We start from the raw sequence: 71,766 nt of genomic DNA, 5'->3' as shown, positions 1-71,766 counted from the left end.
AAAAAAAAGAGTGGTTCTGAATAACTTGTCCCTGAATGTTAGCCCGGAGAAAGAGGGGCACAGTGTCTTGAAGCTATAGGAGGCCAGAGAAACCCCAAGGCAGCAGAGGAAAGGGTGCTTGTCCCTGAACTCTGTGAAATTACTCAGAGACACACTCCTCATGAGTCCAACACTAGGCAACAGAAACATCTGATGCCAGAAAAGAGTGGGAGAGGCGATCTGGGAAGGGTCCTCATTTGGGGAGGACAGAGACCTTAGGAGGGGTGGATAAGGGTTGAGTTGCTGACCAGGCCCCACTCCAATCTTTCCTCTCTGCACCCACTAGCTACTCAGATGTAAACCCCAACTTTTCGAGGACAAAAAGGGCTATTTAGCATAGCTACACTGGTTGAATGCTACCCATAGGAAGTGGATGTTAGTCCATTGTTTTGAACCTGGGAAGGCAGTATAGCATTGTAGATGTGTGTGGCAGAGCAAAACCCCTCACTGTTTCCAGGAAACCCACTATTCTAGAACCCACCACCCCCTTCCAAGACATCTCCCCAGTGGCTTAAAGACTACTGTAAGACCCCACCCTATAGACTCTACCCCCTCCAGTAGCACAAGGGCCTTTGGGGGAACCCCTATCAAAATGGAACAGTTTTGGTCTTTAGGGTCTTGAAATTTTGGTTCCGTCTTCTGCCCCCCTGATCTCTATTGTACCAAGTAAATGCTTGTGTTCCTGAAGGTATCCTTACCTTCAAAACTTTGCAAAAGTTACAAAGAGCAACACAGAAGTCACAGCACTCTTCCACTTCTAGTCTCTTCTTTACGTTTCCTTTTCCTTTCCTTTTGCTTTTGAGGCAGGGTGTCTTTATGTGGCCCTTGGCTGTTCTGGAACTTGATAAATAGACCAGGCTGGCCTCCAACTCACCAAGAGCCTCTTGCCTTGGCTACCCAAGTGCTGGGATTAAAGGCGTGAGCCACCACACTCAGCTTCCTCTTTGTGTTTTCTTTGAGGCTTTAATTATTACAGCCAGATGTTCTGTTAGGAGTGCTTTCTGCTCTAAGAAACAGATAAATGGACTGTCAACACAAGTGTGAGAATTAACTTCAAAAGAAAGATTTAGGCTTAGGTGCGGCTGCCGGGGACCAGGGAGGCACCTGTGTTGTCTTAGCATTCAAAATGGCACCTGAGATCAAAGCTGTATTCACTCAGAACCCTTTGAAACCACATTAATTTCAATCCTGTAAGGCAGTGTCTCTCCACCTTCCTAATGCTTCGACCCTTTAATACAGTTCCTCATGTTGTGATGACCTCCAAACATAGCTGTAACTTTGCTATTGTTATGAATTGTAAGGTAAATATCTGTGTTTTCTGATGGTCTTCAGCAACCCCTGTGAAAGACTTCCCCAGAGGGGTTGCAACCCGCAGATTAAGAGCCAATACAACTAGTTGGAAAGTGTTCCCTCAACACAACTGTACCCCCGACCCATCCCCTGTGAGGCTTGGCTCTGGCAGCAGTTATGCCTGTATTGTTGGAAGTCAGAGAACAAGTTGAGGGAATTGATTCTCTTCTTCCTCAGTGGGGTCCTAGGTTTGAACTAAGGTTACCAGGCTGGGTCACAACATCCTTACTCACTGAGCCATCTGTCTCATCAGCTCCATGGGCAGGTCTCTGCAGGGTAAAACATGTCCTCTAGTTCTGGAACGATGCTTCCTGAGCAGCTATGACATGAGGTGCCTCCAGTTACATGTTCCTGAAATGCCATTCGACCGTGTGCTCTCTCGGGCCCCAGACTAAGACCCCCTGACATGGATCCTTGTTTTATCAGATACTTAGTCACAATGATGCACCTTGTAATAAAGTAAAGAATTTGAGGGGTTGGGGATTTAGCTCAGTGGTAGAGCGCTTGCCTAGGAAGCGCAAGGGCCTGGGTTCGGTCCCCAGCTCCGAAAAAAAGAACCAAGAATTTGAGCTATTGTTGGAATTTTTCAGACTTATTTTTTGTTTTATGCATGTGAGTGCTTTGCCTGCATATATGCCTATGTACCACATGTGTGTAGTGCCCCAGAGGCAGAACAGGGTGTTGGAACCCCTGGAAGTTGAGTTAAGGGAAGGTTGTGAGTCACCATGTTGGGGATTCGGCACAGCAGTCAGTACTCTTAACTGCTGAGCTGTCTCCACAGCCCCTCAATATTCTTAAAGATTTGTTATTATTTTATATGTATGAGTATTTTGCTTATATTCATGTAAGTGTACTGCATGCATGTAGCTCCTACAGAGGTCACAAATGGTCTTGGATCTGCTAGAATTGGAATTAAATATAGTTTGATGAGCTATGGATTGTGAGCCCCTGTCCTCAGCCAGAACAAGTGTTGCTCTTAACCTCAGGGCTATCTCTCACCATCTCCCCATTCAGGAACTCCTAATACTATTTTTAGAAATAATTTGGCTTAGTTTAGTTTATGTGTACGAATGTTTTGTCTGCGTGTTAAATGTGCGCACCATATGTTCCACTGATGTCAAGGAAAGAGAGGGTGTCAAATTCCCTGGATTGGAATTGCAGGCAGTTGTTAGCTGCCATGTGGTTGCTGGGAATTGAACCCCGGCCCTGTGAAAGAGCAGCCAGTGCTCTTAACCACCGAGCCATCTCTCCAGCCCCAACACCAAGTATCTTATCTCTACCTCCTAAATTGGGGATTTCAGGCATGCATCACCAGACCCAGCTCCATGGAAATCTTCATTTTATGACTACTGACTTTAAGATATTAATATTAGAACATGTAACTTACAAAATAAAATATTTGTTCATACAAAACACTGTTTTCTTTTTTTCAGGATTTATTTATTTTTATGTGCATTGGTGTTTTCTCTGAGTGTCTGTGTGAGGGTTCTAGAGTTAGTTTGTAGAAGGAAGCACCCATGTTTGAAAGTGATGTCTAATTGTGTGGCAGACAAAGTGTCAAATCAGAAAGATTTGACAGAATAGGATACGCCTAACTCTCAGGAAAAGAGAGAGGAAAGGAAGCCACTTAAGAGAGAGCAGTGCAGAGAGAGAGAAGGAAGTAGTTTTACCGGAATAGTTGTACAGAGACAGGTTATTAAAAAAAAAAAAGAACAACTAGACACATGTCAAGACAGAAGGAACTGAAAGAATGAAAAATACAGCCAAGAAGTCAGAAGTTTAAAAATGCTAAAATGCTATCTCACCCTAAGAAGCCCTAAATATCTCAAATTCCAGACCCTGCTCTCTGCCAGTAAGTGGGTAAAAGGTTACATTTCTTGAGCCTGCTCTCCCAGGAACTAGATAAAAGGGCGTAAGATAGGCCCTTAAGTACATGATCCCAACCTAGTAAGATAACAGGAAGCTTCTCCCAGGAACTAGTTGACCATAAAGTTAGATTAAAATCTTGAAAACACTCTTGAGAGACAGGAAGCTTCTCCTTGTGATTTTTCACTGATGTTCTTGACATTTTCCAATGACGCCATCCCTACCCCCTTGGGTTGTGGCTTCTTCCTTTAAATACTCCTTCTCCCAGCTACTTGGGGTCAAACTCCTCTACCCCTGCGGGGAATACGAGTCTCGACCCCAGTGCGCTGGTTCCTATCAATAAACCTCGTGTGATTACAGCAAGGACGGTCTCACGTGAGATCTTGGGGGAGGGGGGGTCACGTCATCCCGAGACTTGAGTGAGGGTCTCCCAGCTCTGGAGGTCTTTCAGAGCCAAAGAATGAGAAGGAGCCAGAAGGATTAGAACAGGCTGCTACAGTTACTCTGAGGGCCAAACAGAACAATTCAGCCAGAAGTAGAAGAAACCAGTTTGAATTAGTCAACACAGAAGAGTTTTGAGCCAGGCCAGCAGAGGTGACCAGCCAACAAGAGCTTAGAAAGAACAAGAAAGTGTGAGCTTATTCAGCTGCAAGTTCAGAGGCTGAAAACATTCTAGGCCTAGATTAGATTGTACGGAGGATAGACGCTTCCAGGACTAGGCCTAGGTTAACAGACAGAGGCAGTAAGCCTCCGAGACTACAAATAACAACAGAAAAGATACTTTTACAATGAGGTTCTGCATGGAGATAGATTTTTTTTTCTTTTCTTTTTTTCAGAGCTGGGGACGGAACCCAGGGCCTTGCACTTGCTAGGCAAGTGCTCTACCACTGAGCTAAATCCCCAAACCCATGGAGGTAGATTTTAAGAAGTGCCACTGTTTGCCCTAAATCTCATAGGATCTGTCAACAATGCTACATACTGCTTTTCTTTCTCATTTTACAAACATGGAAACAAAGATTCTCAGAAATTAACTCATGTGTCTGAGAAAATAAGTAGATTGCAGAGATAGGGCTCAGAGCAACTTCCCCAACTGCAAATTCAGACTTCCTAATGCACTGGGCTGCCAGGGGTCCCATCCTTGAGCTTGTGGGAGCAGGCAGCCAGCACTGATTCCTGCGCCAAGAGCAGACAGCTAGCCACAGAGATGATGTCTTCTGGAGGAGGGTAAAGGCCACAAAAACAGCGGTGGTGGCAGCAGCTTTGTGAGCCTGGAGAATCTTCTCCTGAGACCCAGAGCCCCTGGGTTTTATCTATTTAGGGAGTGCAAATTGATGACCTCTACCCTCCTCAGGAGAGGTTAACCCTTAGGGTGTTCTCTCTTGCCAGGACCAGGGTGGGGAAGCAGTTTCAAGTGCTCCTAAAAGACTGTGAACACAGCCCAGCCTGGCTAAGTGTCTGGAGGCTGCTGAAGAGGGACAGAAGTGAAGCCTCTTTTCCAGGGAGGGGCATTAAAACATCTCTTAGTTTTAGAAGGTTGAGGCAGGGAATTTTAATGTCAGCCCTCTGGGCTCTTTGGAATTCACACACTATTCATCTTCCAGGAGAGAGCCATTAGATACCAGACTGGTCCCATTTACGGGTATTTGTTTCATCTAGTCACAGGCAGTGCCCATTAGAGGGTTATCAATAAATGGGTGTGCACTACCCATGATGCTTCTTGGCACAGAGCTTTGGAGCTGAATGGCAGGCAGAGCTCACGAACATCACCTGTCACACTTCATCCCTGATAACTTCTCAAGCTCCCTCCACTGCTCCTCCTAGCTCCATCTCTCATGGGTGTCTGCACCACTTTGAAGTTTGATTGATTGATTGATCAATTGATCAATAGATTGATTGGTTTATATGGTTGTTTGCCTGCATTTATACCTGTTTACCACTTGCAGTACCATGTGTTTTTGGAGGTCAGAAGAAGCCATCAGAACTGGAGTTACAGATGGTCAGCCAGTCACCATGTGGAGGGTGGGAATTGAACTGGGGTCCTTGGGGATAGCAGCCAGTGTTCTTAACCACTTAACCATCTCTCCAGCCCCTGGGTTTATCTGTGTGTGTGTGTGTGTGTGTGTGTGTGTGTGTGTGTGTGTGTGTGTGTGCGCGCGCGCCACAGTGGGCAGGTGAGGAGTCTTAGAGATGGAGATGAACCCTTGGAGCCGGAGCTACAGGCAATGTAAGCCACCCAACACAGAGGCTGGGCACCAGACCTGGTCTTTTGGGAGAACAGCAGGCACTCCTCACTTTGAGCCTCTTGTCCAGCCCCAGATTTGCATTTTTTGCACCCCGGAGTCTCTGATGGGTGTAGTGCTGCCCTCAGAGCAGCTTTCCGCCCCACTGTGAGGTGTGCAGCTTCTCGTTGACGTTAATGTTAATCTCTTTAACAAACACAAGCCACTTTGCAGCTTTAACTGACTGCATTCCTTTCCAGGACAAACTGTTTAGTTTCACTCCAGCTCTGCTTGCTTCCTCCTGATTCTCACCTAACTCTTTTTTTTTTTTTTTTTTTTTTCCGGAGCTGGGGACCAAACCCAGGGCCTTGCGCTTGCTAGGCAAGCGCTCTACCACTGAGCCAAATCCCCAACCCATCACGTAACTCTATCTAAAAATCGACAAAGCAGTCACCGTCCCCACAACGTGAATGTTCTGCTGTCCAATCACTAAGTAGAGCTCATCCCAGGGCTTCTCCAGCCCAGATGCAAACTCTTCCTCATTCCTCCTAGAAACCAGTACCAAGGGCCAAAGAACTACAGTCAGGCACCTCACCAACCACCTAACTTTCCTGATGCCAGTTTTCTACGTTGGTTATTTTTGCGTAGCTGTGACCAACGTATTTGAGAGAAAACAACATAAAGAAGAGAGGGTTGAATCTGGTCCCTCACCTCAGAAGGATTTTGAATGATTGTGGAGCAAGAGACCACCTGTCTGTGGGAACAGCTTCTTCACCTAGAGTGACCGGGGAGCAGAGAAAACTAGATCAGAATTAGTGTCAAGTAGTGTCAAAGGCCAGGCATAGTGGCCTACTTCCCCCAATCCAGATCTTAGCTTCTAAAGGATCCAAGTCTTCCAAATAGCAAAACAAGCTAGGAACGATGCGTTCAAAACAAGAACCCCAGTGGGATGGAAGCCAATGTGCAGCCCATGTTCAGAGCTGTTGTTGTCCTCCTCCTCTTCCTCCTCCTCCCCCTCTTCCTCCTCCTCTTCTTCTTCTTCCTCCTCGATCTCCTCCACCTCCTTCTTTTCTGTTTATATAAAAGAATAGGAGATGACTCAATAGACAAAACACTTGCTAAATGACCCTGAGGATCTGTATTCAGATCCACAGAGCCATGTAAAAAGTTGGAAGTGGAGCCAGCAACATGGCTAAGCAGGTTAAAGGAACTTGCTGCCAAGTCTGGGGACCAGACTTCAATCCCCATGAACCATGTAGTGCAAGGAGGGAATTGACTCCCACGAGGTGTCCTCTGACCTCCACATATACCGTGGCACATATGCACCCACACAGATAGAAAACAAATAAATACAATAATGGTAGTTTTTAAAAGCTGGATACAGTAGCACGAGTGTCTGAGTATGTTCCTTAGGGTATAACAGAGGGAGAGACAGAGCATCGCCCGGGATCACACGATTGCTAATCTGGCTAGGCAGATGTAAACCACAAGAAAGACCTTGTCTCATTGGCTCTCCGACCTCAGCGTGCATACCATAGAACACGCATTCACACACGGCAACATACACACATGCAACATTCTGGTTCTTTTTTGTTTTTTTTGTTTTTTGAAGAATTATTTATTTATTTATATGAGTACACTGTGGCTGTTATCAGACACCAGAAGAGGGCATCAGATTTCATTACAGATGGTTGTGAGCCACCATGTGGTTACTGGGATTTGAATTCAGAACCTCTGGAAGAGCAGTCAGTGCTCTTAACCACTGAGCCATCTCTCCAGCCCCTCTTCTCTGCTGCTTCCCAACCTCACCTTTGCATGAAGCAGAGAGTATCCAGTAAAGAGCTGCCTGTCCCTCCCAGTAAAGGGCATCTTTCTGCTTGTGCCTGCCCCTGTGGAGTTCGTGTTCAAGTAAATAGTCGTGAGTAGAGCCACTGTGGAATAGGTCCCTTCTTGCTTTACTTTCTCTGTTCTAGAAAGATCATCTGTGCAAGCTCGGTAAATGATATGACTAGGATTTCAATTCAGGCCTATGTGTCTGCATAGTTTCCACCCACTTTGGATGACCAGAAGTTCTTTCCCATTTTTCCTTCTGGTGGTCATGGCTCCTCCACTGCTAATGTCTCTGACTTAGTCATAAGTCATCACCCCTCCCCTGGATGGCAAAATTTCCTGGTAATGGCCTCTTGGCCTTGCTGCCTCCAGTGCTCCTCCTTCTTCTTCAGAATTATTTCTTTTTCGTATGTATATGAGTACACTATAGCACTGTAGCTGTCTTCAGACACACCAGAAAAGGGCACCAGGTCCCATTACAGATGGTTGTGAGCCACAATGTGGTTGCTGGGAATCGAACTCAGGACCTCTGGAAGAGCAGTCAGTGCTCTTTACTGCCGAGCCGTCTCTCCAGCCCCTCCAGTCCACTTCTACATCACTGTCAAAGCCTTCAGAAGCAGAAGTTGACCAGGTCCCTCTTTGTTCCATGACACAAACATCACACTGCTAAAAAAAAAAAAAAATGTTCACACCTCTCAGGTCTCAGTGCCTGCATGTCTTTCTGTCTTTCTGTCCTCGTGATCGCAGGCCCACCCCTACCTCTATACTCCAGTCCTTCTGAATCCCTACCTCAGTTTCCCAAGCTACCCTCAGGGAAGTTGTTTAATACCCTGGGTCCCATAGTTCCTCATTTGTAAAGGAAAATTTTCTACATAGGACCATGGCAGGCAGCAAATGAAAGAATGCTTTAGTGAAGCCTTGTAACTGCACCTGCTGTGCTCACACATCCTGTAAGAATGCTGGTATCACTGTAACTGTAGTTGGGACAGCCTCCTCCTCTTCATCTCAGGGCTCACCTTACTATCATCCAGTCTTTACAGACATCCAGATTAGAACAGACCTTGAGTCTGCGTGAATAAGACAGCCTTTCAGGGGAGATTCAGCTTAGTCAACCCGTCTGTCTTACTCTTCCTGTACCTGAAGACCCAGGAGTCCAAAAACTGTGTCTTACTGACTTTGTTTGTTGGCACACAGTACAACATCTGGCCCCTGGTCCGTGCTCAGGACATGGTCAGCTAGTGAGCAAGCAGGGTAGTGTGGTCGCTGATGAAGGGACTAGCTATTCAGACAGGGGATACCCACAGTCATTGCCCCGGCTGGGTTATAGATTCTTTGCACAGTGCATCAACATTTATGCTTCCCACCCCTGGAAAAGAGGCTGCTAATCTCCCGTCATTCCAACCTCCTAGCAAAGCCTCCACCCCCCACTCCCCACCCCATCCCAACATCTGGCTCAGCCTGATGAAATGATGGATTACTAAGTCCTTTCAGCATGCCCAGTTAAAGCCACTGCCCACAGCTGTTTGAATTTCATCAGAGCCTTTGGCAACCTTTCTTCCCCAGCCCCCAAAGCCCACAGCTAGAAGGGGAAATTCAGTGAACAACCATCAGATCAGCCACAGTCTGTTTGCAGCTTCTTTTTAATCCAACTATCTTCTAGTTTCCAGGCACAGATGAGGCAGATGAGAACCAGAAAGGGAGCTATACACCCAAGGTCCCCACCAATGCATACTCTCCTTCTGAGAAAAGCTGAGTTCCCTGGAGGAGATGTGTGTTAGTTACTGTGATGAAATACATAACAAAATGACTTAAGGAAGAAAGAGTTGCTTTTTGGCTTACAGTTTAAGGGAGTAACAAGGCAGCATGAGCTTAAGGCAGCTGGTCACACTGCATCCACAGTCAGGAAGCAGAGAGAAAGATGATTTGCTGAGGCTCCGCTCTCTTGCTACTTTGTATTCAGTCTGAAACATTCAGGGAGCATCTTCCCTCCTCAACCAAACCTTTGTAGAAACAGCCTCATAAACGTGGCCAGAGGTATGTTTCCAGTGTCAATCTATTCAAATGGACAATGAAGACCGACCATGACTGTCTTAGTTAGGGTTTCACTGCTGGGAACGGATACCATGACCAAGGCAACTCTCATAAGGACATTTAATTGGGGCTGGCTTACAGTTTCAGAAGTTTAGTTCATTATCATCAAGGCAGGAACATGGCGGCGTCCATGGAGGCATGGTGCAGGAAGAGCTGAGAGTTCTACATCTTCATCTGAAGGCTGCTAGCAGAATACTGGCTTCCAGGCAACTAGGACTAGGGTATTAAAGTCCACACTCACAGTGACACAACTACTCCAACAAGGTTATCCTCCTAATAATGTCACTCCCTGGGTCAAACATATACAAACCATCATAATGACTTAGTGATGGGAGTTGACATAGAAAATGAAAGCCATTTTGATTCAGGTCTGCAAATATCTCAACTCAGCTATCTGTTCTTCCAACCTGAGACCTTCAGAGGTCTCACTGATGTCCTCTATTCTTGCCCTGGTGAACCTGGGTGTCTGCATACTGTTGGCCTCAACAGAAAGATCATGACCGGGGTTGGGGATTTAGCTCAGTGGTAGAGCACTTGCCTAGCAAGCACAAGGCCCTGGGTTCGGTCTCCAGCTCCGAAAAAAAGAAAAAAGAAAAAAAAAAAAAAGAAAGAAAGATCATGACCGGGGGGGCCCATGAGATGGACATTAAAAGTGCTTGTTGCTCAAACCTGATAACCTGACTTTGATTCTTGGATCCCATGGTAGAAGAAGGACCAACTCCTGAAAGTTGCCCTTTGACCTCCAAATGCATATACAAAGAATGATATATGTATATCTTAAATTAGAAGGACCATGACTGGGGAGATGGCTCAATGGTTAAGAATCCTGGTTGTGGGGCTGGGGATTTAGCTCAGTGGTAGAGCGGTCCCCAGCTCCGAAAAAAAAGAACCAAAAAAAAAAAAAAAAAAGAATCCTGGTTGTGCTGGGAAGTGATGGTGCCCAACTTTAAGCCCAGCATTTGGGAGACAAAGGCACATGGATCTCTGAATTCAAGGCTAGCCTGGTCTATAGAACAAGTTCCAGGTCAGCCAAGGCTATACAGAGAAATTCTGCGTCTGAAAGAAAGAAAGGAGGGGGGGAGGAAGGGAAGGAAGGGGAAAAGAAAATAGGGGAGAAAAAATGAAAAAGACAAAGAATTCTGGTTGCTCTTCCAGATGACCTGGGTTCAACTCACTGCAGCACATGGTGACTCATAACTGTCTGTAACTCTAGCTCCAGGGAAATCCACGGCCTTTTCCAGGTATCAGGTATGTAAGTAGTGCACATACACGCAGCCAAAACATCTACACAAATTAGGTAGATAGATAGATAGATAGATAGATAGATAGATAGATAGACAGACAGACAGACAGACATTTTCTTAATTTAGAGGGACAATGGCTAGAAAGAGGTCAGAGTAAACTTCAGTATGGGCCCTAGTTCTATCATGATGTAGTTGTGACTTTGAAACCAACTTAGAGTCCTCTCATGTCTGGGCCTCAGATTCCTTAATAAATCAGAAGGTGGGAGTCTCAGTTGGTCCACTCTCTGCGGCTGCTGTGAATGTGGCATGACAGGACAAGGTGGACTATTTCCCATCAGCCCTACCTAAGCTGCCTTTCCCTCTCAGCATTGTGTTCCCAGCACCTGAAAAAATGCCGGGCACGAAGGAGCCACTCCTTAAAGCCTTGCCGACCAAGCCGCTTGGAAGAGCTGGGTGTGGTAGGGCAGGCCTGCACTCCCAGCACACAGGCAACCATTCCACTTTATCTGTTACTGTGATGAACAGCACCTTTACTGAAAGCAACTTGGAGGAGGGAGGGTTAACTTCATTTCACCCTTTCAGGTCACAGCCCATCACCGAGGGAGGGCAGGGCAGGAACTGAAGGAACACTGTCCGTGAAGGAGCACTGCTTACTGGCTGGCTTCCTCTGGCTTGCTCAGCTATCTTTCTGATACAGACGAGCCTACCTGCCCAGGGATGCCACCATCCACAGCACTCTGGGCCCTTCCTGCCCAAATCAATTAGCAACCAAGAAAACGTCTCACAGACATGCCCACAAGTCTTTCTAATGGAAGCAACTCCTTAACTGAAGTTTTCTCTTCCCATGTCTGTAAACTGACTGCCAGGGTTAAGGCAGAGCTACAGGAATGAAGCCTCAAGCTGGAACACCCAGAAGTGTAGGCAATCCTAGGACTGCAGGGCAGGACAGACTGCCACTTCTGCCCACGATTGCCCACATGCTTGGCCCAAGAGGAAACTGCATAGTGCCTCTGGACACAGGAATATAGGAGCAGTCAGCTGCAGGAGTTCCGCAGTCCAGATCTGCGCCCGATTCTGAACTGGTCAAACAGCTCCTTGCACACAAATCCCATGGTGGGGGAGAGTTAGACCCTCAGAAGTGCAGACACTCCTGTGAAACCAGAGGAGACTACTCTCTGCTCACATTCCCAACTCAAGAGGAAAATGCCTAGTGCCATCTGTGCCCCCTGTGCACAGGAACCTAGGAGCAGTAGGGACAGGAACCTTCCGGTTGCTGCCCTCACCGAGAGCTGAAAGCCAGCCACCAGGAGTGCCTACATGCCTGAGAGCAGAACACTCTGTTCCCATAACTGGCTGAAGAAAACAGAAAAACAGGTCTACAGGAGTGCTGACACACAGGCCCACAGGAGGGTCAAGCCACCATCAGAAACAGCAAGACAGGCTAACACCAGAGACAACCGGATGGCGAGAAGCAAGCGCAGGAACCCAAGCGATAGAAACCAAGACTACTTGCCATCATCAGAACCCAGCTCTCCCACCAAAGCAAACACTGGATATCCAAACACACTGGAAAAGCAAGATTTAGATTTAAAAATCACATTTTATCATGATGATGGAGGGCTTTAAGAAGGTCATAAATAACTCCCTTAAGGAAATGCAGGACTACACGCGTAAACAAGTAGAAGCCCTTAAAGAGGAAACACAAAAATCCCTTAAAGAACTACAGGAAAACATAACCAAACAAGAGAAGAAAATGAATAAAACCATCCAGGAGTTAAAAATAGAAATAGAAACAAACAAAAAAAATAATGAAGCCTCAGCTATATATCAAGCTTGGGACCAGGATGCTATAATTCATGATGTCCTGTCTCAAAACGACAGCAAAACCAACTCTAAAGGAATTTACCAGGCCAGGTGTGGTGGGATACATCTTTAATTCCAGTATTTTCAGCCCAGTGAAAGCTCGAAAGATGGCTCATTGGCTAAGAGCTTGGTCACTTATCCTCTTCCAGAGGATCTGGGTTCAGTTCCCAGCACGTGACTGCTCACCTCTGTGACTCTATTCCCAGGGGATCGAACACACACAGGCAGAACACCTAGGCATAAAAAATAAAAATAAAGGTTAGAAAACATTTTTTTTAAAGGGGAATGGAGAAATGGCCCAGTGGTTAAGATCTCTGGCTCTTCTCCCATAGAACTTGGGTTCAGTTCCAAGCACCCACATGGTGTCTCACAGCTGTCTGGAGAAGGGTATCTGACACTCTCACACAGACATACACACAAGCCAAACACCAATGTGTAACATAAAATATTTTTTAAGAAGATGGCTTAGCAGTAAAGCGCTTGCCACCACGCCTGACAACTTCCTGAGTTAGAGCCCCAGCATCCACAAAGTGGAAGGAGAGAACTGACTTCTGCAACTTGTCCTCTGACCTCCACATGTGCACCATGGTGTACACTCACAAAATAAAAATTTAAATGTCTAATAAATATAAGTGTCTGAGAAGGACTGGCAGTGTAGGTCAATGGTAGAACATTTGCCCATATACATGAGATCCTGGTTCAATCACCAGTACCACAAGAGGGGGAGAGAAGAGGAGGAGGAGGTGGAGAGGGACAGGGAGAGGAAGGGGATGGGGAGGATGAGGACAAGAATGAGGACAAGGAGGACAAAGAAAGAAAGGAGAGGGGAGAGATAAAAGGTCTGCACATAAACGCATCTAGGATTATCAGCAAGAAAAACAATCATGAAAAAGAATTGAATAAATGCCCACAAATTCAGGATTCTCCAAGTTCTGTCCCATGTTTCCTACAAGGGCCTTGGCCCCTAGTGTAGTATTGTTCTCTCCTAAGTGCCCATTGCAGAGTGGGTGGCTATACTGGAGGTTAAGCCTCCAGGACCTGTCATTTCTAGCCAGAGCAAGTCCTACTCCTGGAAGGTTTTCTTCAGCCTCCTTGCTGATGAGTATGGCTAAGGGTCAAGGACTTCCACCTGCTTTGTACAATCCATGCCTCATAAGCCAAGCAGTGGGCATGCCGGCTGTGGGCTGTGGTGTTTGACTCCTAACTCATCAGTAGGACTAAGCAACGACATCTGTGATCTGAGGCTCTACCTGCTGCCCAAGACAAGAGCTGCGCTCCATGGTGATCTGGGCCCTTCAAGCATCAGTTAGCAATCAAGAAAATGTTTCCCATTCAGAGCCTGCCCCACATGTGGCCCATACATATAAAACCACCAAAACTAGATAAGATTGATGAAGCTAAGAAATCCATGTTAACAGGAACCGGATATAGATCTCTCCTGAGAGACACAGCCAGAGCATGTCAAATACAGAGGTGAATGCTAGTAGCAAACCACTGAACTGAGAAGGGGACCCCTGCTGGAGAAATTAAAGAAAGGATTGAAAGAGATGAAGGGGCTTGCAACCCCTTAAGAACAACAATGCCAACCAACCAGAGCTTCCAGGGACTAAACCACTACCCAAAGACTACACATGGACAGACCCATGGCTTCAACTGTATATGTAGCAGAGGATAGCCTTGTTGGGCACCAGTGGAAGGAGAAGCCCCTGGTCCTTCCAAGGTTGGACCCTCCAGTGCAGGGGAGTATCAGGGGTGGTAAGGGGGGGATGGAAGATGGGGGAGGGAAAGGGGATAGGGAGCTTATGGACAGGAAACCTGGAAAGGGAATAACATTTCAAATGTAAGTAAAGAAATATATTAATTAATTTATTCTATATTATATATTAATAGACTATAATAGAATGAATATAATACATATTCATTCTATTAATATATTATATATGATATATATTATATTTTTTATATATTATATAAAGAAAATGTTTCACAGACATGCCCACAAGCCAGTCTGATGGACGTCTGAATGCACTGTGTGGACCCAGCCTGAAGCCCACTGCAGGCTAGAAATTGGGGTACCAGAAATCCAAGTGTCTTGTTTTGGTTTGTGTTCTCCTGGAACAGACCAGAGAGAGAGACTCGAGTGTGATCGAAAAAAGGTTTTTTTGAGAGTTAATTGTGGGAGGCCTCATTGTAGTGGGAAGTGAGTTAGAGCAAAAGAAAAATAAACTTTAATGGGGGGGAGGTTACTTGGGTGGGGACTGCATTGCCTCTGTGTGTGCAAGTGTGTTCACACACATGTGTATGTGTGAATGTGTGTGTGTGCATTTGTACACATGTGTGCATGGACTATGTGCACAGGACAACCTCAGATGTTGTTCTTCAGGCACCATCCACCTCATAGGACAGTTACTAATTGAGCTTTTTCCCACAGGTTCTGAGATGGGCATTGAACTCTAGTCCTCATGTTCATGTGGTAGGCATTTTACTGACTGAGTTTGCTCCCGGCCCCTAAAGGCATGCAATTAAGTCCACCACTGTGGGCAACTGAAGCCTCATAATACTGAATAATTTTAGAAGATGGTCTGGGGTATGCTGTGGAGTCAGCTAGGTGTAGCTTTGTGCCTGCATCCTGTCTACCCTCTTGGCATTGGCTGCAGAACCAGGGGCCTTCAGCATGCTGACACAGTCGGCTTTGCTAAGTACATTGATGTTTTTAGCAGGCAACCTTGTATATGGAGAGGTGACTGCCAAAGGCATGTCGACACAGTCTGGGTACATAAATGGCTGGCTGAGGGTCATTTTACTCAACAGAAAAGGAGCTCCCTATTTATTGGAAGCAATGAACTCTTGAGTATCAGAGACTTCTAGGCTTCACTTACAAACCCAGGGACTTACAGGTCTCGACCAGGGGTTCTCACCTTCCCAATGCTGTGACCCTTTAATACAGTTCCTCATGATGTGGTGACCCCCAATCATAAAATTATTCATTGCTACTTCATAACTATAATTCTGCTACTGTTATGAATCATAATGTAAATTTCTGATATGCAGGATATCTGATGTGACTACCAGTGGGGTCATAGCCGACAGGTTGAGCACTGCTACTCTAGCCTGTGAGAATTCAAGAATTATGGTTCCAGACTTGAACAGCCAGAGGCTCTAGGCCCTAAGAACTAGAGGCTTAATATTCCAAGTCTTCAAATCCAGAATCAGTTCTAGGTGCCCAGGCCAGAAGTGTATGTTCTGGGCTTGCCAGCTGTCCAGTCCTCAGCAGTTGCTCTTACAGTTTTGGCCTCCATGTTGGAACCTTGGCATTTAATTCCTGACGGCGCTCAAGAATGCCAGGTACAGGGGCTTGCATATCTTGCTTTTGGCTCTTCATAGAATCTCTCCTTCTTTCACCTCAGCTTTTCAGAATGGGAATTCCCAGCTGCTCTCTGAAACTCTTCAGCCGCCCTTCTCGGTGCTGCTGGGTGAGCCTGTGCTAATACCCATAGGAACCTTTTTGTTCTTTAGGCAACCAGCTTGACCCACTCTGTCCATGATAAAGACCACACAGACAATCAAAAAAATTAAACAAACAAACAAACAAAAAAACAGCCAAGAGAAGTCTTTACTGGACCCTGGGGAGCAGTTCTGGGACGAGAAGTCTGGACTGACCTAAGGAAGCAGCCCACTTGAAAAGGTGGGGAAAGAGGATTGCATGTTTGCTTGGATTGTAACTCTACCCATCAGTCTCTGTTCAATGCCTCCGTCAGTCAACACATTTCACACAGTCAGAAACATATCGTGTTGCACACATCATCGATCTTTTGTTGAAATTCTGGCCAAGTATTTCCCTCCTGTTCTAAATAAGACTAGAGCAGAGCCACCTAGAGAAGAGTCTTCCTAAGCTGCTTCAGGTTGCCTGGAGCAGTCATGACTGGAGCAGGCCTCCTGAAGTAGCAGCCATAGCTTCATCTCTGGTTTCCGGTGTCCTTCCCACTTGAATGGCGGTTCCTTAGTGTGCTTGTTGATCGTTCAGAATAGCGGGGTAGTTACTGAAGAAGGGACTGCTTAGCTGATAGATCCCAGCCCATAGCAGCTAGGCAAAGGGGAAGCATCATCAGCTGTCCTTTGAGGGGCAGTTTTTTTTTTAATAGTAAAAACCTTTGAAATGAATACTATTAAGAGACAACACTCAATTTATAACCTCTCTGATCTCTGTTAGGCAGAAGCCCTGAGGTTTCACCAGACCTCTGTGTACCTTTTACACTTCGACTCCATCTTCTTCTATGAAAGGGAGTTAACGATCCACGTCCTCAGATGGTCCTTAGTGCAGTTGAGAAAATGAAGGTTTTTATGACTTTAACATCCATGAAGGTGTATATGGTATGTGAAAGTATATAAGGTATACATGATACAATACAGAGTACTTGTTAGTTTTCTGTTGCACTAAGATACCCATGACCAAAAACTACTTAAGGAAGAAAGGATGTATTTTAAGGCATGGTTCTAAAGGGATAGTTTTAGAATTTGTTTGATTTTCAGTGTGAAATGTCTGCTATAGGTCCATGCGTTTGAACACTTGTCCTCAGCAGGTGACCTGGTTCTGGAAGATTGTGGGAACTTTAGGAGTGGAGCCTCATTGGAGGAAATGAGCCATGGGTGAGGCAGATCAGAGGTGGGACCTTGAGGTTTTGTAGCTGGACCCCACTTCCTAATCATTCTCTCTGATTCCTGACTGCAGATGTAACGTGACCGGCAGCCTCCAGGGTCTGCCCCAGTGCTCTTCTGGCCATGCCAGGCTGGATCCTCTCAAATCTTAAACCCTTCCTGCCTCAAGCTGCCTCTTGTCAGGCACTCTGTCACAGCAACAAGAAAAAAATAGCTGGGCACTCATTGCTGCGGTCCAGACACCGTCGGGATCTGAAGGGACCCAGTCAAACAGCTCCCTGCACCCAAATTCCCTGGGAGGGAGAGCTAGACCTTCAGAGGGGCAGACACGCCTGGGAAGCCAGAGGAGACTACTCTCTGCCCACATTTCTGACGCTAGAGGAAAATGCCTACGGCCATCTGGGTCCCCTGTGCACAGGGTCCCGAGTGAAGGCGGGGCAGGCCCTTCTGGTTGCTGCCCTCATGAAGAGCTGAAACCCAGATCTGAGAAGCAACTCCAGGCCCAAGACCAGAGGCAAGACCAACTTTCTTGCTCCAGGTGACCTTCCTGGTGGACTCAGTACACAGGCCCTCAGGAACAGCTGAAGACCACTGGACAGGAATGACTACATGCCTGAAAGCAGAACACTCTGTTTCCATAACTGGCTGAAAGAGAACAGGAAAACAGGTCTTGAGCACTCCTGACACACAGGCCTATAGGATGGTCTAACCACTGTCAGAAATAGCAGAACAAGGTAACATTAGAGATAATCTGATGGCGAGAGGCAAGCGCAGGAACCCAAGCAACAGAAACCAAGACTACATGGCATCATCAGAGCCCAATTCTCCCACCAAAGCAAACACTGAATATCCAAACACACCAGAAAAGCAAGATCTAGATTTAAAATAACATTGGATCATGATGATGGAGGACTTCAAGAAAGACATGAAGAACTCCCTTAGAGAAATGCAGGAAAACACAAAAAACAAGTAGAAGCCTATAGAGAGGAAATGCAAAAATCCCTGAAAGAATTACAGGAAAACACAATCAAACAGGTGAAGGAATTAAAAATGGAAATAGAAGCAATAAAGAAAGCACAAAGGGAGACAACCCTGGATATAGAAAACCAAAGGAAGAGACAAGGAGCTGTAGATACGAGCTTCACCAACAGAATACAAGAGATAGAAGAGAGAATCTCAGGAGCAGAAGATTCCATAGAAGTCATCGACTCAACTGTCAAAGATAATGTAAAATGGAAAAAGCTACTGGTCCAAAACATACAGGAAATCCAGGACACAATGAGAAGATCAAACCTAAGGATAAAAGGTATAGAACAGAGTGAAGACTCCCAACTCAAAGGACCAGCAAATATCTTCAACAAAATCATAGAAGAAAACTTCCCTAACCTAAAGAAAGAGATGCCCATAAACATACAAGAAGCCTACAGAACTCCACATAGATTGGACCAGAAAAGAAACTCCTCCCGTCACATAAAAGTCAAAACACTAAATGCACAAAACAAAGAAAGAATATTAAAAGCAGTAAGGGAAAAAGGTCAAGTAAAATATAAAGGCAGACCTATCAGAATCACACCAGACTTCTCACCAGAGACTATGAAAGCCAGAAGATCCTGGACAGATGTCATACAGACCCTAAGAGAACACAAATGCCAGCCCAGGTTACTGTATCCAACAAAACTCTCAATTAACATAGATGGAGAAACCAAGATACTCCATGACAAAACCAAATTTACACAATATCTTTCTACAAATACAGCACTACAAAGGATAATAAATGGTAAAGCCCAACACAAGGAGGCAAGCTACACCCTAGACAAAGCAAGAAACTAATCGGTTTGCAACAAAACGAAGAGAAGACAAGCACAAACATAATCTCACATCCAAACATGTATATAACAGGAAGCAACAATCACTATTCCTTAATATCTCTCAACATCAATGGACTCAATTCCCCAATAAAAAGACACAGATTAACAAACTGGATACGCAATAAGGACCCAACATTTTGCTACGTACAGGAAACACACCTCAGAGACAAAGACAGACACTGCCTCAGAGTAAAAGGCTGGAAAACAACTTTCCAAGCAAATGGTCTGAAGAAGGAAGCTGGAGTAGCCATTCTAATATCGAATAAAATCAATTTTCAACCAAAAGTCATCAAAAAAGATAAGGAAGGACACTTCATATTCATCAAAGGAAAAATCCACCAAGATGAACTCTCAATCCTAAATATCTATGCCCCAAATACAAGGGCACCTACATACATAAAAGAAACCTTACTAAAGCTCAAAGCACACATTGCACCTCACACAATAATAGTAGAAGATTTCAACACTCCACTCTCATCAATGGACAGATCATGGAAACAGAAATTAAACAGAGACATAGACAGACTAAGAGAAGTCATGAACCAAATGGACTTAACGGATATTTATAGAACATTCTATCCTAAAGCAAAAGGATATACCTTCTTCTCACCACCTCATGGTACTTTCTCCAAAATTGACCATATAATCGGTCATAAAACAGGCCTCAACAGGTACAGAAAGATAGAAATAATCCCATGCATCCTATCAGACCACCACGGGTTAAAGCAAGTCTTCAATAACAATAAGGGAAGAACGCCCACATATACATGGAAGTTGAATAATGCTCTACTCAATGATAACCTAGTCAAGGAAGAAATAAAGAAAGAAATTAAAGACTTCTTAGAATTTAATGAAAATGAAGGTACAACATACCCAAACTTATAGGACACAATGAAAGCTGTGCTAAGAGGAAAACTCATAGCTCTGAGTGCCTGAAGAAAGAAACAGGAGAGAGCATATATTAGCAGCTTGATAGCACACCTAACAGCTCTAGAACAAAAAGAAGCAAACACACCCAGGAGGAGTAGAAGGCAGGAAATAATCACACTCAGAGCTGAAATCAACCAAGTAGAAACAAAAAGCGCTATACAAAGAATCAACAGAACCAAAAGCTAGTTCTTTGAGAAAATCAACAAGATAGATAAACCCTTAGCCAGACTAAGGAGAGGACACAGAGAGTGTGTCCAAATTAACAAAATCAGAAATGAAAAGGGAGACATAACTACAGAATCAGAGGAAATTCAAAAAATCATCAGATCCTACTACAAAAGCCTATATTCAACAAACCTTGAAAATCTGCAGGAAATGGACAATTTCCTAGACAGATACCAGGTACCAAAGTTAAATCAGGAACAAATAAACCATTTAAACAACCCCATAACTCCTAAAGAAATAGAAGCAGTCATTAAAGGTCTCCCAACCAAAAAGAGCTCATGTCCAGATGGGTTCAGTGCAGAATTCAATCAGACCTTCATAGAAGGCCTCATACCAATACTATCCAAACTATTCCACAAAATTGAAACAGATAGAGCACTACCAAATTCCTTCTATGAAGCTACAGTTACATCTATATAATCTCTTATATCTAAACCACACAAAGACCCAACAAAGAAAGAGAACTTCAGACCAATTTCCCTTATGAATATTGATGCAAAGATACTCAATAAAATTCTTGCAAACCGAATCCAAGAGCACATCAAAACAACCATCCATCATGATCAAGTAGGCTTCATTCCAGGGATGCAGGGATGGTTTAATATACGGAAAACCATCAACGTAATCCACTATATAAACAAACTGAAAGATAAAAACCACATGATCATTTCATTAGATGCTGAGAAAGCATTTGACAAAATTCAACACCCCTTCATGATAAAAGTCCTAGAAAGAACAGGAATTCAAGGCCCATACCCAAACACAGTAAAAGCCATATACAGCAAACTAATAGCTAATATTAAACTAAATGGAGAGAAACTTGAAGCAATCCCACTAAAATCAGGGACTAGACAAGGCTGCTCACTCTCTCCCTACTTATTCAATATACTTCTTGAAGTCCTAGCCAGAGAAATCAGACAACAAAAGGAGATCAAAGGGATACAGATTGGAAAGGAAGAAGTCAAAATATCACTATTTGCAGACGATATGATTGTATATTTAAGTGATCCCAGAGTTCCACCAGAGAACTACTAAACCTGATAAACACCTTCAGCAAAATTTGAGTTAAAATTAACTCAAATAAATCAGTAGCCTTCCTCTACACAAAAGAGAAACAAGCCGAGAAAGAAATTAGGGAAATGACACCCTTCATAATAGTCCCAAATGATATAAAATACCTCGGTGTGACTTTAACCAAGCAAGTGAAAGATCTGTATGATAAAAACTTCAAGCCTCTGAAGAAAGAAATTGAAGAATATCTCAGAAGATGGAAAGATCTCCCATGCTCATGGATTGGCAGGATTAATATAGTAAAAATGGCCATTTTACCAAAAGCGATCTACAGATTCAATGCAATCTCCATCAAAATTCTAACCCAATTCTTCATAGAGTTAGACAGAACAATTTGAAAATTCATCTGGAATAACAAAAAACCCAGGATAGCTAAAACTATCCTCAACAATAAAAGGACTTCTGGGGGAATCACTATCCCTGGACTCAAGCAGTATTACAGAGCAATAATGATAAAAACTGCATGGTATTGGTACAGAGACAGACAGATGGAATAGAATTGAAGACCCAGAAATGAACCCACACACCTATGGTCATTTGATTTTTGATAAAGAAGCCAAAACCATCCAATGGAAAAAAGATAGCATTTTCAGCAAATGGTGCTGGTTCAACTGGAGGTCAGCATGTAGAAGAATGCAGATCGATCCATTCTTACCACCCTGTACAAAGCTTAAGTCCAAGTGGATCAAGGACCTCCACATCAAATCAGATACACTCAGACTAATAGAAGAAAAAGTGGGGGAAGAACCTCGAACACATGGGCGCTGGAGAAAATTTCCTGAACAAAACACCAATGGCTTATGCTCTAAGATCAAGAATCGACAAATGGGATCTCATAAAACTGCAAAGCTTCTGTAAGGTGAAGGACACTGTTGTTAGGACAAAACGGCAACCAACAGATTGGGAAAAGATCTTTACCAATCCTACAACTGATAGAGGGCTTATATCCAAAATATACAAAGAACTCAAGAAGTTAGACTGCAGAGAAACAAATAACCCTATTTAAAAATGGCATTCAGGGGGCTGGAGAGATGGCTCAGCGGTTAAGAGCACCTGACTGCTCTTCCAGAGGTCATGAGTTCAATTCCCAGCAACCACATGGTGGCTCACAACCATCTGTAAAGAGATCCGATGCCCTCTGTATCTGAAGACAGCTACAGTGTACTTATATATAATAAATAAATAAAAAAATGGCATTCAGAGCTAAACAAGGAATTCACAGCTGAGGAATGCCAAATGGCTGAGAAACACTTAAAGAAATGTTCAACATCTTTAGTCATAAGGGAAATGCAAATCAAAACAACCCTGAGATTTCACCTCACACCAGTGAGAATGGCTAAGATCAAAAACTCAGGTGACAGCAAATGCTGGCGAGGATGTGGAGAAAGAGGAACACTCCTCCATTGTTGGTGGGATTGCAGACTGGTACAACCATTCTGGAAATCAGTCTGGAGGTTCTTCAGAAAATTGGACATTGAACTACCTGAGGACCCAGCTATACCTCTCTTGGGCATATACCCAAAAGATGTACCAACATATAACAAAGACACATGCTCTACTATGTTCATCGCAGCCTTATTTATAATAGCCAGAAGCTGGAAAGAACCCAGATGCCCTTCAACAGAGGAATGGATACAGAAAATGTGGTATATCTACACAATGAAATACTACTCAGCTATCAAAAACAATGACTTTACGAAATTCATAGGCAAATGGATGGAGCTGGAAAATATCATCCTGAGTGAGGTAACCCAATCACAGAAAAACACACATGGTATGCACTCATTGATAAGTGGATATTAGCCCAAATGCTCGAATTACCCTAGATGCACAGAACACATGAAACTCAAGAAGGATGATCAAAATATGAATGCTTCAGTCCTTCTTTAAAAGGGAGCAAGAATACCCTTGGCAGGGAATAGGGAGGCAAAGTATAGAACAGAGGCAGAGGAACACCCATTCAGAGACTGCCCCACATATGGCCCATACATATACAGCTACCCAATTAGACAAGATGGATGAAGCAAGAAGTGCAGGCTGACAGGAACTGGATGTAGATCTCTCCTGAGAGACACAGCCAGAATACAGCAAATACAGAGGCGAATGCCAACAGCAAACCACTGAACTGAGAACAGGACCCCCGTTGAAGGAATCAGAGAAAGGACTGGAAGAGCTTGAAGGGGCTCGAGACCCCATATGAACAACAATGCCAAGCAACCAGAGCTTCCAGGGACTAAGCCACTACCCAAAGACTATACATGGACTGACCCTGGAGTCTGACGTCATAGGTAGCAATGAATATCCTAGTAAGAGCACCAGTGGAAGGGGAAGCCCTGGGTCCTGCTAAGACTGAACCCCCAGTGAACTAGACTGTTGGGGGGAGGGCGGCAATGGGGGGAGGATGGGGAGGGGAACACCCATGTAGAAGGAGAGAGGGAGGGGTTAGGGGGATGTTGGCCCAGAAACCGGGAAAGCGAATAACAATCAAAATGTAAATACGAAAAACCCGTTAACAAAGATGGAGAAAAAAAAAATAAAACCACAAAAAAAAAAAAATAGCTGATACATATGGCGGAATGGAGGGGGCAAGGACTGTAGAAAATTGGGGCTAATGACAACTCCATTTCCTGGCACGTTAAAGAGAGGCTTAGAAATCAAATACCAAAGAGGATATCAAGCTGGTTGACTCGGAGGAGAAAGGGCTTTAGGCTTTGATCTTGATTACAGTTAGATCTTGATTAAGTTGGGTAATGCTGGAGACATACCGCCTTAGGCTGACCGATTACTGGTCAGCTCACACTCAATTCATGCCCAGACCTCAGGAAGGGAAAAGCCACTTTCATCCCAGCTCCGATTTTAGATTCTATTATTACTCTGCGGTGGACCAGAACTTCCTAGGAAGCTGGGCTGCTGAGGTAGTGAAGGACTGTTGTCCCTCTACAAGAAGGATGTCCCCTTACACTGCAGTCAGTGACAGGTGAAACTGTGTCCCATGAGATGTTGAATGGTGGCAGGTGCAATTTCAGGCTCTCTCCCTTGAAGATCTCAACATTCCAGGGTGGAGTAGGAAGCGATTAAGAAGGAGAAGCATTCTGTTCTGTTTTCCGTAGCCATGACAACTGACAATAAACTCTACCTGATTCTCGTCTCGGAGGAAGAACAGAAGTTCACTGTGGGGATAACCAGGCTGTCTATAAACTTTCGAAATAGCCTGCAGATGCTTCATATGCCTTGACAGATCTTAGGAGAAGAAGGAAACACAGCAGACTGGAGAGAGGTGTGGTTCTGTAGTTTAGAGGCACACGGACTTGTGGGTCTCCCCTGCAACCTCACTCCAGGCCTTCAATCCCTCTCTCTTTATAACCTGGCTCCAAAGCCAATGGGGTCCCTTTGATGTACAAGCCTGAGAGCAGCCTGGGTTGGCAAGACAGGGTTTCTCTGGGTATCCCTGACTGTCCTGGAACTCATTCTGTAGACCAGGCTGGCTTCAAATTCTCAGAGATCTGCCTACCTCTGCCTCTCAAGCGCTGGGATTAAAGACGTGTGCCACCACCACCTAGAAAGAATCTCTTAAGGTAGCCGCTTCACCTCCTTCCTGATCAAATTGGAATATCTGCCTCATAATTAGTCTGTGAGAAAGACTAATTTTTCCAGCCTTGGGGCACAAACCTGTAATCCCAGCCACTCAAGAAGCTGTGGGATTGGGCTAGAGAGATGGCTCAGCGGTTAAAAGCACTGACTGTTTGTCCAGAGGTCCTGAGTTCAATTCCCAGCAACCTCATGGTGACTCACTATTTGTAATGGGAGCTGATGTCCTCTTCTGTGTATCTGAAGACAGCAACACTTTACTCATACATAAAACAAATAAGTAAATCTTTAAGAAACAAAGCAGCTGGAAATCAGGTTCAAGGCCTACCTGAGCTGTATAGAAAAGGCAAACTTAGGGATCACTATTCAAAATGATACACAGAAGTTGTTAAAAGCTAGGCATGATGGTACATATCTGTAATCTCAGTGCTTGGGCGATACAAGCAGTTAAATCAGAAGTTCAAGTCATCCTCGGCTGTATAGCAAGTTCAAGGCCAGTCTAAGCTATACAGGAGCCTGCCTCAAATTAAAAATAAAAATAAATGCTACTAATAAAGTTAGCCAGGTACAGTAAAAACCTTAGGGCATTCGTTTGAGCAAAACAATCAGGCAGCACCAAACTGTCAGCTGTTCAGAGGCTGAGAGTTACCAGGAGAAGCCTTTGCTAAGCGCCCAGGAATCAAGAAAAAGGAAACACTAAACGGAAGATGTTAGTGAGGGATTGAAGGCAGTGTCTAATAACTGAATGAAAGTTTTGGTTTTGCATTTATGCTAGGTTTGGTTTCATTTTGCCTAAAGCTCTGGAATCATCTCAGCCCCAAAACCAATTAATCTGTTTATGTGTAATGCTAGCATTCACATGCAAACACATAATACATCAAACATGCTGGGAAAACACTACCACTAGGCCACATCCCCAGCCACCAATGTTTTAAACTTTGGCTGTTTATTATTATTTTTGTGCATGTGTGTGTGCAAGCACGTGTGTGTGTGTGTGTGTGTGTGTGTGTGTGTGTGTGTGTGAGAGAGAGAGAGAGAGAGAGAGAGAGAGAGAGAGAGAGAGAGAGCATAACAGCAAGTACTACAATGTGCATGTGGAGATTAGAAGATTTGTAGAGTTGATTTTCTTCTCCCTTCACCTGGTGTCTTAGTTACTGTCCCTTTGCTGTGAAGAGACACCATGACCATGGCAACTCTTATAAAAGAAAGCATTTTTTAATTGTGGTCTTGCTTACAGTTTTAAAGGGTTGGTTCATGTGCATTGTGGCAGCAAGCAGGTAAGGATGGCACTACATCCAGACTTGAAGACAAGACGGAGGGAGGGAGGGAGAGACAGAGAGACAGAGAGAGAGAGACAGAGACAGAGACAGAGACACAGAGACACAGAGACAGAGACTGAGCCTGGGGTTGGCCTTTTAATCCTCAGAGCCTCCCCCTAGTGGCACCCTTCGTTAACAAGGCCAACTTCACATAATCCTTCTCACTCTATCAAAGAGTTTCACTCTCTGGCAACCAAGCATTCATAAATATGAGCCTGTGTAGGCAATTCTTTTTGTTTTTCCCAACAGGGTTTCTCTGTGTAGCCCTGGCTGGTCTTGAACTCAGAGACCAACTACCTCTGCATCCGGAGTGTTGGGACTGAAGGCATGCACCACCTCCATGGATCCTATGTGGGTAATTCTTATTCAAATTACCACAGGCTTCCAGCATTTCTTTTTTTTTTTTTGGTTCTTTTTTTCGGAGCTGGGGACCGAACCCAGGGCCTTGCCTACCACTGAGCTAAATCCCCAGCCCCGCTTCCAGCATTTCTGAGGGCACTACTTCCCCCTCTCCAGGTGAGGCCAGGGGTCACGCTGGGGCACACAGGAAAGTCAACTACTTCCTCCTGTGGTACTGAGAGAACAGGCAGAGGTTTGCGTTCTTCTGGGAGACCTGGCAGAACCAAGAGGATTCAAGTTTCCAACAGAAAAACATAGGTCTTAAGCCAGAGGGTGGGTCTCACACAAGAGAAAGCCATTGTTCAATACAGGAAAACTGTTTGGAGTGGCCAGGGTCTCTGGTTACCATGTTCCAGACTGAACAATCTGAGGATCCAGAGATCCTTCACTGGGTCACCAGACTCCAAAGGAGGCCAGCTGAGTTCACAGGTCTGAGGTTTCCCAGGTGAGAAGTGGACACCATTATCTGTCTTCTGCAAAACCCTCCTTGGAGTGTTTTGCAGGCATTTCTACGATGTCTTGGGGCTACTCACTCCCCTTACCATTTTAGATCTGTTTCTCCAACATTTTAGACAGAAACACACAGACAGGCAGACAGTAGAGACAAGCAGGGGAGGCCACCACACAGACTTAAACCAGGGGGACCAGTGATATCTTATGCAGATTCCAGCCACTGCTATGTCCAGCCTTTTCTATGTCCTATTATGAAGGCACCTTAGAAAGACTTTCAGAGGCGGCAGATTCGGGTGACTCCCTGTAAATGTCTCATTCTAAGGTGGAAATTTCAGGAGCCTCTGGGCTACTAGGACTAGAAGCAGAAGTTTGTAGGACCCTGGAATGTCTCTCTTTTTTTATGCTATTGCCTCAGAGGGGATCCAAGACCCCCATGTCCTGGCATCCCAGTTTCTGGGGCTCTTGCTGGGGCCTCCAGAATGTCCCCAAGTAAGTCTACCAAAGACTACCACACAGACATTCTTTTTTTTTTTTTTTTTTTTTTTCTTTTTTTTTTCGGAGCTGGGGACCGAACCCAGGGCCTGGTGCTTGCTAGGCAACACACAGACATTCTTAAAGCCCAAAAGAAAGTCTTTATTGCCAGTGTTGCTTTGTTTTGTTTTTCTAGTGTGGTTTCTTTGTGTAGTCCTGGCTGTCTTGGAGCTCACTCTTCAGACCAGGCTGGCCTTGAACTCAGAAATTTGCCTGCCTCTCCCTTCCAAGCGCAGTGATTAAAAGCATGTGCCACCACTGCCTTGCTGCCCCTTATCTATTAACCTTTTAAAACGTTTCCTTTGGCCTCCTTTCCTCTGCACTTTTGATTTTCTTTACAACCCCTTCACAGATGTATTAGAAAGAAACGACCTTCACCTCAAAAGGAGAAAAGATGTGATCTATTCTGGAGCAAAATATGAGTGACCGTGGCCTGAGAGCATAGATTTAGCTCTCCCCAAATGTAATGTCCCTACATGGAAGCCGTTTCATGGAGTTTTTATAGTAACAGAGAAAAGAAAGTTATAAATCAAGACATTGGTGGGAACATCAGAACGGCAGGTTGCACCAAGTTGGGAGCACGTCTCCTACAGCCTCGGATGCTATCCAACGGTATCCGGCTCATCGGTACAGAGTAAGGTTTTGGTAAATTAATACAGTTCAAAGGTTCTTTTATCAGGAAGGTAAGTCTGATACAGACATGGGCCAGGAGTGAAACTAATTAGGCTGTCGCGTCAACAACATTCCAAACTTCATAGGCTTTGAGGCTTTTAAACACTGACCAGGCTAAGCAGAGAGGTTCTTCCCTGAAATTGTCAGTCACAAAGAAAACCTTGCCATTTAAATATAACCAGGAAGACCCCGCAGGCTCCTTGGTGAGTGGTGGACCTGGAAAGGATGTTTCTAGGTCTGAGCTCATTTTCCTGGGGGAGAGGACATGTTCTCATGGTCACTGTTACACTCTTTGACCAAGACAATATCAGGGTGGGTCTGGTGGCTACTCAGCCTTCCCTTACTGGCCGATGCTTCCCTGACTTGCTACTGTAACAAATCCCCAGCCTTCCCACAGCTCTGCCTTGTTAGAGGCAACCCAGAGCTTGGCCATCCCTGGGCTGGTCCTGAGTGGTATAAGAAAGCTGGCTGAGGGCTGGAGAGATGGCTCAGTGGTTAAGAGCACTGACTGTTCTTCCCGAGGTCCTGAGTTCAAATCCCAGCAACCACATGGTGGCTCACAACCATCTGTAATGAGATCTGATGCCCTCTTCTGGTGTGTCTGAAGGCAGCTACAGTGTACTCATGTATAATAAATAAATAAAATATTAAAAAAAAAAAGAAAGCTGGCTGAGTAAGCCAGGGCAGTAATGGAGGAGGCAGTGACCCTCTGTGGTCTCTGATTCAATTCCTCCAAGTTCCTGCTTGAGTTCCTGCCCTGCCTTCCCTCAGTGATGAACCTACAAACCAAATAAACCCTCTCGTCTCTGTCTTAGGGTTTGGTTTCACTGCTGTGAAGAGACACCGTGATCAGGGCAACTTTTGTAAGGGACAGCATTTAATTGGGGCTGGCTCACAGGTTCAGAGATTCAGTCCATTATCATCAAGGTGGGAGCATGGCAGCATCTAGGCAGGCATGGCATGGGGGAGCTGAGTTCTACATCTTGTTCCAAAGGCAAACAGGAGAAAACTAACGCCCAGGAAGCTAGGAGAAAGGTCTCAAAGCCCACCCCACAGTGACACACTTCTTCAGTTACAGTCAAGAAGGACACCTCTGCCTTGAGCCTCAGGTGCTGTCTGGTGACATTATTAACCTGTAGGTTGCTGGAAGCTAGTAGTCTGCTTAGTTAACATATTCCCAAAAGTTCCACCTGGTAGTCAAAGATTTTAGGCCAGACCTAGAGGTGGGAAAGAGTCACTATTGTAGGAGGCTTCAGGCAGCCCAAGGTAAGTTGTGATTGGCTGTGGACTGGCAACATTCCAATCTTACTACAATCCCAGCAGCCCAGTTAATTAGCCTTGTAGAAAGTTCAGGGTAAAGTGAGGTTTCTTTCCCCAAGCATCCCTTTTTCTCAAGTGTCAATGTGCCATGTTTAGGGGTGTCTTTTCCTGTACCCCATCATGTGGGATGGAGTGGTGGGGCACTGACAAAGCATAGAGGCCACCCTTTCTGTTCAAACCTGGAGCAACATGCTAGAATTGTAAGAAAGATGACTAACCAGGAAGCTGCAATCTTTTCTTGCTTCTGTTACTTCCCTGTACCAAGAAGCCCCTCAGGCTGAAAGCGATGGCAGGGAGAGACAAGAATGGAGCCCCAAGTCTGGTTCCTTTTCTCATTCTTACGCCATCAGTAAGTGCGGGTCGGATGTGCATGTCTGGAGATATGGAGTGAGCGGGGCAGGATGAATGACTCAGAACTGTCACCAATCCCAGCACTCAGCAGAGGCAAGAAAACTGTCGTGAGCTTGAGGCCAACTTGGGCTACATAGCTAGTTCCTAGGCTGTAGAGTGAGAATCCCCCCCAAAAAGAGGAAGAGGTGGAAGATAGGAAGGAAGGGTGAGGGAATATCTGAGTCAGCTTCAAGGACTGTGTCCACTGTTTTAGTCAGAAACAAATATGGACACACAGCCCCACAGTCTGAGTTGTTTGACTAGGGTGAGTTGACTGATGTGTGAACTCAGTGCTCTCCTGTTTGCATTTAAAAGTGGAACATAAAGATGAACAATAGAAAGTAAGCTGATAACTCATTCGACATTAAACAACAAACACTGTAGGAGAAGCTCTCGCAGGGCAAAAGGCTTTCTGTTGGGTTCTTCCTATGGTTCTGCCTTGATCTTCCCTTGCAATCCCTCCAGTACCCCTGCTTCAGTTTGCCAAGCTCTGATACCCGATTCTTTCTCTGTGTATCTCCGTGTCTCTGTCTCTGTCTCTTTCTGTGTCTCTGTCTCTATGTCTGTCTCTCTCTCTCTGTGTATGTGTGTGCCTGTGTGTGTCTGTGTGTGTCTGTGTATGTGACTGTGTATGTGCATGTGTGTGTGTCTGCGTGTTTAAGCCAGAGAACAACACCTTGGGTATTGTTTCTCTTGTGCCACCAGCCCCATGGATCCACCTGCCCGTTTCTCCCACCAGGGAGAGCAATCGTGTACAGCCACGCACTGCTTTTCTTATGTGGCTTCTGGGAACTGAAGAGTCCTTGTGCTTTACTGGCTGAGGCATCCTCAGCCCCTTCGGTTTATTCTGTGAGACCCTGTCAGTTCAAGCTGCCTGCAAATTTGACTCTTCCTGTGTCAGTCTCCTTCTTCATGCTGGGATTACGGCATGAGTTGTCATGCCCACGGACTCAGTGTTCTAATGACACTTCTTGTTCTGTTATTTCAACCAAATGCAGCTCAGTTCTATGGACATGTCAGACTGGAGCTACCACAGGTATCCTGGCAAAGGAGAGCTCAGCTGTGAACTGGATCCCATGGCTACTATGTGGACTTCTAACTGTGGACACGTGTTTGTTTCTTTGGTTAGTTGGTTTTGGTTTTTCGAGATAGGGCTTCTCCATGTAGTCCTAGCTGTCCTGGAACTCGTTCTGTAGACCAAGCTGACCTCAAACTCAGAGATCTGCCCGCCTCTGCTTCCCAAGTTCAGGGATTAAAGGTGGGCAGCACCATTCCGAGCTACAACTGTTGAGTCTCCATTGAATTGTCTCCTCATGCTATAGAACTTTTTGTGGAGTAAAAATGTAGCAACATAGATATTATTCTACAGGACTATGCTCAAAGCCAGACAACTGCCATCTTGGGGCATTCCACTGTGCCTGTTTGCAAAAGATTATCCCAGCTCGGCTTGTTAGCTGTTTATACAGTCTTGTGGGGGGCAGGGAGGGCCACAGGACCCTCACTTGAACATCTCACTTTTCCATATCAGCTGCTGCACAAAACTCTTCCCTCTCTGGTAGCCTTGGTGAGAGGCTGGAGTAATGGACAGGGAAGACAGAGGAGTGGGGCTCCACCTACCTGGCTATGGGGAAGCTGCCACATCTGCTAGGTAAAGACTTTCTAATGAGGCCTTTAAGGGAAGGCGCTTCCACATAGGCAATCCCTGGCTTACACTCTATAAGCTCAATAAATTCGTTGATTCCCCAGAGTAAACTTTGGTGGAATCTCACCTGAGTTTGTGGTAGGGACCTTAGTAGGAAGAGTAGACCTTGTTTCTATCTCTCCCCCAGGAAGTAATTTTAGTAAAAACGTAATTGTTCCTATGTATGCTGTTTCCCTACTCATTTTGAGGCAGAGTCAGCAAAGATGACTCCAAAGGGAAGATGACGTACTGAAGGATGGGGAGTCTTAGCTGACACAGAGGAGAGACTCCATTACGCTAGGATGTTCTAGGGACCCTGACTCTCTTGGTCACTGTTGTGGCTCTAGCATGCAGAACGTTGCCTGAAAAAACATTTGCTGAGAGGATGAAGGAGGTGTTTATATGGAAGCAGGATGTTGGAGGAGGGAATAGAGTCCAGAGGTGGGAGAGTCCTGTCCTCTGCTCCCAAGGCAGGTTCTTCTTAAGGAACTGGGACCCTGGAGGAACAGGGCTGGAAGGATCCAGGTGTGTAGAGGGCAATGTAGGTATATGGCCCCTCAGGGCTGATGGCATGCACCCAGAAGCAAATATGTGCGCATGCACGCACACGCACACGCACACGCACACGCACACACACACACACACACACACTATAAATTAATAAAATGAAATTTTTAAAAATTGTCAATAAGAAGCTAACACAGGTTAGAGAGATGGCTCAGAAGTTACAAGCACTGGCTGCTCTTGCCCAGGACCCAGGTTCAGTTCCCAGCACCCACATAAAAGCTTACAACCATCTGTAACTTCAGTTCTAAGGGAACTGATCCTCTGAAGGGATTTAATGCCCTCTTTTTGCCTCTGTGGGTACTGCACACATATAGTGCACATACATGCAGGCAAAACATACTCCCATAAAATAAATCTTTTTTTAAAGAAATAAAAACAGAAAAAATAAAACAGCTCACAAAAACTTATGTGGTAAAAATCAGCAGGCTTCAAAGACTAAAATCTATACAACATAAATACCTAATTTTAAGATCGTTTTAGTTTTGTGTTTATTCTGTTTTGTGGATGATTGTTTTGCTGCATGACTATCTATTATAGTACTTGTGTGTCAGGCTGTTGGAGCCCCTGAAACTAGAGTTATGAATGGTAATAAGCTCCCTTGCGGATGCTGGGAGTCAAACCTGGACCCTCCTGAAGAGTAGTCAGTGAAAGATCCTAGCTCGAGTCTCAGGATGGTGCGCCCCAGGAAACACCGATCCCGGATGAGGCCCAAATGAAAGATCCCCGAAGAGAGACCCTTTCTAAAGTTGTGGGAAATCGCGGACCCCAGACACAGAGAGACCATTTTGGATGTAATAAGCAAAGACGAGGTTTATTACGGAGATCTATTACGGGGATCTCCGGGTCGACAAGTATCCTGCGCAGTAGACAGAGGTGTCGACCCCGAAGCTCAAAAGTCAGGGGTTTATATAGGGAAGGCTAGGGGGTTTGGCGCGGTTACACACAATTGGCTAATTTCTGGCGCAGCTATAAGTGATTGGCTCATTTAAACATGGCAGTGAGATTACAGCACAGCAGGAGAGTACGTATTGACTGGAGCGTACAGGATTTTAGAAGCTAGGGGCGTATCAGGGTTTGAAGGACATCTGGTTAAGGTGTGACTCTGAGTAAGCTGGGGGAGGTGCCCTTCTGCCAGATGGTTTGAGTCAGTCCTGATAACTCGGGCTGGTCCCTGCATTCCTTTTCTTTATCTTTATGGTCTGTTAGTCCTAGCAGCAGGGCGGGGCTGCCTGGACTTGCTTTTCACAATGTTTAGCCCTGAGTCTGTGAATTTTGAAACTTACTCTTTTAACTTCATATTTTTAAACCTTAAATCTATATAATTTTCCTTTCAGTCAGTGCTCTTAATGCAGAGCAATCTTTCCAGCACCTTAAACTATTTAAAAAAAAAAAAAAACCAACTAGAATAAGAAAGGACAACTCAGAAGGAAGAAAGTGAGGACAAGAGAGATGGCTCAGTAGGAAAGAGCATTTGCTGGGTGCACATGAGGGCCTGAGTTCAAATACCTAATACAAAGTCAAGCACAGCTTGACAGGGTGTGTCTGACACTGGGTTATGGGGTGGGGAGACAGAGAAAAGAGGATCGATGGAGTTTGCTATCAGCTTAGCTCTGGGCTCAGTGAGACTCTTTCTCAAAGGAACAAGGGAAAGAGACCCAACAGGACTCCTGATATCCTCCTCTGGCCTCCATAGGCACACACAATCACTTTGTGTGTGTGTGTGTGTGTGTGTGTGTGTGTGTGTGTTTTGAATACGCTTGGCCCAGGGAGTGGCACTATTAGGAGGGGTGGCCTTGTTGGAGTAGGTATGGGCTTGTTTGAGGAAGTGTATCACTGTAGGGGTTTGAGATACTTCTCCGAGCTGTCTGAACACTAGTCTTCTCCTGTTTGCAGTTGGATCAAGATATAGAACTCTTAGCTCCTTCTCAAGAACCGTATCTGCCTGAATGCTGCCATGCTTCTGTCCTCGATAGTAACGGGCTGAACCTCAGAATCTGTAAGCCAGCCCCAATTAAACGTTATCTTTATAAGTTGCCTTGGTCATGGTGTCTGTTCACATGACAGAACCCTAACTAAGACAGTAAGCATACAACACACACACACACACACACACACACACACACACACACAGAGAGAGAGAGAGAGAGAGAGAGAGAGAGAGAGAGAGAGAGAGAGAGAACTGTATTCTGTATTTGTGGTAGATATTGGAGGAAATGTCAGTTTGTATTAGCGACTTTTCTACTGCTGTGATAAAATACCTTAACTAAGGCAACTTAAAGAGGGGTGGGTTTATTTGGACTTATGGTTCTAGGTGGATAAGAGTCTGTCAACACGTGGTAGAGGAAATATGGCATCAGGCAAGCATTTTATTTTTTGCCTTTTTTTTTTTTTTTGGTTCTTTTTTTCGGAGCTGGGGACCGAACCCAGGGCCTTGCGCTTCCTAGGCAAGCGCTCTACCACTGAGCTAAATCCCCAACCCCTATTTTTTGCCTTTATAAGGAGGCTTTATTGTTAATTATTTACCTTACTAGTCTCAGAAAGAAGAACAGATTAGCTCAGTCCAACACGACTTGCAGTTGGCAGAATCTAGTGAGGCAGGTGTTCTGATTGCTAAGGTTTTGATTTGGGGGCCTTTAATACTTAGCAGTCTCACACTTCAAACATAACCCAGAACAGTGCAGCAGCCCCTCCTTCTCACTTTAATACCCCACCTACTGCCGTACATTACGGAAATATCTTCATTAAATATGATTCCCAGGACAGGTTCCCTGGAGCATATAGCCATGAGGACAGTGCACAAAAAGAAAACAGAAAATAAAACTCTGTATGATAATTTACTGATCTAAGGAAACAAAACCTTCCGATATAGTAAGAAATAAATCCAGTTACAAATGCACTACTAGGGGTTGGGGATTTAGCTCAATGGTAGAGCTCTTGCCTAGCAAGCGCAAGGCCCTGGGTTCGGTCCCCAGCTCCGAAAAAAAGAACCAAAAAAAATAAAAAATAAAAAAAAAAAGATCCCAAAGACAAACCAAGGTACAATTCCTCAATGTTCACCCCCGGGGAATCAATGAATTTATCCTGCTTACTTACAGAGCTATGGGTGAGAGAGGTTACAGGCAGAAGCACAGATGATGTAAAGCAGACAGACACTCTGGATCCAGCAGGCATGATGGTTTGCCCATGGCTGCCAGAAGAAACGCCCTCACTTTATCCCTCTTCTAGAGCAAAACCTCTCAACTTCCATAGTGCTGCAACCCTTTAAAACAGTTCCTTGTGTATCAAACCAAAAAATTATTTCATTGTTACTTCCTTACTGTGATTTGGCTACTGCTATAAGTCATTGTTGGCCTGCATGCTGGAGGTTTTCCACAGAGATCTCTGGTCCGGCTAGGTGTGCGGGTTCAGGCAGAGGGGAGAGAACTGGTCAGGGAGTGGGGACTGCTTTTGCCTCCTCTGCTACTGGTGCTTTAGGCCAGCTGCCAGGCACTTCAGTTTGGGCCAGGCTGAGCCAGCAGGAGGCTGCTAGCCAGCGAGGGTTGACAGCGATTTGGGGAGAGCAGATCTCTTCCCGAAGGCGGTGTTATAGCTCTTATGGCAGAAGCTCTCAGACAATGGAGTAATTCCTACACATGTTTAATCCTTCTGGATAGGATCCTTATATACAGTTTGGGATGGGTCAGGGTCTAACAGCAGGTACTTCCTATTGGTTTGGCCTGAGAGTTTGGGAAGACTTCATCTACATATTTGGGGGCGTGGTCCTGCTTCTACTTGACTGATCTGCCTGGAGCCTGTATGACCTGTGGTCACATCCTCACCTGTGGAGGAGGGGCTTTGGGCTTTGCCCTATGTGACTGACTTTCTCAAACCTCTCTACAGGGGGTTGTGGGGGGCTGTAGCTTCGTGAGAAGGCCCTGATCTCCTGATCTCAACCAGGAATCAGGGTACCTTTCACAGCCCACCGCCCCACAAATTATATGATCAGATTTGCTCTAGACTTTCTCCAGGACCACATGAAATTAGGACAAACTGCATATAAGAGATTGGGACGGGGGTCTGGATACTCAGGTGAGGGTGCCGTCTCCTATCTATCTCCTTTCTTTTATGAGGAATGGTAGAAAGTCAACAGGCCCAGGTGTGATGGTTTTCTGTGAGCAGGCCCAACAGCTCCTGAAAATGGTGGTAGCTTGACTGGGAGGATAGACCTGTACAGCAAATGTTAATGACACCAGATTCTGAAGAAATTAGAAAAAAACAAAGAATGAAGAGTTGGGCCAAACAAGCTAGTGTAACCCTTTTGAAAAAAGCCTGTATTGAGAATTATGAACTTGGGCTCAAGACTCCTCAGTGGTTAAGAGCATTGACTGCTCTTCCAGGAAACTCAGGTTCAATTCCTAGCACCTTCATGGCAGCTCACAACTGTCTATAACCCCAGTTCTGGGAATCCAACACCCTCTCCTGAACTCCATGGGCACTGAACATATGTGACACATAGACATATATACAGGCAAAGCATTCATAGACATAGAATAAACATATCAGTTAAAATTTTAAAAGAATACCTAGTTATAATTCATACTACGAAATAGAAGGATAACGAGTCCCACCACTTTCACAGTGCAGGAGAGGTTCGTACGATGTTAGACTTGTCCCTCTGCAGAAGAATGAAACTCAGGGAAGACCACTTTAAATGTGTTGGTTGAATAGGTTTGGCCCCCATGAATTCATGTGTTTGAATGCTTGGCCAAATGGAGTGGCACTGTTATGAGATGTGGCCTTGGAGAAGGAAGTGTGTCACTGTGGGGATGGCTTTGAGGTCTCCTATGCTCAGACTCTGCCCGGTGTGGAACGGCACTCTCCTCCTGGCTGCATGTGGGTCAAGCTATAGAATATTGGCATCTCCGGCACCAAATCTGCCTGCATGTTGCCATGCTTTCCACCATGATGATGATGGACAGAACTTTGGAAACTGTAAGCCAGCGCTAGTTAAAGGTCCTTTTTAAGAGTTGCCTTGGTCATGGTGTCTCTTCACAGCAATAAAATCCTGACAAGACAGATGATGTAACCAAACAAATGCTGATGGGGGCAGAGAGGTGTCTGTATGAGAATATGCACAGACTTTTGTCCGTGGACCCTGTAACCAACTAATCCCTATGGATACCAAGAGGTTACTCTATGGTCTTTCTTCTTTTCATAGAATCTCACACATCCCAGGGTGGCTCAAACTCAATAGTATTAGCAGAGGATAACCTTGAACTTTTGATCCTCCTGCCTCTACCTCCCCAGAGCTAGAATGACAGGTATGTGTGCTTATGGTTGAACCAGGGCTTCAGACTTGAAACGCAAGCACTCTACCGTGTGAGCCATAGCCTCAACTCCATGGCCCTTTCCTGTGTAGTTTGATTCTGATGTTGTTTAATGATTATTATGTTAATTTATCGTATGAGTATGAGCATGTGCTTATCACAGTGTGTGTGTAGAGATCAAAGCAAGAATGGGGGATGGGGGGCACACATTCCATGTGCGGAGGCCAGAAGATATATTTCTAGAACTTTCCAGAGCCCTTTCTTTCCATCATGTGGATTCCAGGGCTATCCCTGAGTTCTCTCAGGTCACGGGGCTTGACAGCAATCCACTGAGCTATGTTTCCTTCCTTCTGTGTATTCCTAACATTCCTCATAGTAAGCTGACATCAGCAACGCCGTAAACTAAAGAGTAGACCCTACCTTTGCTGAATCAACTCTGCAAAGTCTCATGTGTTGCCTCCAACACTGCCCAATGATTTTTTAAGGGCTCAGTTTCCTTATGGGTTTTGGTTTTGTCAGACTGTTTTTATTTTGGGGGATGTTTGAAGATGTTTTTGCATTTTACGGTAGATGATACAAGCCACAGCATATATGTAGAAGTCAAAGGACAGTTTGTGGGAGTCCCTTCTCCCTGTCCACGTACGTCCCAGGGATCAAACTCAGATCATCAGGCCTGACAGCAACCACCTTTACCAGTTGTGCCATCTCCTTTGTTTGTTGTTGTTGTTATTGTTGTTGTTGTTGTTGTTGTTGTTGTTGTTTTATGCTGGGAACTGAACCACGGTACATGTTAGTCAAGTGCTCCATCACTGAGCTCTATCCCAAGACCCCTGTGTAAGGGAATTTGTTTCCTAAACAGTGTCTGGTAAACAGGTTTGAGTAACTTGGCCAAAGGGAGCAATCCACGTCAGACTGTCTGTGATAACCAAACCGTGCTACCAAAAGAGATCAGACTGCTCATGGCGGTGCATTTCATTTTCATATCAATCAAGTTCTCCCCTTGTCCAGTAAGCCAACTCATGGTCCTCTGCAGAAGCTGGCTGATTACCAGCTGCTGGAGGAAACTGCGGAGTCTAGCCTGTTTATGTAGGGTGTGACCATGGGTCTCAGAGATTGATGGTCATGGGCAGGCTATCCTGATGAGCCTTCCAGAAGTTTTGATAGATGCCAAAGTGAAGACCAACAAGATGTTTCAACTAAGAAGGACACCAGCCAGAGTTCAATCCCAGGACTCCCATGCTGGAAAGAGAGAACTGGCTGTACCAAATTGTCTTCTGGACTCCACACAAGAGTTGAATGGGCCTCCCCTCCCCCACCCCTGCCACTTGTACACACAAAAAAAAATAGATCAATAAATGTTGCAAAAGTTTTAAAGAGCCCAAAGTGAGATAGGATAATAACACCTTCCATCCACATGACATATTTATAATTCCTCAGGAAAAGTACCTAGGAAGCCAAAAACTCCCCATATTACCCCCTTGAAGCCAATTTCCCACTAACTTAATACTCAATATGGGTGATCAGCCTTGAATAAATCATGTTCCTGTTCTAATGTGCCTGGCATGAAATATTCAAAGACGTTAATGCATTTTGCCTTAAGCTATCAACACAGCTTTTGTCCAAATCTGTGGTGAGCTTTGGTTCTGTTATCTTTGTTCCTTTGTATATATTAGATGTAGAGAGCAGGATGGAGTTTCCAGGAAGAGAAACCAGGCAATTGTCTCCCTACAGGTGGGGAGCTATGCCACGTGGGGATAAATGATAAACTGAGTGACCAGAGTCCTGGCTTCCAGTCAAGCAGTCCTGAGCCCCGCTCCCAGGGTACCTTGAACAACTCTGGGCCATCTTGTCAGGAAAACGCAGATCGGAATACAATAGGAAGTCTTTTCCAGCCCTTCCCTGACTGCGAACATTGAAAGTGTTTGATGCCATGCAGGGGGTGGGGACCATAGAGACTGAGAATAATATTCAATTGAGTGACAAGCGTGACTCTGCCAGAAACTTCCATCAGTTCAGGGAAGAAGGCCCAGCTCAGACGGCCAGTTGGTAGAGAAATAACTGACTGTCTGTAAGTCATGCTTAGGGGCTGTGGTCTTGACTGGCAGGCAGTGAGCATGAGGACAGTCTGAAGAGTAAGCTAATGGAAGTAGGCCACATCATGCCCACTACAACAGAGCTGCTTGCCTTGACCCTTGTGATCTTTTGTTTTAAGATTTATTTACTTTATATGAGTACATAAAAAGAGGGCATCAGGTCTCATTACAGATGGTTGTGAGCCACCATGTGGTTTCTGGGATTTGAACTCAGGACCTCTGGAAGAGCAGTCAGTGTTCTGAACCTCTGAGCCATCTCTCCAGCCCAGCCCTTGTGATCTTATGATGGTTTTTAGGGTAAAGGGTTAGTAAGTGATTGCTGGTATGGGGAGCTACCTTGCTTCCCTATTCCTGGTCAGCACCCCTCCCCAGGCTTGTCTCCCACCTTCTCTTGCCCAAGATGCAGTCCATTAAGACCTAACCTGAGGGGGCTTGAAAGCAAAGGCAAGAGCACGTTACTTAATTCCACAGAACCCTCCCTGACTCCTTCCTTTATTCAGCCAGAGAGAGAACAATTGGCTTGAAGGAGAATTAGCCTTCCATGCTCTGTGGAGCCCCAGCTCCTTCCCTGTCTTCCTCATGGGACGTGTTGACCTCCCTCCCTCTCGTCATTCTCAGTTCCACTGAGATCCTTCAGCGTCCACCCTGGGAGTGTCTTTCCTTGGCATTGTGTACCAGCTCCGTTTCATTTCTGGACCTGGTGGATTGATGTATTTCCCCACCTTGACAGCTCTCTCTGCATATGCCTGCCTACATCCCGTGAGGTTTGCCATATGCAGCCCCTTAGCAATCCAAAGCCCAGGAGGAGTATGGGGAAAGAACTCAGACTGGCCCTAGACATTATACAGATTCCTCAGTATATGGGCTTTTGCTCAACTAATGTCTCCCAACTTCAGGCCCACCCTTCTCCACTAGGATGGAGATGGCGGGGAGGGAACTTGTACAAACACATTTCCGTGTCACTAGTTGATTCTACCAGTACAGGGAGACCAGGAGGCTGGCTCCCAGAAGGCTGTCCCCATTGCTTCTTCACAAGGCACAGCAGGTCCGCCCAGCAGCAGCTCTTAGTCCATCTTCTCTCCATCTCCTCCATGGTGGAGAGCCCTGGACCAGGGCTTAGGTCTGCAGGCCGTCACTTCCTCTGTGCACAGTCTCAGGATGTAGTTTCAGTCAGTTGTACATTATACACTTCTAGAGCTGACCCATTCTTGAGGCCCAGAGGGGAAGTATTAGATACTTGGGTCTGCCAACAGTTACCTTGGATTTACCAAGCCAAACTTAATTTTCCAAATATTCCTTCTTCTTTGAAACAGACTTTTGCTCCTTCCTCCATTTTTTTCCCTCAGTCTCTCCTTTTCTTTCTCTTTTCAAGAAGAAGATGTATTTATTTTTATTTTCTGTGTATAAGTGTTTTGCCTGCATGTGTGTCTGTGCACTGCTGTGTGTCTGGTACTGCAGGAGGCCAAAAGAGAGTGTTGGATCCTTGTAACCGGAGTTACAGATGTGGGTGCTGGGAATTAACCTGGACCTTCTGATAAAGCAGCCAGCACTCAACTTCTGAGCCATCTCTCCAGCTCTCTTGAGGCACAGTCTTCCTATGTACTCCTGGCCGGTCTGAAGTTGCAGTAATCCCCCGCCTCCAAAGTGCTGGGATCCCATGTATGGGCCACCATGACTAGCTGTCTTCTAGATCTTAATACATGCTACCACTACCCACCCAGCTGCTCAAAATCCCCTGATGCTTGATGCTTCTCCCTGTCATTAACCCCTTCCCCATCCAATCCCTGAGCAAGTCTAATCCAACACTCCACCATCTTCTCCCTTTCATCCTGGACAAGCAGCCATCAGCTTAGAGTGAGTTGGTTGAAAAGTCAGGGAGTCTTTAAGGCTTCTAAAGTAATCAGTTGCAGACTCAGACCACAATGGCTTTTCTTGATAAACAAATGAAAGAGAATCTGAGAAATGGGATCTGGTGGGGTTCAGGGGTCACCAGGAATGTTCACAAAAGCAAGCTGGAAGAGAACTACGTGCAGAAAGTTGAAAGCTGTCCTTTCTGATGACTGCTCTGCCTTGGAGGACATATCCTCCCTGTGCAGGACTGAGACGGTACAGTGCTGGAAGACACCTAATTACCCATAAGGGCTTCACAGGGTTCAGCCCAGGTAGGAAGCCCAGGCATTTGAAGATAACAGCTTTTCTTTCCTTTTTATTCTGAGTGTGTTAGCTCTCTGCATGACTTGATAGGCACTTTTTTTTAACATGAGTACATTCAATAATTAGGTCCTGGATTCATTAAACACTGATAAGCTTCTGGCTTCTGGGTCTGGACAAGAGAAAGCTAGAAAAATGGATTTTTTCCCCCAAATGAGTTTCTAAGATGCAAAGAAGATGTGGTAGTTTGATTAGGTATGGCCCCATAGAGTCATGTGTTTGAATGCTTGGCTCATAGGGGGGTGGCCTTGTTGGAGTGGGTGTGGCCATGTTGGAGTGGGTGTGGCCTTGTTGGAGTGGGTGTGGCCTTGTTGAAGGAAGACGTCACTGTGGGAGCAAGTTTTGAGGTTATGTATGCTCAGGCTATAGCCAGTGAGACAGACAGACAGTCCCCTTTATCCTGCCTGTGGAACAAGATGTAAAACTCAGCTCCTTCTCCAGCACCATGTCTGTCTGCAGGCTGCCATGCTTCTCGTCATGGTAATGGACTATACCTCTGAACCGTAAGCCAGCCTCAATCAAATGTTTTCCTTTATAACAGTTACCGTGGTCATGGTGTCTCTTCACAGCAACGAAACCCAAACTAAGCCAGAGGGCAAGGGGCAACTTCCCTGTCATGATCCCCTGAGTTGAATTGAGAGGAAGAGGAAGAGAAAGAGGAGGAGGAAGGGGAGGAAGAGGAGGAAGAAGAGGTAGGAAGCAGAAAACAAATGTGTTCCTTGTGGAACAAAATGCAAGTGACCTTCCCTCTACTCAGACCTTTAATAAGGTTAACCTTGATTCTTCTTATCTCCTTGTTGTAGCCTAGAAACAGAGATCATCAGACCAGATAAGTTTAATTTTTTCAATTTTTATTATTTCATGTGTATATAAGAGATAGGGTACAGGGTGGTTGTGGCGCATGCCTTTAGTCCCAACACTTGGGAGGCAGAGGCAGGTGGATCTCTGAGCTCTAAGCCATCCTGGTCTACAGGGCAAGTTCCAGGATAGCCAGAGTTACACAGAGAAAACCTGTCTTGTAAAACCAAAACCAGAGTGTGTGTGTGTGTGTGTGTGTGTGTGTGTGTGTGTGTGTGTGTGTGTGTGTTTGGGGAGGCGGGGGGATGTATAACCCAGGTTGGACTTGAACTTACTAAGTAGCCAAGGATGACTTTATTTTTTTTTTTTTCCGGAGCTGGGGATCGAACCCAGGGCCTTGCGCTTGCTAGGCAAGCGCTCTACCACTGAGCCAAATCCCCAACCCCCAAGGATGACTTTAAACACCTGATCCTCTGGCCTCTACCTTCCAAGAGCTGGCATTATGGGAATGTGCCATTGTACCCAACTCAATCCAGCTAGTGATGCCCACTTCTATGTCTTAAGGAAAAGTGAAGCCTTTGAAGGACCAGAGAGGGTATAAAACTTTCCCAGGATCACACAGCTGTATAAAGTTAGCCAGGTCTTGGCTCAGTGGATAGTATACTTGCTGTGCAAACGTGATGGTCCAAGTTCAAATCCCCAATACCCAGGTTAAAAAACTGGATGCAGTTGTGTGATTCTGAAATTCTAGTGCTCCAATGGTGAGATGAGAAGAGAGAGATGAATCCTCAGAAGCTTGAGGGCTGAAGAGACTGGCATACCCAGTGGGGACAACAGACACCCTGTTTCAAACAAAGAAGGCAAGAACTGGTGTTGGAGATTGTCCTCTGATCTCTGTAAGTGGGCTGTGGCATCTGTGTGTACACACACACTCACACATACCCCCATTCACACACTCGTACATAAAAAATACCACACAGTCATACGATCACATACACATCACACATAAAAACAAACTAAACGCGGGTTGGGGATTTAGCTCAGTGGTAGAGCGCTTGCCTAGCAAGTGCAAGGCCCTGGGTTCGGTCCCCAGCTCCGAAAAAAAGAAAAAGAAAAAAAGAAAAAAAAACAACTAAACGCAAACACAACAACAACAACAAAAAAAAAAAAAAAAAAAAAAAAAAAAAAAAAAAACCAGGTCTTTTTTCTTTCTTTCTTTCTTTTTTTTTTTTTTTTTGGATACTCCGGATGCAGCAATGTCTTGTTTCTCTCACTGGATCCCACAAGGGTGTAGGGGAGAAGTAAGAGGAGTCTGAGGCATGAACAAGGCTATGTAGAGGTGAGGTTTTCTGGTTGGCTTGTGGTCAGGGGCCCTGAGCTCCAGGCCAGCATGGCCAGACTGAAACACCTCCTCTCACAGGGCCCTGGAAGGGAGGAGGAGGTGAGAGGGAAGGCTTGTAAGAAGCATTTTGAGGGTTGGGTATTTAGCTCAGTGGTAGAGCGCTTGCCTAGCAAACGCAAGGCCCTGGGTTCAGTCCCCAGCTCCGAAAAATATAAAAAAAGAAAAAAAAAGAAGCATTTTGAGAAGCAAAGTCAGCCAGCCCCTGTCCTGGCTTGCACCCTCTTCCAGAAGGTTGGGTGCAGCTGCAAGTTCAGCCAGCACGAACCTCGGTCTGTGGTCTGTCGGTACTGGCAATGTCTCTCCTTCCGCTTTCTGAATTATTTATTCGTCCTTTCCTCATCGCCCCCTAGACCTTTTGTAACATTAAAGCTTTAAATAGGTCTGGGTGTTGGTTTGGGCCACGGCGTTTCACCATCCCTCCTGCCAGACAGTCTCCGAGAAGCCACATTTCAGCAGATTGATTTTCCCCTTGGTCATGGTTATCGGCTCTGCATGGGTCCTAGGGAACAGCCCCAGTCCTGCCTGGGGCTCTTTGGCCTGTCTCTGCTGACACTTGCTCAATATATCAAACCTTTACTCAGCGATTGTGGGGCCCAGAGACTCTCAGGGAAGAATCTCCTCCCTCCTTCCCTGAGGCTGGAGCTGGGCTAACCCAGCACCCACAGGTGACACCTTAGCTATGCAGGGACTCTGCCCCACCCTCACCCCTCAGCCCAGGGAAGAGTTAGGGTTTCCTTAAAGACCTGGAGAGACTTTTTTTGTGAACCACCCAGAAACTGCTGGTTACTGTAGGATGGGGACCATTATAGAGACAGGGTAGAGATATGGTTTGGGGAGTCTCCAAGGTCCAGAGGAAGATGTGCTCTGCGGGATGCCGCTCAGGGGAGTTCAGGCCAGGCTGGAAATCCTATCCGACTTTCTGCATCTTTTTGGTACACATTGTTTGTTGGTTGCAGCCTGGACAATCCACCATCCTGCCCTCCTCTCTGCCCCCTTCTGGCTTCTGGATCCAACTGTAAAAAAAGAAAAAAAGCTACAGTCTAGCCTCAGTTCCAGATGAGAACATTCTTTTCCTCTAGCCTTCAGCATGCCCACTCACTTTGCTCTTCTGGGGATCTCCTGGCTTGCTTTCTATCACTATAATGAAATCCATGAGCCTGGATAAAGTTTTGTTAAGAAAATAGGTTTATTTAGCTCACAGTTTTGGAGGCTTAAACTCCAAGATTTGGTAACTCCATCTATTTAGTCTCTGATGAGACACTCCCTACTCCATATTGTGGAGCATCAGAGGAAGGAGAGAAAGGAGAGGGGGAACTCACAAGGCAAAATGGAGACTAGAGAGAGGCCAGGTTTGCTTTTCAATAACGAATCTCTCATAACCCCACAAGAATTGCTTTAATCGGGGTTGGGGATTTAGCTCAGTGGTAGAGCGATTGCTTAGGAAGCGCAAGGCCCTGGGTTCGGTCCCCAGCTCCAAAAAAAAGAACCCAAAAAAAAAAAAAAAAAAAAAAAGAATTGCTTTAATCCCGTCTCAGGACAGAAGCCCAAATGGTCTAAACTCTTCCTACCCGATCTCCTCTTACTGTCACTACATTGAAAACCAAGCTTCTAACACTTGACCCCAGCGGGAGCCTGCTGCTGACGTCATGGCCCGCTCTTTCCTTTTCAGTCCAACCTGTAGATGGCACTGTGGAGCTAGCCATCACTACATTGCTCACCCTGGATGTTTCTCACAGATCTGGCTTGAGCCTCTCCTGCTGCAGTTTGAATCTACTCTGTTCCCTCAGCAAAGTGTTAGAAGAGTTGCCTCAAAGGGAATGTGACTCCATTGCTTTTCTCTAAGATCCAGAAAATTGTACTTACTTGCCTAGGGACACAGGGTTGTGTCACAGCTGGTACCTGGGACCTAGATACTCTCCCTCCCAGCACAGCCTACCACCCCATCCAAACAGAGACCGAGCCCAGCCCAGGGAAAGACTGCTGTTCTCCTTGACCTCTCTATTCACCTCTCAAATCTCCTATTAGCAATGAAGTCAAAGAAGTCCGGAGACCCGGGAACCCAGTGCAGCTACCAGAGAGGAAAGGGCCCTGGCCCCTGCCTTCCTTCCAGACACCCCTGCTGGACTGCACAGGCTCATCTGGGGTTAGAAATGGCACTGCTATCTCTTGGGGCAGCAGATATTGGGCTTTTAGAGTCCAAAAGCAGCTCTTCCCTGTCAGAAAGACACACAGGTATGTACAGGGACTGCATCCCCAAGACCTGGCTTCTTGCCAAGGCTTAGCTGCATAGACAGCTGGGCATTCCCTACCCATCCTCCTGGTGAGGGTCTTCAAATGAGCCGTGACCACAGCCTCAGTGACAGTCCACAGCTTGCAGCATCATGGAACCGGGTGTGGCCCTCTGCTTCCTCATAGTCATAGGGCTGATCGCTTGGTGAGCCTGGCCAGCCAGGCAAAGCCAGGCATCTGGTGTGGTAGAATAGTGCCATCTACCTGTGACTGGAGCAATGGCAGGAATCAGCCGGCTTGGCCAGAGAGGTGTCATCCCGAGAGTCCCTGGACATGACTAATTCCTTAACAGAGCAGTAGTCTTTCCTGTACACAAAGGCTGACACAATATCCATGAGTTGGTCCCCAGCTCAGAGACCACGGCTGTTGTAAAAAGCATCCAGTGTCAAGCTGAGGACACACTTGAAGGAGACCCAGCAAGAGAGCCTAGAGGAGGGGTTGGGGATTTAACTCAGTGGTAGAGCGCTTGCCTAGGAAGCGCAAGGCCCTGGGTTCGGTCCCCAGCTCCAAAAAAAAGAACCAAAAAAAAAAAAAAAGAGAGAGAGAGAGAGAGAGAGCCTAGAGGAACCAGGAGACAGTGCACAGGTGTTAGGTAACCACTCTACTATAAGCCAATCATCAGGACTTGGTGCAGTGCACAGTGTGTGTGCACCCATGCATGAATATGTGCATATATGTTTGAGCGGGTTTGCATGTGACTGCACAGGTGTGCCTGCATGTGTGCACATAGGTGTGGAAGCCAGAGGGCATTCTCAGGTGTCATTCCTTAGTTGATATCCACTTCGGTCTTTTGAAACAGGATCTCTATTACTGGTCTGGAATTCTTAAGTGGCCTGGTCTGTTGGCAGGCAAACACCAAGGACAGACTTGTCCCCACCTCCCCAGCACAGGGATCCCAACTGAGATCAAACTCAGATCCTGATGTAGGGCAAGCCTTTCTCCCCAGGCCTCAGTGGGAAACTTATAATATGTCCAAGGACAACGAAGGCCTCTGGAAGCCATAAACTACTCCCACCTTACTCTGGACCTAATCTGTCCTGATAATCTGTCCTGAGGGCAGCTTTTGCTTTTCTGCCTTCAGAGAAGCTAAGCAGTAGAAGAAGTTCTCCAAGGATCAGAACAGTTGGTTCCCAAGGTTATGCTGGAGGAGGATAGGCCATGGCCTAGATTTTTTTTTCTGCTGCTGTAACCAACATTCTAACAAAAAGCAATTTAGGGGAGAAAAAGATTTATTCCCAGGTTACAGTTTACATCATCAGAATTTACATCGTTATGGAGAAATCAAGGCAGGAACTTCAAACTGCTAGTCACTGGTCACATCACATCCATAGGTTCAGAGCAGAGAAAGGGGGTTGGAGAGATGACTTATTGGTTAAGTGCTCTGGCTGCTCTTCCAGAGGACCTGGATTTAATTCCTAGAACCCACTTGAGACTTATAACTACCTATAAATTCAATTTTTGGGGATCTGACACTCTTCCATGGTCTCTCTGAGTACCAGGCAGGCAGACGGTACACAGACACACATATAGGCAAAATATGTATGCATGTGAAATAAATAACATTTTTAAAAGAGAAGACAAAACCAGCGTACACCTTTAATCCTAGGACTTGGGAGGCAGAGGCAGGCCAATCTCTGGTCTACAAAGCAAGTTGCAGGACAGCCAGGGCTATTGCATAAGAAACCTTCATTTAAAAACAAAACAAAACAAAACAAAACAAAACAAAACAAAACAAAACAAAACAAAACAAAAATCATCTTTCTAGGGAATAGTGCCACCTACAGTGGGCTGAGTTTCCCACATCAATTAATACTACACAGGCCAACCCAGTGTAGACAATCCCTCTCGGCGTCACTCTTCTCAGGTGATTCTGGGTTGTGCCAAGCTGACGTTGAAGACAACCATCACAGGCCACCACTCAGGTTCCAGCACCGGGTCAAGCACTAAATGCAAGTCACTGTGTTGGGAGGGAGGCTGACCTAGATGCCTTTTGAGAGGTGCTTAGCTCAATGACTATAAAACGTGAGTCGGTTAGTGTATATCACTTCCTTGCATCTTAACTCTGTTCCTAAGGTTCAAATCTGCATTCTCTGATGGCGCTCCCCAAAAAGCATTTCATTAGTTAGGAATGATCACCAAATATCATCAATGGGCTCTCCTGGGCAGAGGGAGAAGCTGAGTTGCATGTGATCTAGACCCCAGCCCCAGGTATCTTTGCAGGGAAATCAGGAACCAATGTGACCTGTTGATTTGTCATCATGTGCGGCTCCTCTGGGAAGGGCTGTGGTACTCTCTGCAGCTGGGAATGTGTCCTGCACTCCTGGTAGGTCTGTCTGCAGAGCACCATAATTGGAATCACAATTCCAATGTGACACTTTAATGGCAGTGAGCCATGGCAAGAAAGGTCATGTGGCAAGGGTCCTTGTCCAAGGGGGGTTTTCTTTGTTTTGTTTATCTATTGTGTACATATAAGTGTGTATCTATGTGAACAATGTATGTGCAGAGACTAATGGGGGCCAGAAGAGGGCGCTAAGTCCACTGGAACTGGAGTTATACAGGCAGTTGTGATTTGTCATATGGGTGCTGGGAATTGAACCCAAGCACTCTGTAAGAGCAGTCAGTGCTTTTAACCACTGACCTCCAGCCCTCGTTCCAGCTTTCTTAATCCCTGCACCTGCCTAAGAGGAGCTGGCTAAAGCCTACCTTGTCCCTTCTTCCTCCCAGTCCCAAGGCCCACGAACAGACTAGAGCTCTTCCTTTAGTCACCAATGAGCAGATCCAAGCATGAACAGCTCATTCTCATTTCAGTCACACAGAAGCCCAGATTAAAATTCATACTCATGTTTCCTTTCTTCTTTCTACAATAAGTAATTAGTTTTTCACTTCCATGGATAAGCAATTAATTAATGCTCTGTTAATAATGATGGAACTCGGAATTTAAAATATGCTCAGTTTGTTTCTTTCCACTTTTCAAGAGAATTGGGAGCAGGAATGTGGAAAGAAAAGAAAGGTGGGGTTGTCCAAGTTAGGGTACTACTTCTGTGATGAACCACCAAGACCAAAAGCACCTTGGGAAGGAAAGGGTGTGTTTGCCTTAACTTCCACATTACTGTTCATCATAGAGGGAAGTCAGGACAGGAACTCAGAGCAGGAACTTGGAGGCAGGAGCTGATGCAGAGGGCAGGGAGGGTGCTGCTTACTTTCCTGCTTCTTCTGACTTGCTCAGCCTGCTTTCTTATAGACCCCAGAACCACTAGCCCAGGGATGACCCTATTCATAATGGGCTTGGCCCTCCCCCATCGATCACTAATTAAGAAAATGCCATACAGGCTTGCCTGCAGACTGATCTTATGGAAACATTTTCTCAGTTGGAAATCCCTTCCCTCAGATGACTTTAGCTTGTGTCAAGTTGGCCTAAAACTACCCAGGACAGAGCTGGAGTGGTTACTCAGCCATTAAGAGCTCGTGTTGCTCTTCCAAAGGATCAGCACTCTCTTCCCAGCATCCATGTTGGGCAACTCACAGCCACCTGTTTGTTACTGTAACTCTAGGGAATCCAATACCCTCTATTGGCCTCTGAGGGCACAGAAGCAAAGAACCAAGGCCTTCGTATTTCCTCTGGTCTCCACATATGTCCCATGATATATATTCACACACAATACATCTTTTTTCTTTTTTCTTTTTTTCAGAGCTGGGGACCGAACCCAGGGCCTTGCAGTTGCTAGGCAAGTGCTCTACCACTGAGCTAAATCCCCAACCTCCCCAATACATCTTAAAAAGAAAGATGAGGCTGGAGAGATGGCTCTGAGGGTAAGAGCACTGTCTGCTCTTCCAAAGGCCCTGAGTTCGATTCCCAGCAATCACATGGTGGCTCACAACCATCTGTTATGAGATCTGGTGCCCTCTGCTGGCCTGCAGCCATACATGCAGGCAGAATGCTGTATACATAATAAATGAAAGAGGAGAGAGAAGAGAGAAGAGGAGGAAGAAAAGAAAAAAAGGAAGGCAGGAAGGAAGAAGAAAGGAAAGAAGAAAAGACACCTAAAGAATCTTCTCTATTAGGACTGTCTTGACATCCTTGGGATGTGAAAGGAAGGCACACCTCACCAGGACAGATTAAATGGTCTTCTGGGCCCATAAGTGCCATTGGATACAAAAATATAGCTCTCAGAGTGAGTATTCATCAGAGAGGCCAGCCACATTCTTCTCCACATACAGTCCAAGCTTAGTGCCCCCGCCCCACTGCCAGCCCCAGAACCCTCCACCTTTCCTTCCTCCCCCGACGCCTGAGTCCTTGCCCCAGCTACCTCCAGCATGCTTGCCTCAGGAGAGGGTGTCCAGCAACAGGATCTTGTGCAGGTTGCACGTGGGAGTGTGAATTGATGCACCACTTTGGAAAACAAGTTGTCATTACCTTTGAAGCGGGAATGTTTGCTCACCGTGAGACCCAACCCCCTCCTTACAGAGAAACCACAAAGATGAATGTGTGCCCCAGCAGAGGTGGACAAAGGAGTGGAAATGTCCCATGCACCCGTGGACAAGCGTGGATGAGTAAAGAAGCTGTGAAGACCCAGAAATAAGAAGGGCAGGGAGAGATGCCCCTCTCCAGCGTGAGCTCGGGGGAGGGGACAGGAACTGCGGGGCTCAGATGCCTGAGGTACCTGCCAGCTGCATCGCTGGCCACTTCTACAAAGATCAAAAGGCAAAGCTAGAGCTGGTGAGATGGCGCCAAGGGCCAAGCCGTTTGCCGCCAAACCTAACGACCTTAGTTCGATCCCAGGGACCCACGTGGAGAAAACCAAATGCTGAAGGTTGTCCTTTGACCCCCAACATGTACACCACACACAAACAAATGATGTAATTTTAAGAGACCATTTCCATATTAAAAAGTAAAACAAACATCTTAGTCACACCTACCGATGTGGCAGAAGATTAAAAACCCACAAAATTCAAGCAATTTTTCAAATTCAAAATTCAAATTAAAAAAATTTGCCTTTTACGTGGGGATTGATAGAAAACACAGCTGTTATCTGAACTTCTAATTCTTGTGCATGACAGGCTCATGGGCTGATCACATTTTATTTTGCACTAAAGAAACGCTTTGTGAAAGCATTTCTCTTTAGCCCATGCTGGGTTAGAGCTCCCTACATAATCCAGGCTGGCCTCAAACTTAGAGCAATCCTTCTGCTTCATCCTATGTCGCGGGATTACAAGTGTGAGCCGTCTATAAACTCCAGCTGTAACTAACAGTTGTAAATGGTTTCATGGAGCCAGGCAGTGACCCTGCACACCTTTAATCCCAGCACTCAAGAGGCACCGGCAGGCAGATTTCTGAGTTCAAGGCTAGCCTGGGCTACATAAGTGAGTTCCAGGACAGCCAGGGCTAAATATAGAAACTGTCTCAAAAAAAAAAAAAAACAAAAAAAAAAAACAAAAAAACCTAACTAAATAGATAATTAATTAATTGATTGATTAGTTAAAGTAGTTTTGTGGATCTGGTGAGGTAATTCAATTGGCACCTCTCATACCCTAAGCCCGAGGTTCATTCCCCTATCACAACGTCAAACCAGGGTGGGGGCTTATGCCTGCAATCCCAGCATCCTAGAAGCAGGAAGATTAAAAACAAACAAACAAAACCCCTCAAGGTCATCTTCTCATCCTCTGCTCAGCTAGTCAAGGCCTCTTGGACTCTGCCTTAACACACACACACACACACACACACACACACACACACACACACACACACACACACACACACATACAGTTGAGGAAAGAGAAACAGCTCAAGGTAGTAGGAGGAAGGGAGTCTAGCTTGAGGAAAGCAGTAGGGAGTGAGGAGCCCTGACTGCTGGGAACAGCTCTGGAGTGAAGGGACAATGCAGGTAAAGAGGGGAACTGAGACTCTGGTAGCAAGGCTGCAGGGCGGATCTGGTCCACATGAGGGCACCCAACTCTGCCACATCTGGCCTGATGCAGCCTTGGATGAAGCTAGATAGGAAGGGACTGTCCCATGTGCCTAAACCAGACTGATCCCTCTCTCCAAGTTTCTTTCCTTTTCTTTTGACATGAGGCCACTATGTAGTTCAGACTGGCCAGGAACTCACTATCTGGACCAAGCTGGTCTCAAACATACAAAGATTTACCTGCCTCTGCCTCTGCCTCTCTGCCTCTGCCTCTCTGCCTCTGCCTCTCTGCCTCTGCCTCTCTGCCTCTGCCTCTCTGCCTCTGCCTCTCTGCCTCTGCCTCTCTGCCTCTGCCTCTCTGCCTCTGCCTCTCTGCCTCCTCTGCCTCCTCTGCCTCCTCTGCCTCCTCTGCCTCCTCTGCCTCCTCTGCCTCCTCTGCCTCCTCTGCCTCTGCTCTCCCTCTCCCTCTCCCTCTCCCTCTCCCTCTCCCTCTCCCTCTCCCTCTCCCTCTCCCAGGGGCAGGGACCAACAAAAGCATGAGCCACTTGTACCCAGCATTCTAGGTTTCTCAAAGAAACGTTACTGTGGGGTCCCTCTGGCCCCTGGAAACACCTGACACTTAGTCTTTGAGGAATGAATGCATGCAGCTGTAATCCAGGGCTTTGAGCCCTGAGGGTAGTTAATATTAGTTTGGTTATGTCATGAATTTGTGCCGAAAGTGACTTGACTTGGGAAGCTAGATACCTTAAAAAGTCTCTTTCAGTCGTGTACAATGGGGGCTCCCCCATGACTATTTACCCTTCCTACTCAGGTAATTGAGAGTGTTGGGGCAAAGAAATGTCCAGCCTCAGCCACGTCTCTGAGTTTAAGGCCAGCCTGTTCTACAAAGCAAGTTCCAGGACAGGGAAGGCTACACAGAGAAACCCTGTCTCAAAAACCAAAAAACAAAAACAAAAAACAAGGGGTTGGAGAGATGGCTCAGTGGTTAAGAGCACTGACGGTTCTTCCAGGGGACCTGAGCTCAATTCCCAGCAACCACAACCATTTGTAATGGGATCCTATGCCATTTTCCAATGTGTCTGAAGATAGTGACATTGTACACACATACATAAAATAAGTAAATAAATCTTTTAAAAAAGTCAGCCTCAACTCTCCAGCTTTCAAGCTTCTATAGATGTTCCCTCTAGGTATAATGGATAGAAACCTCGGGCTTCTGGTACACTACACATGTTTCTTAATTGTTAAGGAACTGAAATGCTGGAAAGCTTTATGGCTGAGGGCTGGGACCCAAGAGGCTAATGTATCTCTCGGAGATGTTCATACTTCAATACGGAGGTAGTGGCAGGCCCCAGCTGGTTTGCTCCTGGCCTTTTCCTGTCTCTTGTCTCATGTTTTGGACTTCTCTCAAGCCACTCATAGAAATAGGAACTTTCTCACCCAAAAGAAGCCGCAGCAACTTAAAAGGTCACTCTTCCCTCTCCCTTATCCCTTGAGGGCCTCTTCCAGAGGTCCTGAGTTCAATTCCCAGCAACCACGTGGTGGCTCACAACCATCTGTAATGGGATCTGGTGCCCTCTTCTGATGTGTCTGAAGACAGCAATGGTGTACTCGTAAAAAATAAAATAATTAAACTTTTTTTTTTTAAAGAAAAGAAAAGAAAACAGAATCTCAAGGCTGGAGAGATGGCTCAGTGGTTAAGATCACATAGTACTTTTGCAGAGAAGCTGAGCTCAGTTCCCAGGACCCACATTGGACATCTGCCTGTAATTGCAGCCCCATGGGGGATCCTACCACTCGGGCTCCTTAGGCATCTACACTCACCACACACCACACATATAAATTGTTTAAAAAATGATCAAAGCCCAAAATGTTATGCATCTCAGGTGGGCCTTGAACTCCCCATGCAGCTGAAGATGACTTTGGGTCCTCCTGCCTCTGCCTGTAACACTGGAATCACAGATATGGGACACTGTGGTTTAGGTGGTGCTAGGACCAATCACAGAACTTTGTAGATGCTGGACAAGCACACTACTGAGCCCCAGCCCCAGTCCCAGATCATAACTTTTTATCCAACATATTCTTCTTTGAACCTAAGCATCAAGAACAATTTCCTCTGGATCTTCGGGTCTTTTCTGGGACTTCCAGGATTACATAAGATTTTGATTAAATAAACTTGCTATCATGTCTTTGTTAACCTGACTCTTGTTACAGGAGTGTAAGTTGGGACCTTAGGTTGCTGTGAGGGTTTCAGTTCTGCCAGAGCAGGGTTTTTGATGAACTCTGTGGGAGGGGAATCTGTCTTTCTTGCTGTTGAACTTCCTGGGCTCAGTCCAGCGCTTGCACACTGCGGGCATGGATCGCTAACAGAAAGAATGGGGACAGGAGCCCACATTTACTCAGCTCTCCTGGGTGAGTGCCAGGAACGGTTCAGAGTGCCCTCCAGGCATAACACAATCCACACCAGGCCCAGGAGCAGACCCAGTCCACCCCCACCTGTTTCCTGTCTGCCTGGCGAAAGGCTTTTTAAAGACTGCACTTCCCCCAGGCCTTGCCTCATGCAGGACCCTGCAGTAGGATCAATATTGAGACCCTCACACGGGATCTGGAAGGGGGAAGAGGGCCAAGGCCTTGGTGTCCTGCTGCTGTGGCTGGTGCTCTGGCCATGCAGATGTGAGTTCTTTCCTGAAGCAGGGTCTGGTACCCAGTTACCACCTCGGAGCCAGAGGACAGTTGGCAGCTGCAGGACAGTGTGACTTCTGGCACACAGCCAGGTGGGTGGAGCCTGGACCTCAGCAGGGCTCCTGGTAGCTTTGGACCCTTGCCAGCCTCCCTCCCCTGTTCAGACAGAGCAGAGGACCCTCCGGGGCTCAGCCCTGCCTCTGCCTGCAGCCCCACCCATTATCTCAAACCACTTTCTGTTCAAAATTCCCCCTGCAGTGGCTGCAGTGAGCTGAACCCTGCTGACTCAATGTGAACATTACCCTGGTTTTACAGGCCCAGAGCCACAAGGCCAGCAAGTAACAAAGGCAGGTTTGACTCCTGGTTTTCCTGACCTCAGTCCTCACCCCTCCTCACAAGGGACATTGATGCTGTGTGTCAGATGAAGGAGGACAAGTGGACTTCTACTTAGAGGGTGGGGCTGACGCCATGCCAGCAGGTTCTGCCACGGTGCTTGGTGCTTCCACCTGAGCACCACAGCACAGCTCCCTGGCGACAGCCCCAAGGCTGGCATGATTCATATGGAACTGAGGGTGTTCAACGGCTGCCTAGAAGAGCCAGGCTCACTAAAACACCAGCATGGTGGGGCTAGGGGTTGCCAACACAGATTGGTAGTGTTTACAGAAACACTTCAGAGGTCATTTCAAAACTGAAAGAGGGGGTTGGGGATTTAGCTCAGTGGTAGAGCGCTTGCCTAGGAAGCGCAAAGCCCTGGGTTCGATCCCCAGCTCCGGAAAAAGAAAAAAAAAAAAAAAAAAAAAACTGAAAGAGATCAGAGCTCATGTCACCAGGCTCGTGGCTTGGGAGGTCGGCTTAGACGACCACCTTGGTTTCTTCAGTATTTTGGGGTTGACTGGCACCCAGATCCCAACAAGCATGTTCTGTACTCACTGAGTCTGTACACCAGGACACCTAGTGGAGACTATCAGCTCCCTGGACTGGAATGTTCCTGCCTGTTGACAGAGTGGCTCAAATGACACAGGCCTTGTTCTAAGAACACCAAAGGTGTTAAGATAAGGCAGCCAGGTGGGCCGGAGGCCCAACTCCATCCCTGGGATCTCAAGTTATCCATTCACTGCCTTACGCATTCAGCAAATATTTGAGTACCACTCATACCTCGCTCACCCTCAGCTGCTCAGAATGGGACGTTCAGGCATTGTGAGCGGAGCCTGAGGCTCTTACATTCCCAGGTGGGAAGCATTTTCCTGCCTCCCTTTTTTTAAAGATTAATTAATTAAATTAATTAATTTAGATTTATTAATGTCTATAATGTATGTGAGTACACTGTAGCTATCTTCATACACACCAGAAGGGGACATTGGATCCCATCACAGATGGTTGTGAGACACCGTGTGGTTGCTGGGAATTGAACTCAGGACCTCTAGAAGAGCGGACAGTGCTCTTAACCGCTGAGCCATCTCTCCAGCCCCATTTTCCTGTTTCCTGTTATCTTGGAAACTACTTCTCCTTTTATCGATTACCTCAGGCAGGTGAGCTCCATTTCTCTCTCTCTCTCTCTCTCTCTCTCTCTCTCTCTCTCTCTCTCTCCCCCCTCTCTCTCTCTCTCTCTCTTCCTTCCTTCCTTCCTTCCACAATTTCTTTATATGTGTCCCAGGACCACCGGTTTGGTTATCAGGTGGTAAGTACTCAACCTCACTGATAAAAGTGCACGAACCAAGATAAGGTGCTCAGGTGGGTTCCTGGCGCAAAGGAAGAAAGGAAGGAAAGAAAAGTACCAGGAAAACAAGCCAGGGAAGTCATCAATGTTTGTACAGCACAGGCAAACAAACAAAACACTAAGGATAACATGGGACACTGGAATCGGCTCAGAGATGTCCCTGCAGTTGGGACAGGTACTGCTCTTGTAGAAGACCCACATTTGGATCCCAGCACCCCAGAAGGAGGATCACAGTGCCTGTAACTCCAGCTCCAGGGCATCCAACCCCTTCTTCTGGACTCTGAGAGCATTTGCACTCACCCATGCACATTCCCACACACAGAGACAATAAATCTTTTTTAAAGTGAATATGAGGGTGGAGAGATGCTCTTCCAGAGGTCCTGAGTTCAATTCCCAGCAACCACATGGTGGCTCACAACCATCTGTAGTGGGATCCGATGCCCTCTTCTGGTGTGTCTGAAGACAGCTACAGTGCACTTATATAAATAAAAGTTAATGAAAAAAATATATCTCGCCAGGTAGTAGCACATGTCTTTAGTCCTGGCACTTGGGAAGCAGAGGCAGGAAAATCTCTGAGTTTGAGGCCAGCCTGAGCTACAGAGTAAGTTCCAGGATAGCCAGGGCTACAACAGATACAACCCTGTCTCAAACAAACAAAGAATATATCTCGCTGGGCATGATGGCACAGACCTTTAATCCCAGCACTCGGAAGGCAGAGGCAGGCAGATAAATCTCTGTGAGCTCGAGGCCAGCCTGGTCTACATAGGGCTCCAGGATAGCCAGCACTACGTAGAGAGACCCTGTCTTAGAACAGAAGGGATATATCTCAGCAGGGAGAGTTATCTCTCTGATTCCCTCATATCTTCAGGTATACAGTGTTTCTTTCCACCTTCTGGCCCCAAGCTGGTCTACTTACAGTTGTAAAGCAGAATTTTTCTTGGGCCTTTGAAACAGCTCAGAAGGTAAAGGTGCCCGTAGCACAGGCCTAACCACCTAAATTCAATCTTCAGAGCCCAGGGAAGATGGAGAACAGGAGAAGATGGAGATGTGGTCTCTGGTTTCCACATGCATACTATGACATGTACACACAGACACACACAACACACACACGCACACACCACAATTATAACGTTTAAAAACAAATACTTACACAGAAAAATCCCCACTACTTCCTCTGAGCCACATCAAAAGATGTTAACTGCCGACCGAGCATTTGTGACATATGCGGTGTCTCAGAGGACGCTAACATCTCTATATTGCTATTTGTGTCTCAGCCTGGAACACAGCTGCTCCCCAGGCATTCGTGCCGCCCATGCCCTGTGAAGTAGAATACGATGGCATCGGAACCACTTGAATCTGAGCGCGGTTGAGCATGCCTCGAGTCCTAGCACTCGGGAGGTGGTGGCAGGTAGATTCTCTGGGAGTTCTCAAGGCTAGCCTGGTCTACACAGTGAATCCCAGGAGACCCAGGGCTGGTAGAGAGATCCTGTCTCAATAAAAGGGAATTTCTTGAAAACAACGGCAGTTGGTTTCCGTAGTTCATTTTCACAACTATGGCGTGCTTATTTTATCGATAGCAATCAGTCAGCCTGCTGGAGAATGTTCCGCAGACCTGTCTTCAACCTCCCCAGGTTAGTGTAGAGACCGTGCTATGCCTGGCCTTGGCCTCATCCCAGCTCTTAACTACAGCTCTTCCTGAGAGCCCAGACCCTGCAGGTGCCTGGTCTTCTTTTTCCTCACTGCTAGGCCCTTCCCCAACTGCAGAGTCAAAACCGGGATCACATCTCCTGAAACGCCGTGCAGACGAAAGAGTGAAGGCTAATCATAACCACCGGCGTATTTGTTTGCTGTTCTCGTTTTAGTTTTTGGGTTTACTTGGAATTTTTTTCATTTGTTTTTTGTTTGTTTGTTTGACTGGTTCTTGTTTCTTGTGACACGGGGTTTCTCTGTGTAGCCCTGGCTGCCTGGAACTTGCTCTGTAGACCAGGCTAGCCTTGAACTCCAACTGCCTCTGCCTCCCAAGTGCTGAGAATAAAGGTATGCACCACCACTGCCGAGGTTGGTTGCTGTTTTTGGGAGAGCTTCTCACTCTATTGCCCACACTAGCCTTGGACTTTCAGTGGTCTGTTCCTTTTTTTTTTTTTTTTTTTTTTTGGTTCTTTTTTTCGGAGCTGGGGACCCAACCCAGGGCCTTGCGCTTCCTAGGTAAGCGCTCTAACCACTGAGCTAAATCCCCAGCCCTGGTCTGTTCCTTTTTTAAGGGGTGTTTCATTTTTCATTGTTTCTTTGTTTGAGTCAGGGTCTCTCTTTGTAGCTCTGGATGTCCTGGAACCAGTCTATGTTTATCAGGCTGACCTGGCACTCAGAAAGATCCCCTGCCCCTGCCCCTGCCCCTGCCCCTGCCCCTGCCCCTGCCCCTGCCCCTGCCCCTGCCCCTGCCCCTGCCCCTGCCCCTGCCCCTGCCCCTGCCCCTGCCCCTGCCCCTGCCCCTGCCCCTGCCCCTGCCCTTACCTTATTAAAGGCAAAATTCACCACATCCTGTTCTTCAGTCTTCTTGACTCAGTCTTTCTTTCATGTGCTGGCTAAGAATCCAGGTGGTAGTCATGGCACAGTTTTCTTAAGAGTGTTGTCTCATCCACGTTACTGTTTTTCTTAGGGTTGCTATGGCTATGAAGAAACACTGTGGGGAGGAAGTGGTTATCACTTCCACATCATGGTCCATCACTGAGGGAAGTCAGGACAGGAACTCAAACAGGATGGAGCTTGGAGGCAGAAGCTGGTGCAAAGGCCATAGAAGGGTGCTACTTACTGACTTGCTCCTCGTGACTGGCTCAGCCTGCTTTCTGATGGAATCCAGGACCGCCATCCCAAGGGGTAGCCCCACCCACAATGGGTTGGGCTCTCCCCCTTCAATCGCTAATTAAGAAAGTGCCCTACAGCTGGATCTTATTGAGATATTTTCTCAACTGAGGTTCTCTCTTCTCCAATGACTCTAGCTCCTGTCAAGTTGACACAAAACCAGCCAGCACAACTGTTCATGATCTGTCTTTCCCTAAAGTTTGTAGGAAGCCAATGATTATGATTTACTCCTGTGAAATACTCCGGGCATAGCATGGTGGTTGGAGCTGCACGACGTCAGTGATGTTTTTAACAAAGGTTAGAAAGGCTATTCCCTTCCTGTTACACCTGTATTCCAGTGTGGGGCTCTCAGGGGAGTAAGGCTCCACGCCAGCCCTGCTACCCAGGTGTGCGAATGCTCTGCCTGGGTCTCCAGAGCTAAGCATTCACCTGTTGCCTGGTGCTCAGAGGAGAACCACAGCAGTGTGGGCTCCAGGACACCTGCTGTTTGTCTCAGAGGAGCCTGAAAAGCAGCTGGTTGCCCATGGGAGGAGGCCCTGGGGCTGGAGTCCACAGTGTTCCCAGTCTCAGGTCACTTCACTCAAGTGCAATTCCTCAGTACAGCTGTCTGTCTCTATTCTACAGCTGTTCCCTGCCAATAGCCCTTGCTCTTCCTGTCACTCATCGTGATTCACCTGCCTCTGCCTACTGAGCACTGCACCACCACACTCAGCGAATTAATATTTAACCTTTTTAAATAATCATAATTTCATTTTATGTGTGTGCCTGTTTTGCCAGTGTGTGTGTGTATGTCTATGCACATATACATGCCTGCTACCTGAGGAAGCCAGAAAAAGGCAAGGCGGATCCCCTAGAACTGGGGTTGCAATCAGGTGAGCTATTATATGTGTCCTGTGAACTGAACCTGGGTCTTCTTTTTGTCTTTTTTTTTCTGTCCCAGAACTTGCTATTTAGAGCAGGCTGACCTTGAACTCACAAAGATGACCAGCCTTTGCCTACTGGGATCAAAGGCATGTGCCACCACTTCTAGCTTAGAAGATGGCTTTGCCACGGAGACAACTCTCTGGCTGGGGCTCACCACTTATTTGTTTGTTTGTTTATCTTTGAGATAGGATCTCATCGTGTAGCTCTGGGTGGCCTAGAACTTGCTATATATATATAGTGAAATCCCTGAAGCCTGAAACCCACAGAGACTACTTGCCTCTGCTTCTCCAGGGATGGGATTAAACCCATGAGCCATTACTAAGCTGCTGACTTAAAGACGGAGCTGTTAATGCACACATGCCAATGAGCTGCCTTTGTGGATGCTAAAACGGAACCCCAGTCAACAGCGAGGGCAGCAGCTTTTCTAAACTATGGGGCCATCATCCCTCCAGCCCCGGGATTTCAAATTTTAATCAAATCCAATTTATCTATTTTCTAAATTTCTTTGTGTCCTTCAAGGTTCATTCCAAGCCAGGAGGTGGTAGAAATAGCCTTTGATGCACTTGGAGGCAGAGGCAGGCATATCTCTGAGTTTGAGGCCAGCCTTAGCTACATAGCAAATTTCAGGACAGCCAAGGCTACACATAGAAAGCCTGTCTCAAAAAACCAAACCCAAACAAAACAAAAACGATTTATTCTAACCCTACCTCTACATAACTCGGCTAAGATAAACACTGGTGCAATAAACATGGTAGTGGGTGTGTATGGACACACACACACACACACACACACACACACACACACACACACACGACTTTAATGCTTGCAAAGGGGAACCTACCTCTGTGAGTTTGAGGCCAGCCTGATCTATCTGTCGAGTTCCAAGACAGAAAGTTCTACATAGAAAGATCCGGTTCTGGGGTTGGGGATTTAGCTCAGTGGTAGAGCGCTTGCCTAGGAAGCGCAAGGCCCTGGGTTCGGTCCCCAGCTCCGAAAAAAAGAACCAAAAAAAAAAAAAAAAAAAAAAAAAAAAAAAAGAAAGATCCGGTTCTAAAACTAATAATAGGGGCTGGAGAGATGGCTCAGTGGTTAAGAGCACTGACTGCTCTTCCAGAGGTCCTGAGTTCAATTCCCAGCAACCACATGGTGGCTCACAACCATCTGTAATAGGATCTGATGCCCTCTTCTGGTGTGTCTGAAGCAGCGACAGTGTAGTCATATACATAATATAAATAAATAAATAAATAAAAATCTTTAAAAAACTAATAATAATAATAAATGTGGAAGTCTACAGTACAAAGATATTTGCTCACCCTAAACCTTTAGTTTAGACTTACAGCTTTTGTGTTTGTGTCTACAACATATCGCAAATTAATTTTTGCACTATATGCTGACTATGAAACTAGTGTTGAGAGTTTCTAGTAATTTTTTTCCCTTGCCAACTGATGTCGAGCAATTTCAGCACTGCTTGTTGGCACCCTTTCCCCTTAATTCTTGATCAGGGGATCTAAGGTGGCACTGGTTAAGCGGTTTCCGCAGGGGTTAGGGTCGCAGCACCTGTTCGCTCCCACCGCGAGAGGGCGCTGCGTGACCAGACGCCAGAGGTACGGAGCACAGAACCCGGTGTGTGTAGCCTGCTACGTGAGCTCGGGAGCCTGACTTTAGCCTGAACCCTCAATCCGCCTTGCATCTTCTGCCCCAGAGAGAAGCAGAAGGGAGGAATCCTAGGGAGTGAATGTTCAACCCCGGAGGGTAGGGGTAAGGATGGAAGGACACTGCATTGTCTGCAGAACTTGTCCTGGGACAGGACCCTTTGTCTTCTGGGTGCAAAAAAACGCCTCTGTTCCCCATTCCCTGGACCTCAACTGGAGTCCTTGCTCCGCTACATAAATCAAAGTCCATTCATCCCAATTCCACAAACTCCTCCCCTCGGTTATTTAATTTTCATCGTCAAAAAAACTAATATTTACAATTGCAAACATTTAAAGTGCATTTGATTGGACTAATTACCAGAGGATCTTTCTGGAAAGATCGTTAGTATGCATTCATCAGCAATTCAGTCTTTACAACACCGATAATTAAAACGCAGCTTTCGTTGTGGCGCAGAGGGATAGAAACTGCAACAACTGTTTTATTGTCAATTTTTTTTCTTTTTTTCGGAGCTGAGGACCGAACCCAGGGCCTTGTGCTTGCTAAGCAAGCGCTCTATCACTGAGCTAAATCCCCAACCCCTTATTGTCAATATTTTAAACTATCAAACTGTCCCCACGCAGACATGGCAGCAGGCAATAGGTCCATTGGAGTTTCTAGAACTCTCTGAAGAGTTTGGACTTTCCCGTTTTAAGCTGGGGGGTTGGGGATTTAGCTCAGTGGTAGAGCGCTTGCCTAGTAAGCGCAAGGCCCTGGGTTCAGTCCCCAATTCCGAAAAAAAGAAAAAAATAAATAAAAACTAAAAAATGTCCCCTTCAATAGAAAAGACTTTTCCCTTTGAGACCGGATTCACTGTGTAACCCGAGTTGTATTACCGGGATGCACCACAACACCTAGGCAAAGAACACTTTTTAAAAAGAGTTTTTACTTAAGTATACAAGTGCTCTATTTGTATGTATGCCTGCAAGACAGAAGACAGCATCAGACTGAAGAGGGCATCAGATCCCCTTACAGATGATTGTGATACACCATGTGGGTGCTGGGATTTGAACTCATGACCTCTGGAAGAGCAGCCAATGCTCTTAACCAGCCATCTCTCCAGCCCCTCAAAGAACACTTTTCATGTTTCATAGAGAATAAGCCAGCTATTAGTAAAGAAGGTGGGTTTAAAATTAGTTTCTACTTAAGCTGAAGTCAGAGAAATGAGCTGTCTGTATAAGCCCGATATTTTCCATTCTGTCTATATCACAGAACCACGTTCAGTCGCAGGCATAGCCTCAGGTCACATTATATTTACGGGGCCACTGACTTAGGCCTCTGGATACATATATATATATATATATATATATATATATATATATGTAGTTTTGTTTTTTGTTCATTCGTTCGTTTGTTTGTTTTTTTGGAGCTGAGGACCGAACCCAGCGCTAGGCAAGCGCTCTACCACTGAGCTAAATCCCCAACCCCTATATATTTTTAAATATGGAACGCTTCACAAATTTTCGTGTCTTCCTTGTGCAGGGGTCATGCTAATCTCTGTATTCTCATTTCAGTTTATGTGGTGCTAGAGAGAGTACTTCTATATACATCTAAAATTAAATTCAGGGTAGATATTTCTCCAAAGAAGATAACCAACCAGGGTCAGCAGGCAGATGGGATGCTGCTCCAATCACAATCATCAGGCAAATGCAAATCAAAACTAACTGATTCGCACCCACTAGAATAGCTGCTAATACCCCGGGGTGTGCTTGGCCATGGTAGAGAGTGCGCTGGGCTCGTAATTCTGGGTCTAAAAAGCAAACGAAGGAAAAACAAAACAATAGTGTTGACTGTGGAAGAATTAGAGCGCCTGTACACTGCTGCTGGGAAGTCAAGGGCCGCAATGATCGTGCAGAATTTTACAGAGATTCTTGGAAGGAAAAGAAAGGATTACTATGGCATCCAGCTGTTACACTTCTGGATAAAAATACCAAAAAAAAAAAGTGAAAGTAAGATTAAAATTAAAAAAATTCTGGTTTTTCCAGACATGGCTCTCTGTGTAGCCCTGGCTGTTCTGGAACTCACTCTGTAGACCAGACTGGCCTTGAACTTACAGAAATTCACCTGCCTCTGTCTCTCTGTGCTGGCTAAATTTTTATTTTTAAGATTTAATTTTATTCTACGTGCATGTGTCTGTATGCATGCAATTCCCTGGAATTGGAATTCCTGAGGATTTAAGGGTTTTGTTTGCTTGTTTGTTTGTTTATTTCACATGCTTTGGTGTTTTACCTTCATGTACGTCTGTGTGAGGGTATCAGAGACTCTGAAACTGGAGTTACAAAGTGTTATAAGCTGCCATGTAGGTATTGGGAATTGAAGCCAGGTTCTCTGGAAGAGCAGCCAGTGCTCTTAACACCTATGGGTGTTTTTTAACTGTTAAGTCATCTCTTAGCCCATCGAACAAATCTTATTTGTTTGTTTGTTTAAGACAGGATCTCTCCCTGGAGCCCTGGCTAACCTGGAACTCTCTATGTAAATCCGGCTGGTCTTGAACTCACAGAGATCTGCCTGACTCCGCCTCCCCAGTGCTTGGATTAAAGGTGTGGGGTGTCTTTGTGGGTGGGTGTCCATGTACCAAGCATGAGTGCAGAAGAAGGAAAACAAGCTGAAGAAGCCAGTTATGGTCTCTCCTCCCACCATGTGTGTCCCAGGGAGAGAACTCAGATCTCCAGGCTTGGTGGTAAACACTTTTATACCCTGAGCCGTCATGCCAGCCCAGCTTCATCCACTTCTGCCATAAAAGGCAGAAGGCCTGGGCTTCCAGCTCTGCTAGGATATGAAAAGGTAGCCCAACCTTCCTCTGAGGGTACATTCGGGGAACTCCCAAATGGAAAGATGAGACTCACCCTCCCTGGGCACTGTTGAACTCACTTCTCCTCCCCAAATATTCCCACCCGAAAAAGCTGGACTTCCATTCACCCTACCAGGAAAGAACAAAGTGTTCTGCCCTTCTTGCTAGTGACAGAGGCCATGCACACAGTAGAGTTAGAGCTTCCCAATAGTGGTGTGGCCACTTTCTAGGCAGGTGCCTAGAAAGGACCCTGAATCCTTTCTGCCCAGCAGTGAGACTGACTAGACAATACCAGAGTCTGTCTCTCTCTCTCTCTCTGTCTCCCTTCCTCCACCATGACAGTGTCACAGGAGGTTTGCTGCAACAGGAAGGTTAAGAAACATTGTACCCCAAAGTCCATGTTTCCATCAAAAACATTTACATTGTTGTTGGGCAACAACTTAAGTTTATAAACTTGCCCCTGCTTTTCCATACTTCAAAGAAATTAGGAACCAGATATTGGTAAAAGAAAATGAACTTCCTTCTATCGGGGCTTAACCAAAGTGAGACGGACTCCTGGTCTCTCTTTACCCTTCCCAGTTTAACCGTGTTGATCAACCAGAACTTTGAAATCTCTTCCAGGGAAGAAAGCTCCACCTTCTGAGCCAGGGCGGGGCGACCCTTTCCTCTTCCTGGTTGAGACTTCTGAGGAAACTTTTTCTTCAGGGACCCTATTTCAATAATGCCACTAGTAGAGCAGGCCTAGCTAAGAGAAAAGCCAAGGTTTTGCCCAGGGTGACTTGTCCATACAGAATGACCTATGATGCGGCTGGAGAGATGGCTCAGTGGTTAAGAGCACTGGCTGCTCTTCCAGAGGTCCTGAGTTCAAATCCCAGCAGCCACATGGTGGCTCACAACCATCTGTAATGAGATCCGATGCCCTCTTCTGGTGTGTCTGAAGACAGCTACAGTGTACTTATATAGAATAGATAAATAAATCTTTTAAAAAAAAAGAATGACCTATGATATTTATATTTTTACTTTTGCACGAGTAAGTTTATTAAGTATATAGCAAGCCAAAGTGAAAGAATAAATAGCAGGGCTGGAGAGATGGCTCAGTGGTTAAGAGCACTGACTGCCCTTCTAGAGGTCCTGAGTTCAAATCCCAGCAACCACATGGTTGGCTCATGACCATCTGTAATGGGATCCAATGTCCCCTTCTGGTGTGTGTGAAGACAGCTACAGTATACCCACATATATGAAATAAATTTTAAAAAAGAATAGATAGTAAGTGATAGGTGATAGACAGACAGAATAGCATCATTGACCTAGGTGCTCACAACATACTGCAGGAAACAATTGGGGAAGTTGAGGCAATTAGCCAGGGCTCCTTGTTGTACTTTCTCTACATGGCTGAGTTTCCTTCCCATAGCTGAGCTTCCAACTTCTCTTTCCCACACAAGGCACTTTTATATCATCGAAAAAGAAGTGACCTTGGGGTCTAGAGAGATTATTCAGCAGTTAGGAGCGTTGGCTGCTCTTCCAGAGTTCCTGAGTTCAACTCCCAGCAACCACATGGTGGCTCACAACCATCTGTATGAGTTCTAATGCTCTCTTCTGGCACGAAGGTGTACATGCAGATAGAGCACTCATTTACATAAAATAAATAGATCCTTAAAAAGTCATAGTGACCTCCGTTGATCCTGTGTGGCCTCCTGATTTTAAGGATGTGACATCTTAACTCTTGAGTTGCTTTGCAGCTCTTTCTCCCTGTTACAGCTTTGGAAGACATTTTGAGATGAACAAATTTGGGTCTGAAATGGGAAGTAAGGCAACCCCAATTTCCAGAGCCTGCTTCTCAGAGAGCTCAAATGACATAAGTAATTTACCAGTTTAATGTACGTTGCTATGACCTGGGCACAGGATTTAAACTCAAAGCATCCCAGGGTGAGCACTAAACACATGTATAACCTTGTTTAATAAACTTTAGACAGTCCACCATGGGTAGTTTAAAATAAGCGATTTTTAAAAATCACTTGTATCTACATCTAGTAAAAGCTCAAGAGGAATGAGGAAAGATTGAAACAAGATGGACAAGAAAGGGAGGATCCGGGGTGGGAAGGAGGCTCTGGCCCTGGGATCTAGCTTCCTGTTAATCTTGGAGTCAAAAGTTTCAACACAGCTGATAAAATTGCAATTGCCTCCAGAGATAGCGCTCCCTAAAGTCCTGCAAACAAGGATGTTAAGAACAACAATCTAACCTTAAATGGCGACAGTGTTTGCAGTTGCGACTTTAGCAGAATCCAAACCCTCTTTCATCCCCAACACCTAAACAATGCACCTCGTAAAACCACCTTTACCTCATTTGCTGAAGGAACTTCCTTAGAGGAAAGTCAACTGACTCATACATTGTTTACCTTACTTTGAAATGCTACCTCAACTTTAAGCTTTGGTTAATCTTGTTATAAATCACATCCCCTGAACGATGTGCCTTAGAAAGCCACGGGATGGTACTGTTACCAGAGTTTCTAGAGAACCAGCCTCTGTGCTGACAGCTGCAACGAGCTAAGGGTAACCCACCACCCCACCCCCCACCCCCCACCCCCCACCCCCGCTCAGTATGCCAATTAAAAGAGAAGCAGAGAGGAGGTTTATCCAATATGGCCATGTGGGAAAGAGGAATAAACAGAGAGGATCCAATAGCCCCGAAGTTATCTGCAGAGTGCTGGCATGAGGTTTAGTTTGAACCAGGGGCAAGAGCTGTGCAGAACTAAGACGTTCTAGAATAGGGGTGCTATTAATCCGTGGCAGCCCCATCCTTGTCTCTACTCCAGTTTTTCCTGCAGGTGGTCATGAGTTGCCAACGCCTAGTGTGGCACAGCCAACCCTAGAAGCCATTATAACAGGGTTTAGTGAGCAACCACGAACACAGTTAAAACAAAGAGCCAAATGGAGATTATTTAGAAAATAAACACACACACACACACACACACACACACACACACACACACACACACACTTTTCTGTGGATGGACTCAACAGCTCTAAAGAGGGACTGAGGAAAGACTAAGAGAAATAGACTTCTGAATGGATAAGAAAGAAAGCACACATGGGAAAGGACCGAAAGAGACAGTGGCCAATAGTTTTCAAAAAGTGGCAACAGACATAAACCTATACCTTTAAGAAACCAAGTAACCCCCAAATACGACAGCCCCCACCCAAAATCTATACAAAGATACATCCTAGTCAAACTCCTGAACACAAAGGGGGACGTCTTAAAAGCAGTAGAAGAGAAGTAGCAGGGTCCACCAGAGGAAGACTATGTGAATGTCAGCAGCACTCACCGAAAACTGTTTCAGGAGCTGAAAGGAAAAAAGCCCCTTCCCCCAATCAAATATTACTCAGCCAAAATATCTTTAAGAATGAAGAGGAGCAGGGACAGGTGATGAACACATTCAATCTGCACACCGGGGAAGCTAAGGCAGTAAGATGATTGGGGGTCAACCTGGGCTACATAGCAAGGCCCTGTTTTTGTTTTTTGTTTGTTTTTTTAATTTTTTTTATTTATTTATTACATATAGGTACACTGTCGCTGTCTTCAGTCACACCAGAGGAGGGCAGCAAATCCCCATTACAGATGGTTGTGAGCCACCATGTGGTTGCTGGGAATTGAACTCAGGACCTCTAGAAGAGCAGTCAGTGCTCTTAACCACAGAGCCATCTCTGCAGATCCAAGACCCTGTTTCAAAACTCCAAATACTACAGCTAAGTCCCTATGGTAGCACACACATTATCTCAGCATTTCGGAGGCCATGGCAGAAAGATTAGGAATTTGGGGTCAGCATGAGCTACACAAAGACCTTGTCTCCCAACAAACAAATTCAAACATCAAGAATGATTCTCTCTCTCTCTCTTTTTAAGTACTCATGAAAGAATCCAATCTGATGGTGTCATAGAATGGCCACGTTCACGTAAGCTCCAGCAGCTCAAATTAATACCAAATACGACTGAAAATTAGTTTCACCAAAAGCTTATCTAAAATAACATAGACTTTGTATTACGTTCTTCTCAGAATAAGCTTTTTTTATTTGGGAAGAGAGGTGTTAAAACAGGGTCGCAGGTAGCCCATGCCCATGTTGGCCTTGACTAAGATCCCCCTGCCTCAGCTTCCCTAGTGTTGGTAGACCATCACTCCCAGTTCCTGGGAATAGATTTTTAGCAGTTTCCTAAAACGTTAATGCAACAACCATTAACTGAAAGATCAGGTTTGGGCTGGTATTTGTATTGGTAGCCTGAGAGGCAGATGAGTTAGCCCACCCCTTGGGTCCCTCCAGTACTTCTACATTTCCTGTATGGAATCCTTTCTGTTCAGAATGCTCAAAATTCCCTGGGGTGGTTTAAGCTCCTCCTCCGAGTCCTGCTTGTTGAATGGTCTGACAAGGGTAAGGGACTCAAGGGGATGAAACGGCATTCCATCAAGACCTGGGAGAGCTGCTTAGGCCAGCGAGTTTCTCTCAGGTCACAGCAAATCCTTTCTAATACAGCTAAGCCTATTTACTTCTTTTGTACCCATGGTTGAAGCACTTTGCACTGAGTTCTAAGCCAAACATAGATAGTGCAGTCTCTCATGCAGGGAGACTGCATGAAGTCCAAGGTTCCCAACAAGGGCCTGACGCTGCAAACCTATGTAGTCTGTGATTTTTTTCCTATATCTATAGAATTTAATTTATAATTAAAGCTCAATTAGGCGATCAACAGTTACTACTAATAAAATAGAGCAGTCTGACAGCACAGTGGCCCACAGAGGTGCATGCCACCAAGACAGTATCTCAGTTTGATTGCCCAGGTCCTCCATGCTTCAGAGAAAGAGAGAGAGAGAACCCATTACTACAAGCTGTCCTCTGCTCTCAACGTGTGTGCCATGATACACCCATGTACATACTAAATAAACAAATGTAATAAAAATAAATTTAGAACAATTATACCAACATACTATATAATAAAGGTTAGACGAATTCTCTCTCACATCTTTAAAACATTTTGAAATTTTATTTATTTATTTATTTATTTATTTATTTATTTATTTGTTGTATGGCTATATGTACACCACATGCATGCAGGTGCCTGTGGAGGATGTCATCAGATGCCCTGAGGCTGGAGTTATGAGTGGTTGTAAGCCACCCCATGTGGGTGGAAGAAACCAGCCTTAGTTCCTCTGCAAAAGCATCAAGTGCTTTTAGCCACTGAGGCAAGCCTAGCCCCTTTCCACATCGTATTGTACGCTACTCACCCTTCTCATGTTGGCTCACAGTTAAGGTCGCCATTGTCCGTATGTTGGTGACCGTGCAGAGTCATGGGTGAGGCAGTGCTAAGGTTCGAGTCAGCATCCTGAAATGCTTCTCACATTCACCTCCTGGTCTTGAGGGTGGTGATGTGAGAACTGCAGGATGCTGAGGACTGGAGGAGGCTTGGGTCATGGGGGCGTGCCCTTGAAGGAAGCCTTTCTCTTTTTCTGCCTCCTGGCTTTGTGATGTGACTGGCTTCCTGCCTATGCCCACCATGCCCTGCTGTGCCATCACAGGCTCAAAGGAGACACAACAACAACAACAATCACCCAAACCTCTTCTCTCTAAGTGAGTCACCTCAGGTACCTCCCCGTGTCAGAACGCTAGCCTGAGAGGTTACTGCACTGTTTCTGCTAGGGAACATCTTAGCCTAGCTTTACTGGGCCTAGACTGTGGCCGTCCTTTCCTTCCCTTACCTAGCGGTGAGTACAAGGCTCACGATGAGTCTCGGAACTTTTGTCAAAAGCCTGAGTGAGCGATCACAACATTTTCCCACATTAGACATGAACCTTGAAGCTAACATCCCCTGGCTGACACTGTGCAGCAAAATATATTAATACCTATGATGGGTGACCGACCATCCATTAATAAATAATGCTGGTTATTCTACTCTAAACTCAACTATCATGAAATATTCAAAGCGTTAAAGGCATTTCAGTCTAAATCGCCATGAGGGCTTTAGTCCAATTTAGCGGTGAGCTCAGATTTCTCCTTCTATTTTTACACAGGTCAGATGTACAGCACAAAATAATTGTTCCAGGAAAAAGTGCAAAACACGATGCTCTCCTCACAGAAGGTAAGAGCTATGCTATACAGGAATGTGGGATAGGGTAGTCAGAGGCCTTTCTCAGGGGCTTAGACTCCTAAGTCTCCACTCAGACTTGGCACTGGACTCAAGCAGGGTTCCTGGGGTCATGGAGCTGACTGGGACCACATAGACTATCTTCCCCTGTCCCTGTGACATTAAAGGTGCTCCCAGTTTTCCAATTCTCTAAGGAGATTTGGGCTGAACAGAACTCAAATCAGGAAGCAGTAGGATCACCATGGCCGGGACAGTTGGAGGTTTGGAAGGCGAACCTCGGCCTGTCTGTATAGAGTTGATTGACATGACGTATAGGGGGTCCTGATGGATGGGGGGCAATTGTGTAACTCTCTGAGGGGTTAGTTCTGTGTAAGGAGAGAAAACAGAGTTTCCTTATCCAGCTGAGCTCATGGTGGAAGTCCTGGTAGCCAAAGGAAAATGCACAAATGTATTTAATGTAAGTTCTGGGTGACGTGAGAGACTTTGTGTGTAAACACAGAATCCTCCTAACTGGTAAGCCTGGGTGCTTCAATGGAAGGTTTGTAGATGATTGTGAGGAAATAAGGAGAGCAAAGTCATCTGACCTGATGGTGACAACCTGCAAACTTCTCTGTCTCCCATTGTCTCTGTCTCCCGTTGTCTCTCTGTCTCCCATCATCTCTGTATCCCATCGTCTCTGTATCCCATCGTCTCTGTATCCCATCGTCTCTGTATCCCATCATCTCTGTATCCCATCATCTCTCTGTATCCCATCGTCTCTGTGTCCCATTGTCTCTGTGTCCCATCATCTCTGTATCCCATCGTCTC

The 71,766-nt window shown here is 45.8% G+C and overlaps 3 long non-coding RNA genes and 1 pseudogene across 5 annotated transcripts; 1 reads left to right on the top strand and 3 right to left on the bottom strand.

Moving 5' to 3' along the window:
• Positions 1 to 7,399: 7,399 nt before the first annotated feature.
• LOC134485945 (uncharacterized) lies at positions 7,400 to 10,556 on the bottom strand. The gene is made up of 2 exons (XR_010064380.1): positions 9,475 to 10,556; positions 7,400 to 7,970 (listed from the first exon to the last, which is right to left on the bottom strand). It is a non-coding gene; the product is annotated as an uncharacterized LOC134485945 (long non-coding RNA).
• Positions 10,557 to 24,330: 13,774 nt separating this feature from the next.
• On the top strand, positions 24,331 to 34,202 carry LOC108350080 (uncharacterized). Its single transcript, XR_001836854.3, has 3 exons — positions 24,331 to 24,529; positions 30,923 to 31,048; positions 34,066 to 34,202. It is a non-coding gene; the product is annotated as an uncharacterized LOC108350080 (long non-coding RNA).
• An 8,411-nt stretch (positions 34,203 to 42,613) lies between these two features.
• On the bottom strand, positions 42,614 to 60,027 carry LOC103691660 (uncharacterized). Of its 3 annotated transcripts, none has more exons than XR_010064379.1 (3): positions 59,082 to 60,027; positions 46,292 to 46,481; positions 42,614 to 44,995 (listed from the first exon to the last, which is right to left on the bottom strand). It is a non-coding gene; the product is annotated as an uncharacterized LOC103691660 (long non-coding RNA). The 3 variants fall into 3 exon arrangements; XR_005501178.2 differs by lacking the exon at positions 46,292 to 46,481 and adding an exon at positions 57,721 to 57,887 and having other exon boundaries at positions 59,082 to 59,401; XR_010064378.1 differs by lacking the exon at positions 46,292 to 46,481.
• Positions 60,028 to 63,479: 3,452 nt separating this feature from the next.
• Positions 63,480 to 63,580, bottom strand: Rnu6-406 (RNA, U6 small nuclear 406; annotated as a pseudogene).
• Positions 63,581 to 71,766: the final 8,186 nt, after the last annotated feature.

This window comes from Rattus norvegicus, chromosome 2, assembly GCF_036323735.1.
Source record: "Rattus norvegicus strain BN/NHsdMcwi chromosome 2, GRCr8, whole genome shotgun sequence".
Taxonomy (NCBI): domain Eukaryota; kingdom Metazoa; phylum Chordata; class Mammalia; order Rodentia; family Muridae; genus Rattus; species Rattus norvegicus.
Note: the sequence above shows the minus strand (reverse complement) of the source record. Positions and strands in the feature narration are given on the sequence as shown.